Genomic DNA, 72,089 nt, shown 5'->3' with positions numbered 1-72,089 from the left:
GATATAAGATGCAGAATATTCCACAAGCTGAAATTCTAAAAATTGTACACTTTATTTTTTTAAATGTCAGGCATTCTTGCGCATGGTGTGAAGCAGTCACCAGTCGTGAACCCAGTTTTTACTGCAGTTAATGTAGCTGTATTGGTTTTTATCATCATCGCTGGCTTTATAAAAGGAGACCTCACAACTGGTACATCAGTCAGGAGACTATCCTGAATGCAACTCTACACATGGAGTAAGATTTCTCCTTTTACACTTGTACTTATTTGGGATTCAAATTATTATCATTCTCTTATGTACTTAAATGTTCAGCTCATCTACATTACAAAAAATATGTTCTCACCTACATCTAGTTAAGGTCTTCTAGGGTCTACTCAGTTCCTAGAAACCCGACCTGGGTCGTGAGTCAGACCAAGTCAATTTTATATTCAGTCTAATCAGGTTTGACTATTGCTGCAGTTCTTATGGTCATTGTAGTGCTGGGCGGTAAGACCAAGAAGTTGTATCGTGTGTGTGTGTGTGTGTGTGTGTGTGTGTGTGTGTGTGTGTGTGTGTGTGTGTGTGTGTGTGTGTGTGTGTGTGAGTGAATGTAAACTCTGCAGAGATGTTCCCAGAAGATACTTTATAAAGCTCTGTGTGTACTTCTTGAAGCTATAAACGTGATCTGATCTCTGGCTTGTGTTTGTAGTTCAGATCTGCAGCACATAGACACACACAAACCATGGACTATCACCGTGGAGAGTGGGGATCACATTCAGAAACAGCATCTCTGAGCTGGTGAGTGACGTCATGGTGCCCTCTGGTGACATCAGCAGGAACTACAAGCAGAGCGTCACCAGAAATATTCACACATTAAAACATGTTTACAGCTTTTATTAGTTTCATTTCTATGTTTTTATCTTACACACTCACCACACTTTTTAAATTACATTTTATGTATTTATTTGGTAATACTTAATCAATAAACACTTAACTTCTGTGTACTCTCAACATGCCATCCTCTGTTATAATCAAAACATACTTTAGATTTAAAAACAGCTCTATTACATGTGCTTTTGGTACGTTTAATGGATTTTTCTAGCCTGGTTGACACCAGACCCTTGTCAGTTGTAACTGACAAGGGTCTGGGGAAGGTTCATTGACAGTTCGTTTCCAAAAGGCCGTCATCAACGGACGCCGCTCAAAAGACTCTGGGCGCAATTTGATAGTCCTTCAACCAATCAGACCATCCAGGTGACGTAGCAGTGACGGGTTCGGTGGCCGTGTCATGTTGAATGTAAACAAAAAGCTGCTTGCTGTCGCTGCGCTATCGTCATCGTGTAAAGCCCACCTCAGCGGTTGTGATTGGTGCCTCGATTTTGGGGACATTGGAAATGGGTTTGAATGGGCTCTTGGCCAGACTGACTTGCAGGGCAAATCTCAAATTTGCAAGAAGTGCGTCAGGGTTTACCCAGGCTAGGATTTTTCTGCATTTTAGTGAAATGATTTTACTAGCTATTACTGCTTGCTTTAGGTGTTAAATATTTGAGCAGTGTCAGTGGCCGCTGGGCCTTTGTGTGTGTGTGGTGACGTGTGTGTTAAGCCCCTGCTGCTTGGCTGGAATTTGTGGGGAGGCCTGTTGATCGCTGATTGTGTTATTTGTGTTTTTGATTGCTTTGTGGTCACCGTATGAGTAAATATGAGCAGCTGTTGTGGGTTTGTTTTGGTTTCTTTGGTAATTCCATTCATTTTGACTATATGGGATGCAGCATCCTGTCATACTGCGTGAAAGAGATGGCTTCAGTCAGTGTGTGTTCATGTCTCTGCAGTAGTGTATTAGGTGTCTCTAGGTGTTGAGCCTTGTGTTAAATCACACAGTAATGTCCTAGTGTCATGGTTCTTGAGTGATTTAACTTCTGTAGGATAGTACTGAAGGCCCAGTTGTAAAATACACGGCCCACCACTGCTGTAGATAATCTCTCTTTTTTTTTTTTTTTTTTTTTTTCTCTCTCTCTCTCTCTCTCTCTCTCACGTGGGCTTAAAGAAGTCTCTTGTCACTTCCGGTTTGGTGATGTAGGTGAGAGACGTAGGGTGAAGGGGCTCCCGGTCAACTTTCTTAATAACTTTAATAATCAAAGTTTTACACACATATTAAGCGTAGCACCAGTGTAAATATAGCTGTTGAACTCTTGTGGTGGCAAATTTTATTTTAATCATTTGTTTAATGATATTGACCATTTGTTTAAAGATTGTTTTAAATCTCCACAAAATCCTGTTCCTTCCTGTAGACTTAAAGGCACCAGTGAGAGAGCTGGCCTTGTAGACTGTTATTTGCTGTAGAAGTTATTTTCGCTAAAGAATTGCAGCTCCTCATTTGTTTATTTCTCGCAGATAAAGTGAAGAAGGCTATAACACTGTCCGAACTGTATCTCTTTCTGTCTCCTGAGATAAGCAGGTGTTTGTCTAATGTAGGAGACACAGGAGCAGAATGGAAAGTTGTAGAATTATCTGACTGTCTATGGTATTTTTTTGAAAAGTGCCAGCATGCTAAAGATATTTGGAGAGGGGTGGCTTTAAGGGAGTCTCTTCACTATAAGATGTTTTGATTTTTAGGTTTCTAGTTAGAAAGACATTTTCAGTTGTGCTGCGTGTACCTTTGGAACTGTGTTTCTCCATTTGCAAATGTAAATAAATACTCAAAGACCAAACTTTGGTTTAATTCTCAAACAGTCTCTATTCATTTTCATTTTTATAATTTATATCACTAAAGACCAAACTTTGGTTTAATTCTCAAACAGTCTCTATTCGTTTTCATTTTTATAATTTATATCACTAAAACTCTGCTGCTTCAAGGAAAACTTCCACCACATTTTGGCATTGTCTAGCAGGACGGTTGAGTTAACAGAGAAAAAGAGCTCCGTGAGTCGCTGATGACTGGCTATCCAGGGATCAAAAATCACCTGCCTCATACCTCTAAACCTTTAAAAGGTTTTTCAGAGAGAAGAGGGTTAGGACCGCGGAGCGCTCTTGACTGTTTTCCACTCCGTTAAAAACAAACAGGAAGAAATTTCAAGCAGCACGGTAAGATAAAATTGATTAATTACAATTGGATTGCGAATTCAAGGTTTTGAACAAACATTCTAAACATGCAACCATTGCTAAACAAATTAAGTAATGAATAATTGGCGAAATCATTCTCTTAACTAAAGAGAATAAATAAAACTAGTTCTGACTTTTGGGAAGTGAGTAATTTGATATGTGTTGTGGGTCATTTTGGGTAACAAAGGTATAATTGAGGTTATGAATGACATCTTTTGGCAGACACGGACATATTTCTGATTAATTCTCTGATGCTGGCGGGACAATTGATTGACGGACAAGACCAGTAAGAGAACTGGCAAAACAGTAGGCAAGGCCTAAAATTAATCTACGAAACTGATAGCACGTTTCCTGATTAAAGAGGCGGACTGCAGTGTAAATAAAATAGTTAACTATTTAAGAGATTTTGACTGCAGGGTCGCACCGGGTTTTTCATACAAGTTTCCCGAACAAAAACAAATAGTCTATACTCTAAACGAGTTCTGGACAGCCTGCGGGACGGTCTGGGTTGTAACGATACTCTAAGAGAGCCTCTTGATTATTTAGAGACAGACTGCAACAAGGCAAAACATACTAAATAGGTCGAGTTATTTGACTATTAAGTTGATTTTGTCCGCAGGGCTGTACGCGGGATTTCACGAAAGTTACCCGAATAACTAACCTCGTGGTGTGGTGACGATCACATCGACCAAGACATAGTATACTATAAGGTCCAAGGGTCAATCATGGAAGAAGAAATTCCCCGTCCCAGTGAAGCATCTGGACCCATTGTGGGTGAATGACTCATAAATATGGACCGGAATGTTTGCGATGTCTGTCATACTGGTCAAAAAGCTTTGGCTTTCCGCCAAATGGATCTTTGTGTACAAAGACACTGAGAATGTTAAAGCAAGATTTTAGAAGAAGTAGAAAGAAAATTTATGGGAAAATCAATAATTAAGACAGAGGATTTAAAGCTACTGAGTACAGGAAAAACAAAGAATGTTTTAAAATATAGATAAAATAGTGATTCAGGGAAGAATGCAAAAACACACATGCACCAATAACCTCCTCATCAGTTCTAACCAAAGCCCATGTTCTGAGCTTTCTCTAAAAATCAGGATGACGAGCTGGAGAAACGGAGGGACACAGACTCAACTCTCGGACAGGACCGACAGCATCCGTCACACCTGCATCGGGTGGAAAGACCAACGAGTACGTAAGAAAACCATGTTTGAAGCGTTTGTCTGCATGTTACAACAGGCTGGTGGGCAACATATGGAGCGCGGACCCGAAAAAGGCTGCTCCCACAAAGGACGTGGTCGAGTCAGAAGAGGCCAAGGCGGGTACTGTGGGCAAAATGGTGAGCCCTGCAACCCAGACCAGTGTTAGTACTGCAAGGACTTTGGACATCGGGTAGGTAACTGCCCGAAGAAAAAGCAAAAAAACCTCAGACAAAGAACAACACCTGTCCCTCTGTTTGACTGAGTCCAAAAGCTGATGAGGAAGGTAGTGCTGACACACACACACACACTCGCTTCATGCAATGAAAAAAAGGCTTTGCACTGATACACTGTTTTTGCTATTAGGGACAATTGATAGGTTAGAAAGTTCTGAAAAATAATCTATTCAGTTAAACCATTATAGTATGTTATCTTCTGAAAACTACAAGAAAAATGCCTACTACTGAGTGTAAAGTTTAAGGGGTTCCACTCACATAATTTGATTATTAGAGCTATAGATTTGACACTGAAGATTATTTGGTCATTTTATTTGGTCAATTGGGGTTACAGGTCAAACAGTAAGAGAACAATTCTCTGTTCCTCTCTCCTGTACATGGGAAAAACAATTCTTGGTGTATGATTATGTCCACTTATTTGGTTTAGGTAGTGTTTTAAAGGGGTGATAGAATGCAAAACCGATTTTACCCTGTCATAGTTGAATAACGACAGTTCGGTGGGTAAATAGGACATACATAGAAGCTAAAAATCCCATTGACACCCCTTTACTATGAAAATCTCATATTTTGAAACTGCCGCTGAAAACGGGCGAATCCCAACAAAGCTGGAAGTTGACGTCAACCTCCCAAAAACCGGAACCGTTGTCAGCCCATGGGTGTATTAAGAGAACGGTCACACCCCAACATTTACATAGGCTACACAACTGACCTGAGATCAGGTAGTTTTCTGAATCTAGCTAGGTTACGCAGATCTCTGCTATTCCATTACAAAATTCACTTCTGAAACTTTTTTATGCGAGAAATCAACCATATAAAGCTCAAATATGGGCCGCTTTACGAAAATGGATGGCTAATTGTGGAATTTTCTCCGACCCGCGGTCGGAGTTTAGTGCCGGTGTTAGTGCTGCCTGGGTTGCTACATCGCCGCCCTGACCGCAGTGTCAGCGAGCTTGTTACGCCCGCAATCTTTTACCGCAGCCCGCAGGTTCCAGTTAATCTTATAATGGGTATGTGTGTTGAGTTATTTAAACAAACAATCGGGGAAATAAACGCCTCTTGTCCGTGAGTCTCATTGATAGAGCCGCGGTGAGATGGAGTCCATCAATGACAGCTAGCTAGCCTCCTCCTAACTCTGACATTCACAAAAATACATTCAATTGAAATCCGAAATCGGACAAGTGTTAGCTAAGCTTTGTAAGACCTTGAGGAACCTATAATATTCATGCCGTGACGAAATTCAAACTGTAAATATAATTTAGTTATGGCGAAAGTGTAGCTAGCTAGCTGCGGTATTTCCCCATTGTAATGAATGGGACATATAGCAAGCAGCTGCTCCACCTACAAAGACGCCTTGCGTTCATAAAAATACCTTAAAATCAAATCGGACACAATGGTTAGCTTTATAATACATTGGGGAATGATGTTATATAAGTGGCGTGACGAAATTCAAACTGTAAATATAATTTAGTTATGACGAAAGTGTAGCTAGCTAGCTGCGGTATTTCCCCATTGTAATGAATGGGACATATAGCAAGCAGCTGCTCGTCCTACAAAGACGCCTTGCGTTCATAAAAATGCCTTAAAATCAAATCGGACACAACGGTTAGCTTCATAAGACATTGGGGAATGATGTTATATAAGTGGCGTGACGAAATTCAAACCGTAAATATATTAGTTATGCCGGCAGCTGGCCGCGGAGCCCCGTAGTGCAGTATCCACAAAGGGTGACTTTGCGCTGGGTATGGAGCCCAGCAGGCTGCCGCTTTCTCGTCAGACTGTGTGGAGCTCCTAAAGTCCGACACGTCTTACCAAATTTGCAATTAGCCATCAATTTTTGTAAAACGGCCCATATTTCAGCTTTATATAGTTGATTTCTCCGCAAAAAGTCTCAGAAGTGAATTTGGTAATGAAACATTGCAGTGTCTGGAATATGAGATTCTGTCGCTTCTCTCTAATGTATGTGTATTGGGGATTCGCTCAACCAATCAGCGGGCGTCTCTAATGTCTGCGGTATGGCAAGTCGCTCAACCAATCAGCGCGCAGCTCATCTAAATATTCATGACCATACCATATTTGGAAGAAAAGCTCTTGTTACAAATAGGGCCAAAACACAGGGATGCATAAGGGCCAGTAAAATATCAACCAGGCCATTTTCAGCCCAACCAATGTTACATACCCCATTAGGAGACCATAAGGAACAGTGTGAAATACCCTATACACTGTAAAAAAGTACAGACCCATTTAGTTATGTCCACTTATTTCTTATTTTTAACTGAACACGCTTATACAAGTTTTGGATTTTGAACTCAACTTTATGAGTTTTTGAAAGTTAAACTTGCATTTATTCATTGGGTCCACTATTTAAATTTTTTATCAGATATGTATGTGTTGATTGAACTTGGGTATGTAAGTTATCAGTTGAAAAAGAAAGTGTGTGTGTTGCAACAAAAAATGGTTGCCTTTCGATTTTAAAATAACCTGTCTTCACAGCATAGTTAAAGCATGGACAGAATAAATTGATTATACACCGCAGATAAGTGATGTAGCCTATGCAAATTTCTACTAAAATATAACAAGTGTTGTGGCAAACAACAAAGCACTAGTGGGAGGAGGGAGTACCTGTCAAAGGCTTGTGAATTGTGAATTTGGCATTTCACTCTTCTCATATTGAAATGTACTTGAAAAGTACTTTTCAAAAGTCAAACAGCTCCGCCCACATTTAGCCCAACCCCAATCTACATACTGCAGTCAGGTGCAATTGGTTCATTGGCTGGTCAATTCCCATGATGCAAGGCGGTAAATAGAGTTGTGTTAAAATTTGCTGAAAAGTTTGCAATTTGTTCGGAATTGTTTGTTTGAATTCCGTTTATTAAACGTGTGCTTGAATGTAGTGTTTTGTTGCCTGGTAATTGTCATTGTTGTGCTGGTTTACATTTGTAACCATGAGTTAAGTGACTGTTATGTTTGATAAGAAGAGCTGGAGTATTGCAGCATTAGACTTTAAGCAGTAATAGGCTTTCTTCAGCTATTAATCTGCAGTGTGTCACTTCATTAGCACAAGTGATGCAAGATCAGAGGCTTTAGAGGGACCACTATTTTGCATGGGGCCCTGGGGCGGCTGCACCCAAGCACCCACACTATCTCCACTATAAATGTGGTTATGTTATTGTAACTTTAAACCGTGAGTTGTAATAAAGCAGAAAAGTATGTCTGTTATACTAGGCAAGGAAGGTTTCTTGCATTATTAAAGAAAGTAATTTATTTGTTTTAACTTAAAGTATGAAGTTAAACTAAGTAATTAAAAGTTAAATCAACTAAAATAACAACTTTAACAAAACTAGAACACTGTAGTTACATCACCCTCATTAACTTTAATTTCTAAGTTGAAACAAAAGCAGTCTTCAAGGCTGAAGGTGAACTTTCATTTCCAAGTTAAACTACCATGAAATTTATTACAGTGTGTGATCTTTTAGTAAAAACATTAGTCTGCTTAAGTTGAAAGTATAAGTTCAATTGCTGCCTTAAAAACATGAGTACACCTAACTTGAAAAGACAATTGGTATGAATACAGTTAGTTGAAATTAAATGTAAAATTGTATGTTTGTTTAACAAAAGGAAGCAAGTTTCCTTGAATATACAATGTAAGATAGATGGTTGTTTTAACTCACAGTATCAAGTTCTAACAATAAATTATTATTAATTAAACATCTTCTCTAACTTACCTTCGTGAGTTGAAATAGCATACAATTGTATTTTTGCTTGACAAGAGGAAGCAAGTTTCCTTGAGTGGACAATGTAGTATTGATAGTTGTTTTAAATCACAGTATCAAGTTCAAACAATAAATGATCATTAATTAAACATATTCTATAATCTAACTTTGTGGGTTGAAACAACACTATTCTTAATGTTGGCTTTACTCACATTTTTAAGGCAGCAATTGAACTTAAATTTTTAAGTAGAACCACCCTGATAATTTTTACAGTGTATAATCATTCTATCACCCCTTTAATGTGCACTTTTAACATTGGTTTAACCTCAACACCTGACGGATTGAGAATTTCTCGTAATGATGCAACTGACGTAACCACTTTTGTTAATTACAGTGTGGCTAAAATGACCTCACTAAGGCGGTGTCTGTAATTAGCCCTGCCTCTGACTGCATGAAACCTGACAACCAATAAGCGTTCGTGAATATGAAACTGGCTCTGCAGTCTCCCCCGATGCTGGGACTGCCAGATCCCTAAAAACAGTTTATACAAAAGCCCTATTCGCACGGCATAAGTATTACCTGGTGACCTCCAGTCATTTGTAATAATTGCGGAGGTTGTCTGTGATCTTAATCCCGTGCGAATTGGTCATGTCTGTAATTTGTAAAGTAATAATTCCCCCGCAAATGACCTACCATATTTTGCTGAAAACGGAGGTCCTGTGATAATATTAGTCCCGTGCGAATCGGCATCTCTGATTTGTCTAGGATTTGGCGGGGCTTTTTTTGTTTTTTCAAGGTATCTATTTCCTTCTTTTGCGCCTTTTTATCCATCTTTCGCGAAGAATGGAGGGTGCGTTGGAGTGTTTTGACAGTGTTTTGGGTGCTGGGTCATGTCGCTATACATCATATACAATGTGCAGAAAGAGAAAGATGAAAATCACCACAAGTGCGAAGACAAAAAGAATGATTAGATGGCGATGGATGACATGTATAGCAGCATGCGGTAATTATATTTTTTATGTTTGTATCATACATCTAGAGATAACGACAAGACATCTCCAAGCCATAGGCGCCGATTTATGTTTTCCTACGTGGGTGCTCACGGGCGCACGCCCTTTAAAAAAAAAAAGTAGTCAAAAAATGTTTGCATTTCAGAACCTTAGGAAATGGACAGCGGCCGACACAGACACACGCGCCTATTAACTCGATAATAAAGGACAGCGCCACTTCTCACAAATGCAGATAGGATTGGAGATGAAAAATGTAACTGACACGTAACCGCGATCAGCTGGGAAATATAGAATCAATGCCACCGCTCCACTTAGCACCAACTCCAATGTTTAATTTTAAATGAATGTAGCCTACTGGCAGTCTGGCACACGTGTGTGCTCAGTATTTTCCGTGGGTGATCAAGCTCTGGAGCACCCACAGTATCGGCGTCTATGCTCCAAGCAATAGCTTATCAAAAATAATGCACAATCAAGCGAGGGGGCTCACTTCATAATTAGAGGTTAATGTTACAAATAAATCAAGCGTAAAGCTTGAGCTAATAGATTTTAACCTGGTGAAATGTTTTGTTTTATCCATCTAACCGGACCCTGCTTGACACCACCCGGAGAAAAAAGTGAGAGAAAGAAAAAAGAGAGGTCGCAGTTCGGACGATGACTGACTACCCGGTTGAGATTGTGTGCGTGTGTGTCCTCGAGATCTGACCACACACAAACACACATAGCAGAGCTACCCACACCCATGTTTCTACTGTTGCTTAATGTCAGTAAATTCGAGTAAAATCACAGGCTTTGCTTATCCCGTTCAAATGCGCCAGATGAAAATCAGACGTGGGTGGGTAATTTATAATTCACACGAGGTCCCTAGATAATACTTATCCCGTGCGAATAGGGCTAAACATACACGTACATATACATGCTTGCAATGAAGACATGTTTTTTTGCACGCTACAAACACCCTACACGATAGACAGATAAAATTAGACGCAAATACTGCACATTGAATAGAAACGACTTTTGGAAAATAGCTTAATTTATTCAATGTATTTATCTTATGTGTATACAAATTGCCTACCATGGTGCTAATTATACAAGGGAAGAAAATTAAATTTTTAGTTGATTCAGGAGCAACAATTTGGTTTTAGTGAAGATCTTTGTTCTTCAATCAGATGCTCTCTGGTAAACTAGTTTTTCCTTAGAGAAGTGATTAGTAGAATGGTGATCCCAGAAAAGTTCACCATTCTTATGATTTGTGTGTATTCAGATACTTAGGATCCTGAACTAGATAAGAAAGTAAAATGTTCATTGTTTCTTTTTTTTCCCTTCCATCTGAGTGTCCTGTAAATTTATTAGGCAGAGATTTGAAAATGTCTATGTGAAATCGAAGTCATTCTTTCACCCACGGGTCTTAGGAATGTTTATTTTTCTGCCCATTGGCTTTATAGTTGTGCGGCTTGATAAAAATCACTCTTTGGCTGACATATATATTTTTTTTGTTTCAGCCTAAAAGTACGTATTTGTTTACAAATTGTAATGGAACACGTACCATGTCAGTCTGTTAATCTCCTGATTACCATAACATAAATTGGGACACCTGTAGTTAAGTTTAAGGAATCACAAATATTACATGCATTCCCTTTTTGTCAGTTTTCTTTTGTCTACTGGCATATACCCATGTCCAGTGGCTGTTTCCTTGACTGATAAACTAAATAAGTTTTTCAGAAATTCTAACTCAAAAGCTCACATTCATGTTTCTTTGTCTCCAACAGAAGAGGAGACAGACCTAGGACACCTTGTGACTATTTGTAAAAATTGACTGACTGGACTGAAATTACTGATAATGTGTTTATTTGTCTTTATCAACAGGAGACTATAGAAAACCCATACAACAGCGTATGCCTTGTATTCACAGTGTTCACATATTCAGAGAACCTGTGCCTACAATAGATGCATATTCACACGGTAAAAACGACATTTTTATCTACTGATGTTTCACCACACTTTTGTCTCAGGCATGGCGTTATCTCTGGGCAAAACACACAAATGTGACGTGGATTGATTGACAAATTGTCAACCTGTAGTCATCAAGCTTCGTTCGGACTACAGGCCCCAGAAAACATCAGTACACGCTAAAACAGGAAGTAATCGACAGAAATCCGACCGTGTTTTTAACTCTTTATTGACGGATGGGGTTTATAGTTCCGTGTTTAGATTCTCCAGCACGTACACCTATTTTCTCAAGTAACATAAATAAGAAAAATCATTTTTTATTATGAATGTTAAAGTTTTGTTTTATTCAGGACCTTCAAGCAGTAAATGCAGTGGGTCCATGCTCGAGCACCTAATGTCTCCCACAGCTAAAAACAACATTCTGCAGGGAATGTTAAATGTTTTGATTCTCTGTTGTCTCTAACGTTTTTCTTTTCTCAGTGTTCCAGTAGAAAAGTATGAGAGGCCGTATAGGAGGTAATTCATACTTCTGTCTTACACACACTATCATAATCTTGCATATACACCACTATACTCATACACACACACTATTATAATCATTTTACATGTATTTATGAGAGGGTATAGTTGTGTATGTGAGAGAGTATAGTAGTGTGTGTGTGAGAGTATAGTAGTGTATGTGAGAGAGTATAGTAGTGTGTGTGTGAGAGTATAGTAGTGTATGTGAGAGAGTATAGTAGTGTGTGTGTGAGAGTATAGTAGTGTATGTGAGAGAGTATAGTAGTGTATGTGAGAGAGTATAGTAGTGTATGTGAGAGAGTATAGTAGTATATGTGAGAGAGTATAGTAGTGTGTGTGAGAGAGTATAGTAGTGTGTGTGAGAGAGTATAGTAGTATATGTGAGAGAGTATAGTAGTGTGTGTGAGAGAGTATAGTAGTGTATGTGAGAGAGTATAGTAGTGTGTGTGAGAGTATAGTTGAAAAGGAAGTTGGTTTGATCAATCAGGAAGACAGTTTAAATTCTCACTTCCTCATTGGCTAAAGGGGCCATTTTAAATTATCATTATCTGGTGGGCTTGCTGCTTTGAAAGTACAGCTAGCACCAACTCAGAGGAACAAGGAACATTTAAATCAAGCAGCAGAAACTTTAAGGAAAAAAACAACCTTTTTGGACAAAAACATTTATTCTTATTTTATTTAGTTTCTTTTTCAAGGTCAGTTATTGTTTGTGGAAGTATATGGTTATGAGGAAAACATTGCTATTTTTTTCACTGATACACTGTGGTGTGTTCAGAGAATTGTGAGGTAAACTGACAATTTGGGCCATGAAAGTGTCATTTTGGAAAGATAAATTTCTGAGCTCAATGGTTATACTCTGACAATCTCTTTCTTGCTCTTTATTAACCAGCAGTTTGAAGAGGATGCCAATCAGGGAAGCTTTGGTGTAGAGCTGAAGATCTTTGTCCGAACACGACGGGACCTTAATTTCTATCTTTTTACGGCTGTTTCGAGGTTGCCGCGCTTAACAGTGCAGAGGCAATGCAGAACATTTTAGTTAGGATGCCAACGCTGAAATGAATGAAGCCCCCCAAAGTACATTTTGAGACTTCAATGTTGTTGTTCCAGAAAATGACTTTATTTTCAATTAAACAGTTATGAACAGAATTCTAGAAACTGTAGACCCACTAGCCAATGACATTCAATTATTTTTGAGCCTAGTGAACTCTATCAATGAGCAACTTCATTAGTGTCAAGGCAATTAATAAAGGTTAATAAAAGGCCATTGACAAGTTTCCTTTTCAGTCAAATGATTATTCCATTTTCAATTGTTTAAACAAGACATTAATAATGTATTAGGAAATGGTGAGTTATTGACAATGATGCCTCTTCAATTTAGTCAAGTTCAACAGGCAACAGATTTTAATAATGTATATTAAGGAGTTCTTGGAAGTCATTCCTGACCAAATCCCTGAGTGTTTTTAATGCAAAATCCATAGTTTCCTTAAAATCCTCGAATTTTTTCAGAACTGGCAACCGCAGGCAGTTAATGCATGTGTTTGCGGTGGGTAAATGACGGCCTTGTCTGAGGGGCAGCTCATGGAGAAAAACCACTGAAGGTAGTGGGGAGAAGCCCAGGGGTGGAATATCATTTGCTCCCGTTGTAAAGGCCAGGATACCCCCAAGTTGCAAGGGTCCCAAACACCAAAAAATAAATTAAACCTAGCATGTAGAAAACTTTTAAAAAGGAGGGAAAGACAAAGACAGACAGAAGGGCATATGAAAAGATTTTTATTCCATAACTAGCAATAATACTTACCCTCAACATCCAGCAGGTAGTCCCTCCAAAATGCACACATTCCTCTGCCCTTCTTTTGTTCCTGCCCACTGCTGACAGTTCTAGAACATCCGCTGTGAGTGGGGATGGCTCGTGACAAAACAGCGGTCTGAAAGCATCTGGGTGCATTCTTATTGCATCAAGAACACCAAGGGTCTTCATCCCCTCCCTGAACCTGTAAAAATGTATCATGAGAAGATACAAATATAATTTTTCAAATTGGATAAATTATCACACAGCACATGAAAGGGATGACTTATAAGACAGTTCAGTTTTTGATTATGCAAAAAGGCCTTGTCTTTGACCACTATCTAAAACGTGATGTTCTTTACGTTTTTAAGATTTTAAGATTTAAGATTTTATATGATACATGCAAGCCTTTATTCGGAGTGTTTGGTTGTACACTGGCTTTTAAAAATATGTTAAAATCTTTCATTATTCTTAAACCTTGTAAGGTGTTCAGGTCTGTGGGACCCGTTGTCCCACAAATGATGCTATTTATTATGTCTTGTAACTCAAACTCATTGGCCTTGGCTCATTTTCTTTGAAGAACATAAAAATAACTTATTTTCAATTAGTGCACGTTACACCCCCTACATACAACTAATACAAATGAGGTGTTCGGGCTACTGGACCCAAGTGTAATAATTGTAGGTGCTATGAAACTTTGTACCTGCTATTCTCACACAAAGTTACAAAATTGTTACATTTCAAGTACTTTCACCTGTTCTGATAATGACTGATGATAATGAATGAAAAATCTTGTTTCCATTTTTTTTTTTACCTTTTTTATAATTGAATTTCCTTGTTTACTCACAAAATCATGATCATATGATCTCACAGGAGTAAATGGCAAATATGAACCATAAATGATGTATATATCATTGGTAATTGAGCTTAAGTAAACCTTTTTACATAATTTTTTATGGCTGTATTGATTTAAAAGCCTAATAATGTGGTGGGTCCACCAGACCCAGGAACATTGGTTGTGGAACAAAAATATGAACACCTTAGAAGGGTTAATTTTGTTTGCTAAAAAATCGAGTGACACAAACCTTTAAAGTGCTCCACTAACTCGATAAACCAGCTGAAACATGATGATATCCTCCACCAAGAGATCTTTGTCTTCTATGCGTTTCAAAGGCCTTAGACATCCAGCATTGGCCAGATAATCTGTAATAAATCATTGTATAGTATGAACAACACAAGATTAGATATATTAAAAAAACTGTTCTTTACTGGAGGCCAGGCCTGTATGTGATGATGAAATTAGGTGATGCATGAATTTATATGAATGACATCTTTTATTTAACTCCTTTAATCACAGTAGTATATTTAGCACTGACCAAGCCTGGTTTAAACATTCATATGAAAGTCAGAAACAAATCACACAGATTGCAGAAATATAAAAACAAATATGTGGCTTCACCACACTTAATCAGGGCTCTCAAGTTTTGAAGACAGGCAAGAGTGACATTCTAAAATGCTTAATAAGCACTTGAGAGCCCTGCTTAGTAGAATTTAGATTATTATTCACTGTAATAAACATATGTAAACATGTATATTGCACTCGTTACTAATAATAATAATACATTTTATTTATATAGCGCTTTTCATGGTACTCAAAGACACACACAGGCTAAATATCGTCACCCAGTCAGATGATTGCAACTCAGCTAGCTAGCCAGCCGATGGAAGACCGAGCATTCTTATTTAACCTATCTTTGCTGTAAAACGCCTACGCCTACTCTCTCTTTACCCAAAGATAGGTGAAATCCAATAAATGCAGAACTACATTGCAATAAGCTGCGCACTGAATAGCAAATTACAATGTGTTTGAAATTTAATAACAGGAGCGCAGCAATGGGTACTACAATTACCAGTATGCTTCCATAACTGCTGCTGCTAGCTGCTAGCTTTTTCTCCTAGTCAAAGTCAAATGTACATTGTACAGTAAATAAACTGTGGTTAATCAATCAATACATCTTATGTAAGCAGATTTATCAACTTACCTCTTCCTGGATTTCGACGACGATCCACCGAAACGCTGTCTCGTCTGGTAACGGGGTCCTCCGTGTTGCATTGAGCTAGCTAGAAGTAGCAGTGCTAGCCTGGAGCCAGGTCTGACTGGATTTGCAGTTCCACCCCTGAATAATCTCTGCATCTCCGAATCAGAATCTGTTGGACTTAATTTAATTGACGACGCTGAAGTTGGCATCGTTGACAATAGCTCACCATTTCCTAAATTATTATTTAGAAGACCCACAGCTTCAGTTAGCCTCTCTCTATCCATTACAGCTCCACTTCAGCCAAACTATTATAATGACAGTGCCGGAATTTGACCGTCAAATACCGCTTCTTCTTTGTCAACCAATCAGGAGCTGAGTAATCAAACTCCCTTCCGTTTCAATCAAACTCCCTTCCGTTTCAATCAAACTCTCTCACACACACTACTATACTCTCTCACATACACTACTATACTCTCTCACATATACTACTATATTCTCTCACATATACTACTATACTCTCTCACATACACTACTATACTCTCTCACATACACTACTATACTCTCTCACACACACTACTATACTCTCTCACATAGACTACTATACTCTCTCACATACACTACTATACTCTCTCACATATACTACTATACTCTCTCACATACACTACTATACTCTCTCACATACACTACTATATTCTCTCTCACATACACTACTATACTCACATACATATACTACTATAATACCCCCTCACTCAGCTATACTCTCTCACATACAACTACTATACTCTCTCATAATAATGAATACACAATATTAATTTTTCCTATAAGCCCTCTATTTTTTTTTTTTTTTTTTTTTTTTTTTTTTTTTTTTTTTTTTTTTTTTTTTTTTTTTTTTTTTTTAGAAAAGACAGTAAATATCGTTTTATAGTTCTGGGTGATGGTAAGCTGTACACCTTGACATACCTTTGTGAGGAATACATTGAGTTGTTAATTAATGATGCCATAAATTACTAAAAGAATAACAGTGTGTTTATATGTACCCTGGAGAAATCCTTCTCTCTTTGAGAAAGGACAGCCAGAGGAGGAGACACACACACACCACACAAAGATAAGACACAAGCTAAAACCAAATATGAGTAGTACAAGTGAAATTTTGGTTTAAAGAAATGATTTTGATATACATTTTTGTTGAATATTATATGATGTGATATGTTTCCCATAACAGGTAACGATTTGGATAAATAGATGTTCAAAGTACACGTGCTTAGGTGTGCTTTTTTAAGGCTAAAAACTTTAATTTGTAATGAGACTTGGAACAAGCAGATGGTAATTAGTGTTACTTTGGTTTGTAAACTATAGATAAAAAAATTAAATAAACAATGTATTTTGGGTAATTCGTCTTAGTTTAATGGTGATAATGAATACATGAAGGTTGAAATGAGATTTAATCCTAAAAGCAGTACATTTAATATCGTACTCTAATGAGTTTTTGAGTTGCTATATCACAAATTGTCTAAACTAAATTAGTTGATGTTGACGTTGAAACACTACTGTGGTGAATTTCATCTAAAGAAATTATTTATTGAACTTTGGTTACTGATAAACAGGATTTGCTGTAAAACCTAGAACAATGTTAAGGATTAGAATATTAAACAGATTATTTATATTGCTTTTGAGTCATGAGCTTTGTCATGTCTCAAATAGGAGGGATATAGTATGATAAATAAGGGGTTTAATAAAGAGAAAGGGAAAAGTAGCAAGGGAAATAAATAGTGTTAAATGATTTTAGTGTTAAATAATAATTTTTCTAAAGACGTTTGAAACATTTGTTGTGACATCACTGTAGCTCCAGTTTAAAAGACCTTGAATAAAAAAAGTGCTAGAATAGTTAACAATTGTACATTTAAAAAATCTGCTCAGGTGAGAACACATAAAACAAAATTGATAGTTCAACTGTAATCAAAAGGATCATCTACCCCCTGATTGACACAGTAGTGTAAGGGGATGCAATATTAATTGTTTTTGTTTTATTGGTTCTTATTTGCTCTAAAGAATTTTGCTCTAAAGATTTTTTTTCTGTATTTATACATAGGTAGGGAGAGGCCCATAATAAAAAACACCCATGTCTTCCACGGCACTATAAGGGAAATGATAGGTTAGGTTATTGCGTGAGAATTTTCTTCTGCTCTTTTGGCCATGAGAATCCAGGTGTCAAGCCTGGGGATTCCGTGGTGATAACAACTTCAGGAGGAATGATTGGCAAATAGACAGGGACAGAAACCATCAAGATCCTTCCAGTGACACAGGGCAGTGAAGGTTCCAGGGAGAGTCACCTGGATACACGCATCACTACAAAAGGTTCCAGAGGAGAAGAGGACAGGTTTTTCTACAACCTGCAACAAGTGACGAGCAGATCCTCTGCTGAGTCACCTACGTGCCATTTCTGAAGCGACAGGGGAAACTGGAGTTTTTTCTCACTGTTTGCAACACATTGAGAGAGGAGAAAAACGAGAAGTTTTTCCAAGGAGGAAAACCAGAAGCTACATATTGGTATTGTAGCCTGCTGTTTAAAGCGCCCATATTATGCTCATTTTCAGGTTCATAATTGTATTTTAAGGTTGTACCAGAATAGGTTTACATGGTTTAATTTTCAAAAAACACCATATTTTTGTTGTACTGCACAGCTCTCTCTCACTGCTCCAGCTCCTCTTTTCACCTGGTTTCTGTTTTAGCTACAGAGTGAGACCTCTTTTCTTCTTCTTCTTCTGTACTATCTTTGATTGCACTCGCACATGCTCAGTAGCTCAGATGTAGATCATGTCAGCTAGCTAACTCTAGAGACAGTAAAAGAAAGCCTGTTTCTCCAACTTTGGTCAGTTACAAGGCAGGATTAGCTGGGAGACTTCTAAATGAGGGCTCACATGTAAGTAGTTTTTTTGTAGATTATGGTGAACTTGTGTGTGTTGTAGCAGTGCTTTGCTATTGAGAACAATGTAGCATGCTAGCGTTAGCATTAGCATTACCATGCTTTTCTTTTTCTAATATACGCAAGCTCCTCAGTGTCGTTCAGAGTGCTTTTGATTGCTGAAGGAATTGACTACTGGACAGCTAGCTACTAAGTTAAGTACTTACTTTATTTGGGTTTTCTGCTACTTCTTTGACTGTTCTACTTTCTTTCTATTGCTGCTGCTGTGTATTTGCTGTAATTGGTTTTTGGTTGAGCAAAGTTAGTGGTTTCGTTAGAGTGAAACTAGTTAGTGTGAAGTGTGACTTTGGGAGTGGGGCCTAACGACTCCCAGGTGCTTTGACTGATTAGCGAGGGTGTGGCCTCCCACCGGTAGCCAACACAGTCCCCTCTTTTTATTTAACATTGGTATTTGCGTGAAGCGGCAGCTTCAGCGGCAGCTTCGTCGGACGAAGACTCGGAGGACAAAGACAAAGGAGTCTTCGCGGGAGGCCAAGTGGGAAGTTAAGTAGGCTGATATCTCATATCCGACCTACATTGCTTGGTGACTTAATCCGGAAATGTGCTGCTTCTCCATTCCTGTCCGCGTGTCCTCTCGGAGATACTACAAACCACGCATTAGCTCGCAAGATTTCCGCAACCCCACCACTCTTACCTATCCCACCCGTTCCACACACACACAACACCTTGTTGCAGGTGGCCTGTGGAACTGCCAGTCTGCCACTCGCAAGACTGAGTTCATATCTGGCTTTGCATCCCTGCAATCCCTTGACTTCCTTGCTCTCACAGAGACCTGGATTACACCAACCAACACATCCACCCCTGCTGCTCTCTCTTCTGCCTACTCTTTCACTCACACACCCAGACCCACTGGGAGAGGTGGAGGTACTGGCCTCTACCAACTGCCAGAGTTCACTCCTCTCTCTTTTGAACTTCATGCTGTCACCATAACTCATCAGGTGCAACTAGTCATCATTGTTATCTACCGCCCACCTGGTCCTCTGGGGGAATTTTTGGAGGAGCTGGATGTCCTTCTTTCAAACATCCCTGAAACTGGCCCTCCGCTGGTACTTCTGGGTGATTTCAACATCCAGACAGAGAAGTCAGCTGTCTTTCTTCACCTTCTCTCTTCTTTTGCCCTCTCACTCTCTCCTTCACCACCCACTCACAAAGCTGGTAACCACCTAGATCTCATATTCACTAGAAACTGCTCTACATCCAACCTCACTGTTACTCCACTCCATATCTCGGAGCATTTCTTCATCTCATACTCTCTCCCACTCTCACAAGCTCACAACCATATCTCAAGAGACACTGTACCTGTCCGCCGTAATATTCGCTCACTCTCTCCTTCTTCACTGGCGGCATGTTCTCTAGCTACCCTCCCTCCTTCTGACTCTTTCTTGCTCATGCCTCCCAACGCTGCCGCAGACACTCTACTCTCTACTCTATCCTCCTCTCTCGACTCTCTCTGCCCTCTTACTTCACGACCGGCTCATAAGTCCTCCCCAGCGCCGTGGTTATCTGACTCAGTACGTGCTGAAAGATCAACTATACGGGCAGCGGAAAGGAAATGGCGGAAATCTAAACACCCAGATGATCTGCTTACTTATCAGTCTCTTCTTTCCTCCTTCGCTGCCTCTATTTCTGCAGCAAAAAGCTCCTTCTATCAAACCAAAATTTAATCCGCTTACTCAAACCCCGAAAAACTTTTCTCCATCTTCTCTAACCTGCTAGATCCCCCCATTTCACCTCCTCCCTCCTCCCTTCTACCAATCCACTTTGTCAACTACTTTGTAAAAAAGATAGATGATATACGCTCTTCATTCTCCACCACACCTTCTGAAATCACCTTACCATCAGTCACATCTAGTACTCTTGCCTCTTTCACCCCTCTATCTCCAAATCAAATTCTTACTTTGATTACCTCTGCCCGCCCAACCACCTGCCCCCTGGATCCTATCCCTTCTCACCTTCTCCAGTCCATTGCTCCTGACCTCCTTCCTTTCCTCACTCATCTCATTAACATCCCCCTCCCCTGTTTCCCCGATGCCCTCAAAGAGGCAAGAGTGACCCCGCTACTCAAAAAACCAACACTCGACTCCTCTGATGTAAATAACTATAGACCTGTCTCCCTTCTTCCTTTTCTATCTAAAACTCTTGAGCGTGCCATTTATAATCAACTCTCTACTTATCTCAACCAGAACAACCTTCTCGATCCCCACCAGTCTGGCTTCAAGGCTGGCCACTCAACAGAAACCGCCCTCCTTGCTGTCACTGAGCAGCTTCACATTGCTAAAACAACCTCTCTCTCTTCCATCATCATCCTTCTAGACCTTTCAGCTGCCTTTGACACAGTGAACCACCAGATCCTCATTTCAACACTCCAGAATCTGGGTGTCTCAGGCTCTGCGCTCTCTTTGCTGACATCTTACCTGTCAGACCGAACCTACCGGGTAACTTGGAGAGGATCCAGCTCAGAGCCTTGCCCACTCAAAACTGGGGTTCCTCAGGGATCAGTCCTGGGTCCCCTCCTCTTTTCTCTCTATACCAACTCCCTTGGGTCTGTCATTCAGTCGCACGGCTTTTCTTATCACAGCTACGCAGACGACACCCAACTAATTCTTTCCTTTCCTGAGTCTGAAACTCAAGTAGCAGCACATATCTCGGCCTGTCTGACCGACATCTCTTCTTGGATGTCCACTAACCATCTGAAACTCAACCTTGACAAGACTGAGCTCCTTATCCTTCCAGGGAAGGGCTCTCCTACCAAAACCTGACTATAACAATCGACAACTCTGTGGTAGTCCCCACCCAGACTGCTAGAAACCTGGGTGCTGACGCCCGGACCAACTCTCCTTCACTGCCAACATTGCTGCAACCACCCGATCGTGCAGATACATGCTGCATAACATCAGAAGGATACGTCCACTTCTAACGAAGGCAAAGGCTCAGGTTCTGGTTCAGGCTCTAGTCATCTCACGTCTAGACTACTGCAACTCCCTGCTGATTGGCCTGCCTGCATGTGCCATCCGACCCCTGCAGCTCATTCAGAACGCAGCAGCTCGACTTGTCTTCAACCTCCCCAAGTTCTCTCACACTACACCTCTCCTCCGCTCTCTTCACTGGTTACGAGTGGCTGCCCGCATCCGGCTTCCAAAGACACTAGTACTTACATACAGGGCCATGAACGGATCAGCCCCAGCTTACATTCAGGACATGGTCAAACCATATACCCAACAACCCGCCCGCGCTCTGCATCAGCCAAACTGCTTGCTGCCCCCCCACAGCGAGGGAGAACTAATCACTCAACCAAATCCAGACTGTTCACTGTCCTGGCTCCCAAATGGTGGAATGAGCTCCCCACCGACATCAGGATGGCTGAAAGCCTACACATCTTCCGCCGAAGGCTAAAAACACATCTCTTCCGACTACACCTCGGTTAAAAAAAAAACCAAAACTCTTTAACCTGCACTTTTGTTTCTTTGTAGCTTAGCTTATTTAAAGCTAATGTACTTGCACTTACTACTTGTTGTCTAGAGTTTGGACCTTCTCAGTTGAATGCACTTAATTGTAAGTCGCTTTGGATAAAAGCGTCAGCTAAATGACATGTAATGTAATGTAATGTTCACTCTCCCGCATCCTGGGAGATACCTGAGGGGGTGGTCTCCCTGGATGCGGAAAAAGCGTTTGATCGGGTTGAGTGGCCCTATTTATTTGCGGTATTGGGAAGATTTGGATCTGGGCCCAAACTTATATCTTGGATACGGCTGTTATATGCATCACCTAAAGCAGGCGTAATTACTAATAAATTGTGTTCTAAGTCATTCTCACTGTCTAGGGGTACCCGGCAAGGTTGTCCCCTTAGTCCACTTCTCTTTGCTTTAGCTATCAAACCTCTCTCCATTATGCTGAAAACCTCACATCGCTTTAAGGGAATCTACAGAAAACAGTTAGAACATAGAGTGTCCTTATATGCAGACGACCTATTGCTTTACATCTCAGACCCAGTGTCATCTGCCCCTGACAACGTTAAAATGCTACACAGATTTGGCAGGTTTTCAGGATATAAATAAAAATCTTTAAAGAGTGAATGTTTTCCAATCAACAACTTAGCTTTCCAAATCGCAGAAACAGACTTGGCCTTCCCCTTCTCTAGATCAGGATTTAAATATTTGGGAATCAATGTCACCCGTTCATTCTCTGGTCTGTATGACAAAAATGTCACTCCCCTGATAAATAATCTTAAATGCGACATTCAGAAGTGGAGTGTTCTGAGCCTATCCCTAGCAGGCAAAATAGCGTGTATTGAACAATATTAATGAACATATTGAACATATTGCCGAGGTTTTTATATCTCTTTCAGAGTATCCCAGTCTTCCTCCCGAAGTCATTCTTCAGGCTTGTTGATAAACTGCTGTCTTCATTCTTGTGGGGTAATCCTAGATTTCGTAAGATATTCCTTCAGAGGCATAAAATGGAGGGAGGTATGGCCCTGCCCAATCTGATGTATTATTAGGCTTGTTCGAGATGAACTGCGCCTCGCCTGTAAGGTAGACAAGAGCAGGCGGCAGCAGCCGGAGGCGGTGACAAAAATCCGCTCTCAAGTCGGACAGTTTTCCAGCTGATTCCAGCAGCCTTCAGGCTGAACAGGAAGTGACAGAAACACTGTGGTCCGATTCCGATTTAATAAAATGTTATCAGACCCATATATCTGCTCCTACACAGTCTCCAGTTGATTTTATTATGACAGAGTAGCTGTCAAAATTCTCTACATGCGATCTGTTGCTGATTTTAATTAACAACACACTGTAGATGATCCATAATCTGAACAGATTTAGTCTCTCTGACTTCTAAACATAACTATCAGCCTCACAACATGTGTTCTGTACAGAATAAGCCTTTAAATCAGACAAATAGCAGTTAAAATCCCATCCGATCAAAATCAATAAAAAGTTTATATAAAACGTCATCATGTTGAGTCAATTCTGAACCAATCAGCTGTTCGATCAGCTGAGAGGCCGGCGTTTCCCAGCATGCACTGGGTCCGCCTGCGTCCGCCTGGGTCTTGAAGTTGGTGAAAAGCAACTGCGCTACCTGCGTTTCAGAACTGCGGCCGCCTTGGTCTTGTGAGATTATCGTTGCCGACGTGTGCATGACGTCAGAGCAAGTCGGGATCAAGTCGGACACAAATCTAACCGGCATGCATTGGGCGGCGATCGCCGGTGATCGATTCTGTGCAGCTCTGGCTCATCTCGAACGAGCCTAATATTGGGCAGCAAACCTACAAAAAATAGTTTATTGGATTGAAAGACCGGATGCTGATTGGTGCCAACCAGAAATTGATGCGTGTATATCATCATCACTCCCTGCATTAGTTACCTCGAAGCTCCCCCTCTCTCCTAAACAATACTCCTCATTTCCTACTGTAAGCTCCACCTTAAAAATTTTGTCACAATTTAGACAAAATTTCAATCTGTATATAATACAGATATAATATCATTCTGCAAACTCCCATGCTCCATAAAGGTCTCATCTCAAAAATCTATAATAGTATCACACCACTCAATAAAGTGTCGCTTTATAAGATTAGAACAGATTGAGTGGAAGAACTTGGAATAAATATGTCAGATGCAACCTGGGATGGTGCATTAAATAGAGTAAATGGGTCCACCTCATGTGCCCGCCTTGGCTTGATTCAGTTCAAGGTTCTCCATCGAATCCATTATAGTAGAGTCAGACTCTCTAAGATATATTCTAATGTAAGTGAAACATGTGAACGTTGTCAGGTCGCTAAGGCCGACCTGGCCCATATGTTCTGGTCCTGTAATAAACTATATTATTTTTGGACTACGATATTTCAAACTTTATCTAAAGCTTTTAGCAGAGATATTCAACCCACTGCTGAAATGGCTATTTTTGGAGTTCCAGGGGAGGGTATATCAATCACAAATAAAATTAAAAATGTGCTTGCTTTTTCAACTCTCCTGACCTGGAGAAGAATCCTGTTGGAGTGGAAATCAGCACATCCACCCAAAGTCTCCTCCTGGATGAAAGACCTGATCCTATTCCTTAAGCTAGAAAAGATCAAATATTGCATTAGAGGTTCGACCCAAAAATTCCATGATACATGGGCCCCTCTACTTTCTTATTTTGAGAAACTTGAAGTCCTCCCACAAAACTGAAAATTAAGCAGGAATAAATCCTGTTGTGTTTGTGCTTGTGCCTCCTTGGAGACTCAGGGACCTCAGAAAACTTGTGTAGTGATAATCACAGAAGGCATATAGCCTACTTGTACTGTCTTGAATATCCACTTTTTCTCTTATTTATTATTTTGTTGTGTGTGTATGTATGTATGTATGTATGTATGTATGTGCTTATGTACATGTATATATTGATATATGCGCATATTTTGTTTTTTAGGGAAGAAAATAAGAAAAATTATGTACAGTACAGGCCAAAAGTTTGGACACACCTTCTCATTCAATGTGTTTCCTTTTTATTTTCATGACGATTTACATTGTAGATTCTCACTGAAGGCATCAAAACTATGAATGAACACATATGGAATTATGTACTTAACAAAAAAGTGTGAAATAACTGAAAACATGTCTTGTATTTTAGATTCTTCAAAGTAGCCACCCTTTGCTTTTTTATTAATAAGGGAAAAATTCCACTAATTAACCCTGACAAAGCACACCTGTGAAGTGAACCATTTCAGGTGACTACCTCATGAAGCTCATTGAGAGAACACCAAGGGTTTGCAGAGTTATCAAAAAAGCAAAGGGTGGCTACTTTGAAGAATCTAAAATATAAGACATGTTTTCAGTTATTTCACACTTTTTTGTTAAGTACATAATTCCATATGTGTTCATTCATAGTTTTGATGCCTTCTGTGAGAATCTACAATGTAAATAGTCATGAAAATAAAGAAACACATTGAATGAGAAGGTGTGTCCAAACTTTTGGCCTGTACTGTATGTTGAATATCTGTGACCAATACTCATTTTCTCAAATAAAAACATGTTAAAAGAAGTCTCTTGTTTTAAAGCTGTCCTCATGTTGTACTGCAGCAGCCTGGTGGTGTTGTCAGGAGGTGTGATGAAGGTAAAGATAGTTACGGCCGTTCATAACGCTGATACAGCGAGACGCCGGCCGGCTGAACATTTATTCACACACACGGAGTCAGACAGTCCTGCAGTAACGCAGCTGTTTCTGATTGGTCTGAATGTCTGCAGCACAAACTTCAGACTCAATCAACTTTTAGAGAAAATCATGTAACGTTAACCGGCTATCAGACTCCCAGCGTCACGGCGTGCTGTGTTTAACTAGGGCTGCACAATGAATCACTATTGTATAGAAATCACAATATGGACTAGTCCAATATCCAAATCACAGGGGGATGGGGGGCAATATTTGTTAAAGGCAGTGTGTGTGTGTGTGTGTATATGTGTGTGTGTGTGTGTACGTGTGTGTCTGTCTCACTGTGTGTGTGTGTCTGTGTGTGTCTGTCTCACTGTGTGTGTCTCTCTCTCTCTGTGTGTGTGTGTGTGTGTGTGTGTTTGTGTGTATGTCTGTGTGTATCTCCGTGTGTGTCTCTTTGTGTGTGTCTCTGTGTGTGTGTCTGTGTTTCTGTGTGTGTGTGTGTGTGTGTGTGTGTGTGTGTGTGTGTGTGTGTGTGTTCTGTGTGGTGTAAACGTGTTTGTGTGTGTTTGTACATGTGCGTTTATGTGTATATTTTTTAAAGGTAAAATATGTGTCTAACCGTTCTTAATAAAGTATTGTGGAGCTGCAGAGACGTCCCGGCCTGCACCACCTCTCCTACAGACTACACCTCCTCTCCTCCAGACTACACCTCCTCTCCTTTTATCTTCAGTAGACTTGACTACTGTAATGGTGTCTTTACAGGTCTACCTAAAAAATAAATCAGACAACTGCAGCTGATTCAGAATGCTGCTGCTCGAGTCCTCACTAAGACCAAGAAAGTGGATCACATCACTCCAGTACTGAAGTCTTTACACTGGCTTCCAGTGCCTCAAAGAATTGATTTCAAAATACTTTTGCTGGTTTATAAATCACTAAATGGTTTAGGGCCAAAATACATTTCTGACCTGCTGCTACACTATGACCCACCCAGACCTCTCAGGTTGTCTGGGACAGGTCTACTTGTTGTCCCCAGAGTCAGAACTAAACAGGGGGAAGCAGCATTCAGTTTTTATGCTCCACATATCTGGAACAAACTCCCAGAAAACTGCAGGTCCGCTGCAACTCTCAGTTCTTTTAAATCAAGGCCTTTCTTTAAATCTGCTTTTATATGTTTAACTGTTTTAACTGTTCTTCTTATACTGCACTGTAAATTTTATTCTTGTCTTTTAATGTTTTTAAATTGTTTCTTATTTTTGTCCAATGACTTTTGTTGGTTATTTTGAAACTGCCGCTGAAAACGGGTGAATCTCAACAAAGCTGGAAGTTGACGTCAACCTCCCAAGACCTGTAACTTTGTCACGCCCATGGGTGTATTAAGAGAACAGTCACACCCCAACATTTACATAGGCTACACAACTGACCTGAGATCAGGTGGTCTTCTGAATCTATCTAGGTCACGCAGATCTCTGCTATTCCATTACAAAATTCACTTCTGAAACTTTTTTTATGCTGTGTGTCGGAGTTCAGCGCCGGTGCTGCCTGAAAATGAAGCTAACTATCCGTGATTTGTAGCTACATATAGCTAGAATTGAAGGGACAGCCGCAGCTAACGAAACACCTAGCTAGTCTTCAAAAATATTCATTAACTTGAAATCGGACACCGTTGTTAGCTTTATAAGACCCTTAGGTATATGTTGTATACGTGGCGTGACAAAATTCAAACTGTAAATATACTCGAATTATGCCGAAAATGAAGCTAACTATCAGTGATTTGTAGCTAGCTACACATAGCTAGCTACGACCAATCTCCGACCAATCTCACATAGCTAGCTAGGATTGAAGGGACAGCCGCAGCTAACGAAACACCTAGTCTTCACAAATATTCATTAACTTGAAATCGGACACCGTTGTTAGCTTTTTAAGACCCTTAGGTATATGTTGTATACGTGGCGTGACATGTGTGTAACATGTGGTAAGAGATTGCTGGTGTAACAAGCTCGCTGACCGCGCTCTCACTCTCACACACGGGCCATTTAGCTAGCAGTAAGAGGGGAGTTGCAGGCCCTGGAGCTCTGTCAGGGCAGCGGCATTTGGTTATCCATTAGCCCAAAAGACGGTGACTTTGCGCAGGTATGGAGTGCTGTGGGCTGCCAGTCGTGACGGAGCTCCAAGTACCTCATAGCAGGCCGGGGTCTGTGAAGGAAGGCAGGCCGGGCGGCGAGGCAGCAACACAGGCAGCACCGGCGCTGAAATCCGACACACAGTCTTACCAAATTTTCGTAAAACGGCCCATATTTGAGCTTTATATAGTTGATTTCTCGCTTAAAAAAGTCTCAGAAGTGAATTTAATAACAAAATAGCCCGACAAACAATGTATAACTTTGCAGTGTCTGAAATATGAGACCTGCTGTCGAGTCTCCCATGTGTTTCTATGTAGTTTGCTCAAACCAATCAGCGCGCACCTCATTCTGAATATTCATGAGCATACCATATTTCGAAGAAAAGCTCTTGTTCCAAATAGAGCCATATTCACAGGGTAGTTAAGGGCCCAAGAAAATAGCATTCGGGCAAATTTCAGCCCAACCAATGTTACATACCACATTAGGAGACCTTAAGGAACAGTGTAAAATACCCTATATAATCATTCTATCACCCCTTTAACTGTTCTTTCATGTTGTATGTAAAGCACTTTGAATTGCCCTGTTGCTGAAATGTGCTATATAAATAAAGTTGCCTTGCCTTGCCTCCTACAGACTACACCACCTCTCCTACAGACTACACCTCCTCTTCTCCAGACTACACCTCCTCTCCTCCAGACTACACCTCCTCTCCTCCAGACTACAAGAACCTCTCCTACAGACTACACCTCCTCTCCTACAGACTACACCTCCCCTCCTACAGACTATACCTCCTCTCCTCCAGACTACACCTCCTCTCCTACAGACTACACCACCTCTCCTACAGACTACACCTCCTCTCCTCCAGACTACACCTCCTCTCCTACAGACTACACCTCCTCTCCTACAGATTATACATCCTCTCCTACAGACTACACCTCCTCTCCTACAGACTACACCTCCTCTCCTACAGACTACAGAAAACATCTTTGTTTGGTACAGATCCTCACAAAAATCACACTATAATCATTTTAATTTCTTTCAATGTTAATAATTTTCAATGAAAACGAGAATGACACAAAAACGATCATTCCCTCCAATATCGTGAATCATATCGCAATCGCAATATCAGTCATAATAATCACAGATATTTTCGTCATATCGTGCTGCCCTAACAGACACACACTATCCGGCTGAAGGAGCGACAGATCGAGATGTGGTTGTTTTTTGGGTCCGATCTTTATGCCAAATACAAATATATCTGGTTGTTTTATTTGTTGGAACATGACAGTATTTGATCTTTAAATGGTATGTTTGTGTGTGTGACTCAGCCGGCTGGTTCTTCTGAAGGAGAATCGGAGGATTACAACCGGCCGCCGTCCTTCTTGCAGCTGGACTTCACCTCGCTGCACGCCAGCCTCACGCACGCCCACGCCAACGGAATGATCATGGTGAGTACGGCTCTCAAATATTGTTTTGTGTGTGTGTGTGTGTGTGTGTGTGTGTGTGTCTGTCTGTCTGTCTGTGTCTGTGTGTGTGCAGAGAGAGAGAGAGAGAGATGTCTCGTGTCGTATGATCGTTAACAAATTCAACATTTCAGCAGAGGAGTTAATTTCCATACAGATTTAGTGGCCTGACAGTTAACGGTGAAGTAGGGATTTGATTGGCGGGGGTATGCTGGTGACGGTAATGTTATTAGCTAGCAGTAGACTTAATGAACCAGAGGTGAGTCTGATGAAAAGTTCTGTGCCTGCCCGGTTCAGCTCTGAGATTTTCTTACATGTGCGCGGCCCAAGGAATAATCTCTGAGATTAGGTGAATGTTGGCTACAGCTCACAGCAACTTCATACTATACACTCACCTAAAGGATTATTAGGAACACCTGTAAGATTTCTCGTTAATGCAATTATCTAATCAACCAATCACACGGCAGCTGCTTCAATGCATTTAGGGGTGTGGTCCAGGTCTAGACAATCTACTGAACTCCAAACTGAATGCCAGAATGGGAAAGAAAGTTAATCTAAGCAACTTTGAGCATGGTTGTTGGTGCCAGACGGGCTGGTCTGAGTATTTCACAATCTGCTCAGTTACTGGGATTATCATGCACAACCATTTCTAGGGTTTACAAAGAATGGTCTGAAAAAGGAAAAACATCCAGTATGCAGCAGTCCTGGGGGGTGAAAATGCCTTGTCGATGCTAGAGATCAGAGGAGAATGGGCCGACTGATTCCAGCTGATAGAAGATCAACTTTGACTCAAATAACCACTCGTTACAACCAAGGTATGCAGCAAAGCATTTGTGAAGCCACAACACGCACAACCTTGAGGCGGATAGGCTACACCAACAGAAGACCCCACCGGGTACCACTCATCTCCACTAAAAATAGGAAAATGAGGCTACAATTTGCACAAGCTAACGACAATTGGACAGTTGAAGACTGGAAAAATGTTGCCTGGTCTGATGAGTCACGATTTCTGTTGAGACATTCAGATAGTAGAGTCAGAATTTGGCGTAAACAGAATGAGAACATGGATCTGTCATGCCTTGTTACCACTGGTAAGGCTTGTGCTGGTGTGAGTGTAATGGTGTGGGGACTGTTTTCTTGGCACACTATAGGCCCCTTAGTACCAATTGGGCATCGTTTAAACGCCACAGCCTACCTGAGCATTGTTTCTGACCATGTCCATCCCTTTATGACCACCATGTACCCATCCTCTGATGGCTACTTCCAGCACGATAATGCACCATGTCACAAAGCTCGAATCATTTCAAATTGGTTTCTTGAACATGACAATGACTTCACTGTATTAAAATGGCCCCCACAGTCACCAGATCTCAACCCAATAGAACATCTTTGGGATGTGGTGGAATGAGAGCTTCGTGCCCTGGATGTGCATCCATCAAATCTCCATCAACTGTAAGATTCTATCCTATCAATATGGGCCAACATTTCTAAAGAATGCTTCCAGCACCTTGTTGAATCAATGCCACAAAGAATTAAGGCAGTTCTGAAGGCGAAAGGGGGTCAAACACGGTATTAGTAGGGTGTTCCTAATAATCCTTTAGGTGATTGTATATTATAATATATATATTAATACTATATAGTGTCTGGCTTTTGTTTGATATTTAGTGTTGGCAAATGGCTTTTTGTTGAGTTTCCTCTTAGTGAAAAAGTAGACATGGAAAGGTGTGGCACCTTTTTTTCGCCAATCTTATTCCACACAACAGTGGCGATGTTCCATTCAGCTATCTGCTCGTGCTCCAGGAAAGTGAAGAAAAGTGAGTTTGGTATATCCAGCAATCATGTAGCTAACGTTGGAAGCAGGAAAAGAGTCAAAGGCTACTTAGCACGTTTGTGGGTCTGAGGTGTATTTCACATCTTAGCTGCCAAAGGTCCACTGCTGTCTTCGACCCCCTCTGTCTCTGGTCCTGGGCTGAGATCAGTCAATCTGCAGGGGGTGGCCAACAGCTAGAGTCGCAAAAGCCAATGTGTGCTTCTTTTATCGATATATATTTAACAATATATTTTGCATATCTAATCCAAACAATGTCAAACTTGACAATGAACTTACTCGTGCCTGTAGCAAGATGCATGTCAAGTCAAGTTTGAAATCAATCGGACAAACGGTTCAAGAGATATGCGCATAACACACAGACACACACACACAGACACACACACACACACAGACACAAACACACACGTTCCTGCAATTTATAGATGTATGTATTCCCATTCAATGTATTAAAAATATCACTTTTACATGTGTGTCTGTGTGTCTGTGTGTGTGTGTGTTATGACGCAAAAGTCTTTATTTATGTGAAGTAAATTCTATTTTTTTGGGGGGTTGTAACCCCCCCCCCCTCTACAGTTCTTTCTGAGTGATATCTGCTCTAGTTTTTCCAACGTTTCAGACACATATGGAGATAATAACGCTCCAAAACCACATTTTTCTGAACTATTTTGACTTTTTCTACAATATTTCATCTTTATTTCTGTGTAATATTCTCCCAGGTGCCCCCCTTTCTCGGCCACCACTTCCTGTTGGAGGTTCAGATCCCCCGAGAGGCCAGTGGGCTTCCTGTCTGGCTGCTGCTCTATGGTGGGGGCCGCGTACCTGGCCGGCTTCCTGCTGGGAGACACGGCCACCTGTATCACCCATCAGACATCCCGGCTCAGGTACGTGCTGATTTAGTGGTGTAGTCTACGTGATACGCAGGTGTAAGGAGTATACCCACTAGGAAAGGTCCAGGATTTAAGTAAACCCACTTAAAAAAAATTACACATTGCGTAATAATGAATGTTTTGTGAGAGAATTTTCAGTTACACTTTACTTGAAGTTAACTACATAAGAGTGACATGACAGCGTCATGTGTTCATGACACTGTCATGTCACTCTTATGTACACTACTTTTAATTATTTTTTATGTTTTATTTAATTTCATAGCATTTGAAAAATTACAAAAGAATGTTGAAAAAAAGTGACACAATAGTTTGGAAAAAGCTTCAAAAATGGAAAATAAATCTACAGAAACGTGTCGAAAAAGAACAACAAAATGTTGAAAAAAAATGTTGACTCTCAAAAAAAAAAGAAAAAAAATATATATATATGTATATATATATATATATTAGGGCTGTCAAAATAACGCGTTCATTTCGATTAATCTGAGAAAAAATAAGGCAGATTAATACATTCCATATTGACCTTTAACCCGGAGCCGTTCTAGCCACCATTCGACTGTAAAATGAAGGAGGGAGACGAGAATGAGCTTTGGATCAGTTTGATGCAGTCTGTGTATTACTAGATGTGGTAATGCTGCTCCTCTCTGCACGTTTCCTCTTGTTTCCTGTTCAACATTTACTTTCACTTTACAGAGTTTGTGAGCTTTTTCTCTCCGTGTGAAGCTCCAGCTGAAGGTAATTTAACTCTGTCTGTAAAGTTTATTTATATATATATATATATATATATATATATATATATATGTCTGTAACGTTTGACGGGTGAACTAAAGCTGTGGTTATTTTAGTTTAAGAGCAGAAAGCTGCAGAGAAACCAACACAACTGGACTTGTGGTTAATTAAAACTGGCGTCTTCACAAAGATCTGCGGTCTGGGTATCTGGTTACTGTCTTATAGATCCTTTATTTCTGTCTTATAGATCCTTTATTTCTGTCTTATAGATCCTTTATTTCTGTCTTATATAGATCCTTTATTTCTGTCTTATGTAGATCCTTTTTTTCTGTCTTATGTAGATCCTTTATTTCTTATGAGAACTCTAGCACTATTAACCTGTACAGACGAGTGGAAGGTCCCTTGTGTTGCTTTCACGGGACAAAGGAAGAACAAACACACACTGACAACAACCACAGTTACACAGAGAGAAGAAACAAAGCCCTTATTGTGAAAACTTCTCCGGCTGTCAGAAAACAAAGATATTGATTGTCCTAATGGAGTCTTGTCTCCATTAGAGGACAGAAAGATGACATTAGTCCTGGAGTCTTTCCAATGTTCCTGTTCTCTGAGAAAGATAATGAATGACAGAGCAGGATGAGCAGAGAGCAGAACTCATTCAGTGAAGAGCTTCAGACTTTATTTTCTGCTTGATATTTTCTAGTTTCTCCAGCAGCTTCTGTTTCTGGAGATTAAAAAGTGTTCTTCCTCTCTTTCTAACAGGACCCATCAGAGACCAGACCCTGCTGAACCTGAACCTGAACCTGAACCTGAACCTGAACCTGAACCTGAACCTGAACCTGAACCCAGCTGTGTGTCCATGAAGAGTGACTGGTCCATGGAGACACCGCTACTTTAAAAAAGGAGGCGACCTGTAAGGGACAGGCCAATTAAAATGGAGGAGATGAGAAGGAAGAGGCAAGGACAGAAGGAAAGGGAGGAACATATTGAAATAAAGAGCCGAAGACCAAGGTGAGTTGTTCTGAAACCTCCAACAAACTAGAAGTAGTGTTGTCTCATTGGGTGTGTGGTCTTCTTCTAGAGGGTCTCTGTGTTTCCAGCCCACTGTAGCCTGTCGTCCAGGTGAACTCTGGGATACCTATGGCCCTGTTTACACCTGGTATTAAAATCTGATCTGAGTGATCTCTCTGTTCCCCGCTGGTACCTGGAAAAGGTGGCCATGGCTATACAATGACCTTATTATTAGTTTCATAAAATGTCCCCAAATTCGCCAGTATGTACGATATTACTACACTACACTGTACTATTACTACAGACATTCCTGCTTGTATGTATACTTTTGTTATTTTTTAGTCTCTCATTGGCAGATATCCACAGATCTGCGGCTGTGAAATGGTTGTTATTGTGTTGTAGCTCAGTTTTAGAGCAAAATTCTGCCATCTACGCATGTTTTGTTTTCATATTCAGTTATTCTCATCAGACAGTATTTTCTGTTTTAGATTTGGTTCGCCCAATATTCACTTGTTTTTTGTTCACACTGTTTGTTCAAACAAACCATGAGAAGACATCTAATTATATTGTTACCTTGGTACTCTCAGTGAAGAGACTATGCCTCCACTCTGTTACATAGGCCTATTCCTTATGTACAAGAATGATTACTACACAGAGATAGAGATATATAATCTCTTGTTGTTCCCAGAAACCTCCAAATAAGGCTTTTGGATGTGGATGTTGAAGGTGTGCCAGAAAGAGGGGGCAGCAGCTGCAAAGACCTGTCTCTCCAGGTTTATGGCCTATTGCATTAGGCGTGTCTGGAGGTCATGAGGGCATGGATAAGTGTTTTGGCAGCAGAAGAGGGCAGGGACGGCTGGAGGTGGTCGATGTTCTTGAGGTGAAAAAGGCAGATTATGTAACCTGATTTACTTGGGGTAGAAACAATAGGGTGGGGTCAAGGGTGATTCCAAAGTCATGGACCTGGGTGGAGGGTGAGGATGGAGCCGTTAATGTTGACGTCTGGGTAGAGTGGGTAGTTTGGACCAATGATCAAGATTTCAGATTTATTGCAGTTGCGTTTGAGGAAGTGCTGTTGCATCCATGTTTAAATGTCTGCAAGGCAGGTAGTGATAGTGGAGTGGGTAGCTGTTGTTTTGGAGGAGAGATGGAGTTAAGTGTTGTCTACCCAGCAGTGGATACAGAGGCCATGAAGGTGGATCTCTCCCAGGATGTACATAATGAACAGGAGGGAACGTGAGATACTTGAATACTGAATTGAATTGAAATCTGGGGCAGTAAATCTTTTTGAGGCCAACTGAGAGACTTCACCATTGGATAATGTGAGCTAATTCTTCCTGATTCCTCCACAGAGTGGACCAGGAGATCTCAGAAATTCCCAGTGGTCAGTCTGCCCAGCAGCATCAAACACACATGGACTCCATATGTGTGGTCTGTACATGTACAACAACAACTACCTTTACATCTATCTTGTTCACACTCATCTGGTGCACTTTATAGACCAGAGGATTGTCATTGTTATGTTTTCTGATGCACTAAAGAGTAGTACACAATTTTGTTCTATCTCCTGACAATGACAGTAAAGTCAATTGTGATTAAATTACTTCTTATTTTATCAATAGAAAGCAGAGCTGAATGTATAAAGCAAACAGCATCGTACTCAGGACAGAACCTTGAGACATAGATTTAGATGACGGAGCACAGTAATGAACAATAACTGAAAAACTCCTGTCTGAAAGGTAATAAGATAACTACTCCAGAGCTGATCCAAACATTTCCATCCACTGCCCGAGCCTCTCAAGTGTGATACAGTGATCCACCTTATCAGATGAAAAACTGAAGACTAATAGAATTAATGCAGAATCTTTACTTTTGGTTTATTAATTACCATTTATATAATGATCCATGAATGAATATAGAATTATTTGTGTACACAAATGTCATCATAACATAATTTACAAAACTGGTCTGTTTTGATAATCCGAGTATTTTAAAGCTCCCAAAAACATTCTGTTAAGTGACGGTTTAGTTTTTGGTATCTTTTGGATCTTTGCAGGGACAAAAGATGGAAACACCTCAAGAAGTCGTCTTAACAACTTTAGAAGACTTGGGAGCTGAGGACTTTGAAAAATTTAAGTGGTACCTGCAGCAGAAAGGGACCCTAAAGAAATTCCCTGCAATCCGAAAGAGTAAACTGGAGAATGTAAACAGGCTGAACACAGTGGATATGATGTTCCAGACCTACAGTATAAACACTATTAATGTGACCAGAATAGTTTTAGTGAAGATTGATCAAAATGCTTTAGTGGAGAATTTATCAAACATCGTCTATGAACCTGCAGGTAAGTCAAAATCATATTAAATATAAAAAAAGGATGTAACAAAGATCAAACATATATGTAACCGTCTTCAACAAACACTAGCTTTGTTAGCAACGTCTCCCTCTTATCTACAAAGACCCATATTTTGTGTTGACAACAACAGAGCAAGCTACCAAACATCCACAAGAAAAATGAAATTGAAAGTGTCTCCGAGAACCAAAAGTGATGAAACAAAGTCACTGTTTTTTTGTTTACTCTACTGGTTAAAATTCGCACACACTGATGTCAGTTCATAGATGTATGACGGAGACACCCAACATATCAGTTGTTTTTGAGGAATACTAAGTTATTTTACAATAGTTAACATATTCAGGACCTCGTCGTCAAATGGGCTGAATAGATTTCATGAATACAGAAATGTGCACACTCACATTCACCAGAACAAACCCTCATTGATTTCATTGTTTTATTCATTCAGAGATTCTTGCTGCGTGCCAGCGAAAAGTCAAATCCAACTTACATAAGACATTCCAGCTTGTGTTTGAGGGGATTGCTAAAGCTGCAAACAAAACCCTTCTGAATCAGATGTTCACAGAGATCTACATCACAAAGGGAGGGGTCAATGATGAACATGAGGTCAGACAGATTGAAACAGTATCCAGGAAACCAGACGGACCAGAAACAACAATCAGACGAGAAGACATCTTTAAAACCCCACCTGGAAGAAATGAATCAATCAGAACAGTGATGACAAAGGGAGTGGCTGGCATCGGGAAAACAGTCTTAACACAGAAGTTCACTCTGGACTGGGCTGAAGACAAAGCCAACCAGGAAATCCAGTTCACATTTCCATTCACCTTCAGAGAGCTGAATGTGCTGAAAGAGGACAAGTACAGCTTGGTGGAACTTGTCCATTTGTTCTTTAGTGAAACCAAAGAAGCAGGAATCTGCAGGTTTGAAGAGTTCCCGGTTGTGTTCATCTTTGACGGTCTGGATGAGTGTCGACTTCCTCTGGACTTCCTCAACACTAAAATCCTGACTGATGTTACAGAGTCCACCTCAGTGGGTGTGCTGCTGACAAACCTCATCAGGGGGAATCTGCTTCCCTCTGCTCGCCTCTGGATAACCACACGACCTGCTGCAGCCAATCAGATCCCTCCTGAGTGTGTTGACATGTTGACAGAGGTCAGAGGGTTCACTGACCCACAGAAGGAGGAGTACTTCAGGAAGAGATTCAGAGATGAGGAGCAGGCCAGCAGAATCATCTCCCACATCAAGAAATCACGAAGCCTCCACATCATGTGCCACATCCCAGTCTTCTGCTGGATCACTGCTACAGTTCTGGAGGACATGTTGAAGACCAGAGAGGGAGGGGAGCTGCCCAAGACCCTGACTGAGATGTACATCCACTTCCTGGTGGTTCAGTCCAAAGTGAAGAACATCAAGTATGATGGAGGAGCTGGTTCGGATTCACCCTGGAGTCCAGAGAGCAGGAAAATGATCGAGTCTCTGCGAAAACTGGCCTTTGAGCAGCTTCAGAAAGGCAACCTGATCTTCTATGAATCAGACCTGACAGAGTGTGGCATCGATGTCACAGCAGCCTCAGTGTACTCAGGAGTGTTCACACAGATCTTTAAAGAGGAGAGAGGACTGTACCAGGACAAGGTGTTCTGCTTCGTCCATCTGAGTGTTCAGGAGTTTCTGGCTGCTCTTCATGTCCATCTGACATTCACCAACTCTGGAGTCAGCCTGCTGTCAGGAAAACAAACAACATCGTGGTGGTCTGAAATGTTCAGAGACAAATCAACATGTTTCTACCAGAGTGCTGTGAACAAGGCCTTACAGAGTCCAAATGGACACCTGGACTTGTTCCTCCGCTTCCTCCTGGGTCTTTCACTGCAGACCAATCAGAATCTCCTACGAGGCCTGATGACACAGACAGGAAGTAGCTCACAGACCAATCAGGAAACAGTGGAATACATCAAGAAGAAGATCAATGACAATCTGTCTGCAGAGAGAAGCATCAATCTGTTCCACTGTCTGAATGAACTGAATGATCATTCTCTAGTAGAGGAGATCCAACAGTCCCTGAGTTCAGGAAGTCTCTCCACAGATAAACTGTCTCCTGCTCAGTGGTAAGCTCTGGTCTTCATCTTACTGTCATCAGAAGAAGATCTGGACGTGTTTGACCTGAAGAAATACTCTGCTTCAGAGGAGGCTCTTCTGAGGCTGCTGCCAGTGGTCAAAGCCTCCAACAAAGCTCTGTAAGTGGGATTCATTAATAATGAAATACTCTGCTATCTTTCAACAGGAGTTAAATATAAATAACTTGTTTCCTTCTTGTTGTCTCTCCAGACTGAGTGACTGTAATCTGTCAGAGAGAAGCTGTGAAGCTCTGTCCTCAGTTCTCATCTCCCAGTCCTCTAGTCTGAGAGAGTTGGATCTGAGTAACAACAACCTGCATGATTCAGGAGGGAAGTTGATCTCTGTTGGAGTGAAGAGTCCACACTGCACACTGGAGACTCTCAGGTCAGGATTCATTAACCCATTCAACTGATCACCATTTAAACTCTTATTAACTTTAGTTGATTAAACATCTGACATGTAACTTTGCGTCTGCTGATACGATCAACTTCGGCAGTAGTTATTAATTATATAATTATTAATGTCTAGACTCAGTTACTTTCCATGAGGATTTGTCATTTTTTACTTTTGTTGTTAAATAATTAATTAGAACAGATTATTTAAAAGGTTTATTATAAATCTGGACCAAAATGTATCAGGTCAACAAACATAAAACAAACACATGGCTCCACGTGTTGACAGAGGGTTCTTGTGTGTTGTTCTGTGTGTTTGCAGTCTGTCAGGGTGTCTGATCTCTGAGGAAGGCTGTTCTTCTCTGGTCTCAGCTCTGAGCTCCAACCCCTCCCATCTGAGAGAACTGGACCTGAGCTACAATCATCCAGGAGACTCAGGAGTGAAACTACTGTCAGCGGGACTGAAGGATCCTCTCTGGAGACTGGACACTCTCAGGTACAAACACTGATGAACAAAAAGGAAATATTTATGTAGGAAGTTTTAAAGGACAACATCTCCAAGAACTAAAATGATAACTCCCTATCTGCTCGAACTTATCTTATATGACAAAAAATAGCAATAAATGGCATCTCCGATTCATATTTTTAATAATTTTACAGCAATAAGAGCTAGTGACTTACCGTCGTTTCCAGCTAAAAGCTAACACTCTGGCCGTCACAGGGGTGTCTTTAGTGTCTTTGTAGCCCCTACATCCCGCCTGGAACTTGTGCATTTTTTCGGGGTCTTTGAGCAATAAATCCAAACTCTTTCTTCCAAGATCTATCCACTTTATGTCCATAATTTATGAATTTTCGGCTGCCGATCGCCGCTAGTTGTGATGTTAACCATTTTGTTTCCCATGATGCTTTGGGAGACGCTTGTTTTTGTCTTGTAAACCAATGGAAGGCAGGTCCGTCACACATTAGGCGCATATAAGGCTGTCAGTACGTCATCCGAGGGACAACAAAGATTGTTTAATGTGAAGAGAGATCACTCTCAAAGTCAGAATAGTAAGATGTGACCAAAGATCGTCTATTACTGTTCTACAGAGAAGAATGACATCATCATTTTGCACTGGATAACTCCAAATATATAGGAGAACTGTTTTAGCCAACACAAATGCTTGTGTAGCATTGCTGTGTGTGTGATATTGACATTATTATTTTGAGTATTGGCATAAGTGAATGTCATTAGGGCAAAAGCGTCCAGACTTTTACAATTTTTTATTTTAGATATTTTGTCAACTGTATAAGTTATGTTTATTTATTCACTGCTTGACTCCCAAGATATATGAGAAGTGTTTTAGACACAATATTGGCTTAGCTTTTATTGCTCTGCGTGTCATATCAATACATATGTTTTTTTTATTTATTTGTCTTTATGGTCCCACAATCTTATTTTTACATTCAAGTGATCTCACTGCAGCACAAATATTCTAATAGCCCAGTTTGTCCTGAAAAAACTGATTTTTAAAGATTGACTGTGCATAATATGATGTTTTACAAGCCTTTTTAGAAAATAAAACCAGACGGACCATGAGTTGTCAAAAATGCCTCAGGCTGTGGCCAGGTTGGGTCAATGGGTAGAGCACGAGGACATATATTTAGAGGTTTATGGCTTGAAGCAGAGGTCCAGGGTTCGACTCCGACCTGTGACGATATCCTGCATGTCTTCCCCCTCTCTCTCACCTGTCCTGTCCATTAAAGGTGGAAAAGCCCAAAATAATAATCTTTAAAATGAAATGCCTCAGGGTGCAGAGGGTTAATAATGTATGTAGTTCGGACAGATATCTGTATGGTAAAGGACCATTTTTCCTCTTTCCCGGGATCAAATCAGTTTCATCTCCACAGAAAAAGGTCCAGGACAGGTTTAGCCTAGCTTAGCACAAAGCAATGCACTTTCTACACAGTAAGAAGAGTGTGTGGATGAAGCATTAATCTACTCTTTCGGCGGACTAGTTAACCAGCTGTTTAAAATGTCCGTTGCCGGTGCTGCATGGCTCATGTGATCGATCAGAGACATACACTGACGTCTGGACCAGTTCTTGTACAAAGTTCCTCTTGTGCTGGGAGAGTACCGACTCTAAGTTCAAAAAGTCCCTCAAAACACTCTTTCCTAGTCGCTGCTATGTTAACACTATATACTGAATTTCTTCTTTGTACTAGATAATAATCCCTCCTGAGTCCCTCCCTCTTTTAACAGTAGGGAGTTTGACTGATGACAGCATGATTTCTCTGTAGTTTGGGGGACAGTGAGTGACAGCGCAGGGTCTACACCAGGTCTCTTGGAGGATGATGATGTCTGTGTGACATGTGAGTCAGTATCCAGTATTGGAGACTGCACTATTCAGTATGACATGATGTACCCTGCTATGACATGAACTACAAAGACTACCTTTGAAGTCACTGTTCCATTATCCTTATTATGACTATTATTGCCACTGTTCATCACACCCCCAACCGGCCCCGTCAGATACAGCCTACCAAGAGCCTGGGTCTGTCCGAGGTTTCTTCCTAAAAGGGAGTTTTTCCTCACCACTGCTTGCTCTTGAGGGACTTACTGTAATTGTTGGGGCTTTGGAAATTATAGAGTGTGGTCTAGACCTAATCTATCTGTAAAGTGTCTCGAGATAACTCTTGTTATGTTTTGATACTATAAATAAAATTGAATTGTGTCTTTGGTGTTGTCTTTGAATTCAGGGGTTTCACTTTTACATCCAAACAATGAAGAGTTAAGGCCCTGAATATTCGACATGGAGACAGTAAATGGCTTCATTGTTGGCAAATACAATATACAATATATAATACAGGCCAGCTGGGTGGAAGCTGCTCTGTCTGTTGGTTCTGTGGGGGGGTATCTTGGTTGCGTCCTAAAGCCACATCTTTTAATTTCTTTGCAAAGGTGCTGACGGTATCTTTGTGGAGGTGGACATTGTGGTAAAGGCTGTGGATGTTGAGGGTAGGGTGGTGGGCCAGGGGGACATTTGGCATGAGGGCACATCCACGTGACATTTCAGCATTTATCCAGTGGATGGTGTCAGGATGGAAGTCTCTTCGTGGGAGGACGGTAGAGATTATAATCTTTGATGAGGGGAAGGTCTGTGTAGCCCTCTGTGCTACTCTCTTCACAGACTCTGCTACCCCTCTCCTGCTGTAGTCTCAGGTCATTAGTACCTGTGTGGATGATATGGCTAGGCTGACCCAGGAGGGGCTCAGTGAGCAGCTGGAGGGCATTGTCAGTCCTGGGGCATTGGATTTTGGTGACTTTTTGTCCGGGGAAAAGCTGGTCCTCATTCACAAATTTCCCATTAGAATCTATAAGGATAATGATCTCAGCATTGCTGGTTTTCTTTTGCTCTCCAGATGTAGGCTTGTTGGTAGTGGCCTCTGTATGTGGGTCGGGGGTGGGCATTACTGCAGGTTGTTGTGATGGTCTGGTGTTAGTTAGGGTGGAGGTGGATGGCTGTGGTTCATGTTGAGGGGGGTGTTGATGGTGATGGAGGGTTGTGGTTGGTGTTGGCAGGCTCCCAGACTATGGAGCTGCTTCTTGAGGCTGAGGATGGTTTGCTCTCTCAGGTGCAGCTCCTCTCTTATAACAGTGAGATCTCTGCCCATGGCCTGTCTGTCCTGCTGCAGCTCCTCTCTTATAGCAGTGAGTTCTCTGCCCATGGCCTGTCTGTCCTGCTGCAGCTCCTCTCTTCCAGCAGTGAGATCTCTGCCCATGGCCTGTCTGTCCTGCTGTATCTCCTCTCTTTTAGCAGTGAGCTCTCTGCCCATGGCCTGTCTGTCCTGCTGCAGCTCCTCTCTTATAGCAGTGAGCTCTCTGCCCATGGCCTGTCTGTCCTGCTGCAGCTCCTCTCTTACAGCAGTGAGATCTCTGCCCATGGCCTGTCTGTCCTGCTGAAGCTCCTCTCTTATAGCAGTGAGCTGTCTGCCCATGGCCTGTCTGTCCTGCTGTAGCTCCTCTCTCATAGCAGTGAGATCTGTTCTCAGAGCTTCTCTGTCCTGCTGCAGCTCCTGGACCTCTCCTCTTAGCTCCTGTATGGATGCCTTCATCTCGTTCCTCACCTGGCTGAGCTGGTCTCTTAGTTGCTGTGTGGATTCAGTGAATGTCTGTTTGGAAAGCAGTAGCTCCTTCAGTTCCACCAGCTCTACTTCTTGCAGAGATAGACTCTCTCTCATATCGGACACTCTGCTATCCAGTTGACTGCTGTGCCCTGAACGGTCTCCTAAAGGCTGTTCCTCTTCCAGCTCTTCCCCTGGTGGATATTCTGTGGGGTTGAAGTTGCTTTCCTCCTCACTGTCTCTGCCAGAGCTTTGATGGTGTTGAAGTCCTCTTGGACAGAGCTGAAACTGGCCTCATTGCCTTGAAACATGATGGTCCCATTGTGGTAGACATTGATGTAATGCCCTCCCCCCCCTCCTCCTTTTAGGGTGGAGCCTGCTGGAGTCAGATATTTGAGACCAGGTCTGAGGAAGTGTAAGTGTGTTTTTAATTTCATTCATCAAACTGTGACATCACTCATTCAACCCTCTGATGTCATCATCAAAGTGCTGATTGGTTAATAACTGCAGCTGTGTTGTGTCTCCTCTCCGTCAGATTCCTGTGAACTCACACTTGACACAAACACAGTACACAGAGTCCTCAAACTGTCTGACAACAACAGGAAGGTGACACGTGTGGAGGAGTATCAACCATATCCTGATCATCCAGAGAGGTTTGAGTCCTGGGAACAGCTGCTGTGTAGAGATGGTCTGACTGGTCGCTGTTACTGGGAGATCGAGAGGAGAGGAGAGGTTAATATATCAGTGAGTTACAGAGGAATCGGGAGGAGAGGACACAGTGTTGACTGTTTGTTTGGATGTAATGATCAGTCATGGAGTCTCTTCTGCTCTGGTGATGGTTACTCTGTCTGGCACAATAAGAGAGCAACATCCATCTCCTCCTCCTCTTTCTCTGGTAGAGTAGCAGTGTATGTGGACTGTCCTGCTGGCTCTCTGTCCTTCTACACAGTCTCCTCTGACTCACTGATCCACCTCCACACCTTCAACACCACATTCACTCAGCCTCTCAATCCTGGGTTTGGGTTAGGGTCTGTTTCTGGTCTGTTTCTCACTGCTGATCAGTTGAGTCTGTATAGGATCACACTAAACAGAAATATTTCAGGTTATTGTTATGAAGTAATGAATGAACTTTGTATAAAATAAATTGAACAGATTCCTGGTGAACATTGTAAATTTCTTCTACTTCCAGTCCTTCAAAGATGGAAGCTGTGATCATCAAATTGTAGAAATGCCATTGACTTGTGTCATGTTTTGATTTATGTCTCTTTTCACAATAAAAGCATAAAGATACTGTGAGAGTGTTTGTGGTCTTTCTGTTTAACTTTTACACACAATAAGATGTCTCGGTGTCCCAGAGGTCTTCCAGGTTGAGCTGCAGCGTGAGAAACCCTCCTATCAGAGAAGTCAAGTACGTAAGTCTTTCACTTTTACATTTTCATATTGTGTTGAATTCAGGGAGCAGAGAGTCTCTCTTTTTTCTCTCCACGTTAGTTATCTGCTCAGCCAGCTGCTGGAACTTCACACTGTGCTATTAGTACTTTTACTGCAGTAACATGTCATTAATGTGACAGAAAAGCTATTTCATTGGGTCTGTTGGAGGTTTGATTCACTCCCACATTAATATGTTTGTGTTGAAGACTTGACTGTTGGTATCAGTGAGGAAAGAAGACAGAGGGGGTGGGGGGATGGATTTCATATGTTCAGCTTGTGTAATGAGTAGTTGGTGTCTACAGTCATTAAATCTTTCAGTCAGTAACGGAGCATCGACACAGCAGTCCAAATGTACTTTTATTGTGAAAATCTGCTCCTGCTGCAGCCCTTCCTGCCTGCTTCCTGACAGCTTCCTGGCTGGGACTCCTTTCAGGGAATAGCTCACCTGTGTCAGAGATTTCTCTCCAGGTGGAGACTGACCCTCTTCTTTATCAACTCTTCTTCATCAACTCTTTGGACTGTTTGAAGAAACTGTAAGTTGCTGTTTGATACTTTAACAACATGTTAGTCTTTGGTCTCTTCAGGGTTAGTTTCTGGCTCTGTAATGTTAAATATAATGTTTCTACTTCACTGCTTATTTCCTGAGAAAGTGTGGACCACTCTTGTGGTGGAAGATAAATCTACATGTTGATGATTTACTGGAATCAAACAGCTGAGCTTTATTTCCTTTCTCCAGCTGTCAGAAAACAAACAGTCATCTCCATCAGAGTAACGTGAGACACAACACAACTCTAATGTTTCTGCTAAAAGTTCAAGGTTCAGCTTTATTGACATAACAGAATTGTCCAATGAAATGCAATCATCATTTACAGCTGGCTCTGATGAAGTAAAGTTACCAACCAGGCTGCCTCTGTGGACTTTGGGATAAAATATCAGAAAAAAGTTTCAAAATATATTCCATAAAGGCGACTAAAAGTCTGAAAAAAGCAACAAATACATGGTTTGCGTGCAGTTTAGTGTCCCAAATTCCACTATGGCCACGCCAAGACCCGCCCTACAAATTCTATTGGTTGGGGTTAGCATTTGACCTTGAGTGGTTAAGGTTAGGATAACCTTTCTCCAGCTGTCAGAAACAATCAATCGTTTTGGGTCATGGAGAGCTAGGGGGACTACTATGATCACATCAAAATCACTATTTTTAAAACACTAAGAAGGCTCGACACAACATGAAACTTTGCTCCAAGTATCACCAGGGTCTCTACACATGAACTCAGCACTGAAAACATGGTGTGTGTTTACAGAGTTTACTAAAAAGAGGTTTTGAATGACTGACTTTAGCTGTTGGTGTTTCCAGTCGCTACCATCTCGCCAGTCAAAAAGTGTCTTATAAACTCTGTGTACACAAACAATGTTCTCGATGCTCGAGTTCATGTGTAGAGGAATTGGAAAACTGTGTACATTCATAAACTGTTCATAGGATAGTATAGCACCAGATTCATCGAAAAGATTAAGAATTTGATTTAAATCTCTTTGCAACCATTTAGGAAAAAATAAGGATTTGTTCCTAATAAGTATGTTACAATTGTTAAAGGGGAAAGTCTTGTGCGGTGAAAAATTGTGGACAAAAGCTTCCAAGTTAGAAGGGCTTGCTGATGGAAATTTCATAAATTAATTGGCAATTTATTTGGCAAAATATTACATTTTAAAATAAAAAAAGTTTTGTTAAAAAATGGGATTTGAGATAAAATACCAAATTGACTCAGGGTTTTTAAAGACATATTTTTAACCATTTCCCTTTAAGGGTATTCAGTGTCAATGAAATCTAGGACTTAAAGACCTCCTTCTGCTTTACTACTGGAAAGTACATTTTTATTTAGCTTATGTGACTTATTTTTCTCTTTAAACTGAGCGTCTGGAAATTTACTGGAAAATCTCCGCCCCTTTGCAACCCTAGTCTTACCCATAACAGTCTAAGGTCTTACCCTGAAAATTCACCTCAAAACGCATCGAAAATGCAAACACAATATTTTTGTGGAACTTCAATGGGGAATAGAGACTAACAAGACAGATAACAACATTGAACATGACATAAACAGTCATTTATTTTTTTGATTTAGGCGACTAATTTTTCTTAGTGACACAGGAGGTGCTGGATCCATCCTTAACTTTTAAAGAGAACAAACCGCTACCTTACCTCACTGATTATCAGTCGGCTGATTGTTATTCTGATCCTCTTTTCCTCTTTCCTTCGGCAGTCGTTCTGTCCAGTGTGTGTCTGTCTGTCTCTGTGTGTCTGTCTCTTTGTGTGTGCCGGGGTGTGTGTGTGTGTGTGTGTGTGTGTGTCAGTATTTTTTGGTGTTTTTTGTCAGAGCTTTGGCCTGAGTTTGTTTTGTTTTGTCTTCAGCATGGCGTCTTCCTATAAAATCCCCAAAAAGAAAGGGTCTGACTCCGCCCCCCTGCACACGTCACCACTGACCCGCCTCCAGAGCTCCGCCCCTAAATTTAAGGTGGTATTACAAACTAACTAATATATTTGATTTTGAATTGATGACTGTGATCGTCCGTTTTGTTTTGTCTGAACAGAGTTACGTGCTTCAGTCCGGCAGAGGCAGAAGTGACAGGATGCATGCTGGGAGTGCTCTGGGCTCGTCAGCGGGCGGACAGAGGTGTGTAGAGCGCCCCCTACAGGCCACACGGTGAATCACATCAACACATAACAGCACAGCACAGATAGAGTGTCTGTGTAAAGAATAAATGTCAAACATGCGTCCAGCGCGCCTCTCTTCAGGGACGTGGTCCAATCACTGCTGGGACTCCACGTCCCCGACAGAGGAGCAGCAACAACCAATCACAGCCGAGGCTGGAGCAGCCAATCACAGCCGGGACAGAGAGCCGAGTCGTCATCCAGCTGCTTCTCAAACGGGTGAGGTTTGATCACAGAAACAGAAACTACCGGCTCTCCCCATTGACCTGTCTTTTTCAACACTTTTGTCACATTTTTCAAAGTTTCTGTCAATATATTTGGAGCTCTCTTGACGTTTTTTTAATCCCATGTTTTAATCACTTTTCTGGACATTTTTGGTCACTTTTTTCTAGGGCTGGGCGATATGGAAAAAATCTAATATCACGATATTGTTGACCATATACCTCCAAAATCAATATGGTGGCGAAATTGTAGGGTTGACAATTGGTGCTTACAAAAACATATTTACACAATGAGATTTTTGATAAATAATCATCATTATTGTGGATATAATAACTAAAGGGGGTAAAGGCAAATAATAGAACAGCTAGAACAGTCTGATAAATTCAAAATAGGACATCACTTTACTGTAATCCAGCCATTAAAACCAGGGACAGACTTGTCTCATATCACAATATCGATATAATATCGATATATTGCCCAGCCCTACTTATTCAGATGGTTTTGTCACTTTTTTCTGCCTTGTTTTACATTTTTTTCAACATTCTTTTATAAATTGTCTTTATTTGCTACAAAATTGACTAAAACACCCAAATTCAATGAAAGTAGTGAGCTGATCATGTATTTTACTTGTGAAGAGTGTTGTAGGGAACCATCCACGTTAGTTTGTTTTTAAAGTTGGTTGAAAGAAACCCAAATTTCTGATATAGAAACGTTTTGAAAATGGGTCAAATTTGACCCCGAAGACAACAGGAGGGATAACTATTTATCATCAGCAGATCACAGATTGGTATGTGTCAACATTTGGTCAGGAAACTTGTTTTAATTTCTTTTCAAATGCTACACATTATATACATTACATTATAATAAGTGCTCTGTTCAGCACCATCGCTGTCCATCAGCTGTCACTGGTGCTGAAACATTTTCGCTTGACTGTTTTCTTTGTTCGTCAATACAAACTAGTTGAAAACTGTCTTACTTGGCTCAACAACTGACACAACATAACATATGCAATCATCACATTGACCCGAGGACACCAGGAGAGTTACATATTTATTAGTTACTTTTTCCAAATCCACATGAACAACGTTCATGTCAGCTTAAATAAGTCACTTCCTTTTAAAGCTGTCCTCCTCGTGTTCTACCACTTTTTTGTCGTATTTTTTGTCACTTTTTTATTGAATTTTTCGTGAGTTTTTTGTTTGGACCGTTATCTTCATGCTGACTCTTTGATCTTCTATTTTACCAAAAATATACCAACATTTTGTTGAAATATCAGATATTTTGCTCTCTAGGTTGTTTGCATTTAAATCTAAAAGTGGATCCTGTCTCTTCACTGGGGTGAGTTGTTGTGATGAAGCTGTGAGTTAAATGTGTGAGTCAGATGTGTGTAGAGGTGTAGGGATCTACCGATACCGATTAGCCAATGACCGATACGGGCTGCTGATTTCTTTGAGCCGATATTTGGAGCCGATACTGCTTTTGGTCCCTCAATTTACATCCTAAAAATGACACCGTGAAGATAACAAATGTTACAAGTCTCAATTTTAAAAAGGAACATTTAGTGAACTTAAAAAATAATATTTAACAAATAGTAAAAACATGAGGTTGAAAAAGTAAAAAATGTCGGTTAATGCAGCAGCAGCGTATCGCTGTCCCTGGTGCTGAAACGTTTTCACTTGACTGGCAAAAAGTTTTCTTTGTTCGTCAATACAAACTTGTTGAAAACTGTCTTCTCTTTGTGTTTTATTTGACATATAAAAAAAGCTTACTTGGCTCAACAACTGACACATTATAACATATGCAGTATTTCAAATTTGTCCACTTTTCATAAATCATAAATTTGGGTTTCTTTTAACCAAATTGCCCCAAAATAACATGGATGGTTCCATAAGATGCTCTTTACAAAGGAAATTAAGGATCAGATCTCTATTTTCATATAATTTTGGGTGTTGTATTCAATTTTATAGCATTATTATCCTGACTAAACTTTGACAGATCTGTGATTATCGGTTACCTTCATTCCTCTGATCTTAACTATTAGTCAAAATCATTCATCATTTCTGCTTTTTTTCTTACACAAAAAATAGAAAAATGCATATAAATGAGGTTTAATGACCAAGAATTCCAAAAATAAGTGTAAAACTAGTGGAAATAAATAGGTCTAGAGATGAATATACTGATGTTAATGGAAAAACGTGCCAAAAACGTTGAAATAAGCAACAAAAAGGTAAAAACTGTGTCTAAAAGAGTTAATTTCCACCCGGGAGGACAACACAAATTAACATGTTAACCAAGAAATATCAGAGACTAAAAATATCAGAGACTGAAGCATGTGGAAAGTGTGTTTTAAATTCATTTATAACTTTAGTTTAAATCTCTGTTTAGCTTCTTTTGGAATTAGAGATGGCCCGATACTGATTCTGATTCCTGAGCTTGACACACACACGCACACAGTTAGAGACACACACACACAGACAGAGAGACACACACACACAGTCAGACACACACACACACACACACACACACACACACACACACACATACACACAGACACACACACACACACACAGGCACACACAGACACACACACACACACACGCACAAACACGCGCACGCACACACACACACGCACGCACACACACACGCATGCACACACACAAACCCAAACAATGAACGCCCCAAAACTTTCTTTTATTCTCCAGTTTGACAGTCAGTTATAATAGAAAAACAACATAAATAAACTACTTTAACGATGATTTTCTTTAGGGCTTTATTACGTGGTATCTGATCGGTGCATAAACTCCAGTACTTCCTGATACCGATACCAGCGTTTTAGGCAGTATCGGAGCCGATACCGATACTGGTATCTGGTACCTTTTTCTGGTCAGCTGGATAAGGAGTCAGTTGGATAAATCTGGCTAGTCCTCGGGTGTTTGGGGTTGGCCGATTGAAAATAATCCAAAATTCTCTTTGGAGACATCCCTAAGTAGATAGTGATAGATAGTAGAAACTCATTCCTAGTTGTGTGTGTGTGTGTGTGTGTGTGTGTGTGTGTGTGTCAGTGTGTGCGTGTGTGTGTGTGTGTGTGCCTGTGCGTGTGTGTGTGTGTGTGTGTGTGTGTGCGTGTGTGTGTGTGAGAGCCTGTTCTTTGTTCTAAAATGTTCCAACCCGTATCTACAGCAGCTACGGTAACTACCGTACCGTAACTACCGTAGCTGCTGTAGATACCGTAGCTACCATAGCCTGGCTGTTTATCAGCACGTAGTCGGAGCCCTGGGCCTCACGTTTAGGACCTTTTATTTCAGGGTCATAACTTAACTTGACTTAACTTTTAAAGAGAACAAACTTCTACCTTACCTCGCTGATTATCAGTCGGCTGATTGTTATTCTGGTCCTCTTTTCCTCTTTCCTTCGGCAGTCGTTCTGTCCAGTGAAGAAGAGGAGGAAGGAAGAGGAGGAAGGAGACGGAGGAAAGAGGACGACACAAAGCTCAGAGCAGAGACCGGTAGGAGACTCAAACTACAGACTCAAACTACAGACTAGTAGGGTGTGTGTGTGTGTGTGTGTGTGTGTGTCTCTGTGTGTTTGTGTGTGTGTATACGTGTGTGTGTGTGTGTGTGTGTGTATACATGTGTGCGTGTGTGTACACAGGAAAAAAAATGTATGGTTGAGTTTCAATGTCTCGAGTTGCCTTTTTGTCCTCTTACAAACAGCCACCAAAAATTACCTAGCCATTGTTGAGATGAAGAATTACTACTTGCATTTTAAAATGTGAAAACAAAATGACTTCAGTAAAACCCCACTTTCTAATACATGCTCAAAAGTCAGATAAATCCATTTAAATGGTTTGAGTTTGATACAGCTAGCTGTGTTAAAAGTTCTTTTCAGTTTAGCAGTATCTAAAGGCAATAAGAATGAATTACTTGAAATGTAAGAGAAATATACAGCAAGTTTTCCATTAAATGGTCACATATACCATCCACCGCATGACTCGTAAACTGATCTTTATGTAAAATCTGTTGATTGCTTGACAGATATGAAATGCATATGTCATATGGAATTGAATGTTTAACCTGAGTGGTGTTGCTGGCAAGCTTTCCCTTCATTTTAATGAAGTGGTGATGTTGTTTTTAACCACAGTCTCCTGGGAGTGATGTTTCCAATGCCACGAGTGCTCTTTGCCATGGCGAGAGACAGCCTGATCTTCAAGCCTCTTTGTTACATGACCTCCAGGCAAAGCCCTGTCGTCGCCACACTGTCTTCAGGAGCTGTAGCCGGTAATCCGGTTGCAACTATAACTGGGACTATATGCAATAGGGTTACATATAGGGATTTGCATAACCCTTTGGCTTGCAATTATATGTGTATAAAAGTTTTAGCCCAGTGCTCGTTGAAAGTTTGTTCATATTGGACCATTCTGCACCTCATGGTTCCTCCAAAGCCAATGCTGGAAGTAGTGTGCCCTTAATGTGACGAGGGAGAAAGGATTGTGGAAGTCAGGCAGGTGGATTGGCATGCAGCACATCTGACTTTCCAGCATTCCCATCTCATCACTGATCTTAAACTTAAATTGCCTGTCTCTCTTAGTTATGCTCTTAGTTATGCTGTTATAGTTTTAGACTGCCGGGGGACTTCCGTCCTTCCTTCCTTTGACTGCTCTCTCCTCTCCTCTCTTTCCTTTGACTGCTCTCTCCTCTCACTTTCCATTTGTGTGCATCCCATCCCAAGGGATGCTTGTTACTAACCTGGCTCTGAGGAGTTTACTCCCCGGAGTCCTTGTGCTTTGATTTTTTTCTCATCCAGCATATTACCTTGGAGTACATTGCACCAAGATCTTGGTTGCAGCTGTCGCCGTGGTCCTGCTTCACTCCCTACCAAGCTCTGCGGTGCCCTGCAGTGTCATGCTGTTTTTCCTCGCCACTGTCGCATTGCTTGCTCTTGGGGAATTATTAGAATTGTTGGTGCTTTCTAAATTATAGAGTGTGGTCTAGACCTACTCTATCTGTAAAGTGTCTCGAGATAACTCTTGTTATGATTTGATACTATAAATACAATTTTGAATTAGAATTGAATTTAATTGATCTGCAATGTGTAATGGCAATCTTCCCCTAATGTGTTTTAGTGAGAAATGTTACAAAATGTTACAAAGTGCTTCACAAAAGAAATAAGGCAACCAATATAAAAAGAGACTTACTTAGAATAAAACAATATTAAATGGAAATAAATTAAAATGAGAGTAAAATCGGAAATCTTTAGTTATAAAAATATTTGATGTTGTAAAATGTTGGAATTGAACATTCTGCTGACGACATGGTTGAAGATAAGTGGTAGATATTTCTCGATGGTATTTTAAGCCCCCAACGTCTCCTTCCAGGCAGCACTGCGACCGTTGACTTCAAGGCACCTAACCCTAAACCTAACCCTAACCATTGCCTAAGCCTAGTGCCTTCCAGGCAGCACTGCCTGGAAGGAGATGTTGGGGGCTTAAAACACCAATAAACAGATATTTGTGAAGGTTAATATTGTAACTTAACGTGATTCTTCGTTATTAAAATGAATATTATAAAGCTTTTACTAAGGCCACTCATGTCATCTTAACTCAGCATCCCCACACTCTTTGGTCAGATGTTTGGTCAGTAACCTATATTTGGATCTCTTTGTAGCTTTCATGGTCCTGTTGTTTGACTTGAAGACACTGGTTGTCGCAGTGTGTATTCTTATATTAAGGTATGTACACTTTGTGTAACTACATTTAAACAATCTGTTCAGTAAAAAGCCTACATTTTAACATTTAAGAAAATTTTAGATGGAAAAGAATAACTTACAGTGCCTTGCGAAAGTATTCGGCCCCCTTGAACTTTTCGACCTTTTGCCACATTTCAGGCCTCAAACATAAAGATATAAAACTGTAATTTTTTGTGAAGAATCAACAACAAATGGGACACAATCATGAAGTGGAACGAAATTTATTGGATATTTCAAACCTTTTAAACAAATAAAAAACTGAAATATTGGGCGTGCAAAATTATTCAGCCCCCTTAAGTTAATACTTTGTAGCGCCACCTTTTGCTGCGATTACAGCTGTAAGTCGCTTGGGGTATGTCTCTATCAGTTTTGCACATCGAGAGACTGACATTTTTGCCCATTCCTCCTTGCAAAACAGCTCGAGCTCAGTGAGGTTGGATGGAGAGCGTTTGTGAACAGCAGTTTTCAGTTCTTTCCACAGATTCTCGATTGGATTCAGGTCTGGACTTTGACTTGGCCATTCTAACACCTGGATATGTTTATTTGTGAACCATTCCATTGTAGATTTTGCTTTATGTTTTGGATCATTGTCTTGTTGGAAGACAAATCTCCGTCCCAGTCTCAGGTCTTTTGCAGACTCCATCAGGTTTTCTTCCAGAATGGTCCTGTATTTGGCTCCATCCATCTTCCCATCAATTTTAACCATCTTCCCTGTCCCTGCTGAAGAAAAGCAGGCCCAAACCATGATGCTGCCACCACCATGTTTGACAGTGAGGATGGTGTGTTCAGGGTGATGAGCTGTGTTGCTTTTACGCCAAACATAACGTTTTGCATTGTTGCCAAAAAGTTTGATTTTGGTTTCATCTGACCACAGCACCTTCTTCCACATGTTTGATGTGTCTCCCAGGTGGCTTTTGGCGCAAACTTTAAACGACACTTTTATGGATATCTTTAAGAAATGGCTTTCTTCTTGCCACTCTTCCATAAAGGCCAGATTTGTGCAGTAATACGACTGATTGTTGTCCTATGGACAGAGTCTCCCACCTCAGCTGTAGATCTCTGCAGTTCATCCAGAGTGATCATGGGCCTCTTGGCTGCATCTCTGATCAGTCTTCTCATTGTATGAGCTGAAAGTTTAGAGGGAACGGGTCTTCGTAGATTTGTATTGGTCTGATACTCCTTCCATTTCAATATTATCGCTTGCACAGTGCTCCTTGGGATGTTTAAAGCTTGGGAAATCTTTTTGTATCCAAATCCGGCTTTAAACTTCTCCACAACAGTATCTCGGACCTGCCTGGTGTGTTCATTGTTCTTCATGATGCTCTCTGCGCTTTACACGGACCTCTGAGACTATCACAGAGCAGGTGCATTTATACGGAGACTTGATTACACACAGCTGGATTCTATTTATCATCATTAGTCATTTAGGTCAACATTGGATCATTCAGAGATCCTCACTGAACTTCTGGAGAGAGTTTGCTGCACTGAAAGTAAAGGGGCTGAATAATTTTGCACGCCCACTTTTTCAGTTTTTTATTTGTTAAAAAAGTTTGAAATAGCCAATGAATTTCGTTCCACTTCATAATTGGGACCCACTTGTTGTTGATTCTTCACAAAAAATTACAGTTTTATATCTTTATGTTTGAGGCCTGAAATGTGGCAAAAGGTCGAAACGTTCAAGGGGGCCGAATACTTTCGCAAGGCACTGTATTTTACCAACTTAGTTCATGTAAAACCTCTACCTTAGCTTCCATAAGTGTGTTGCGTATTTTTATTTTTTCGCAGGTACAAGGAAGATCCTGGTCTTATACGTAGACAGGAATCATTTACTGTAATGGGGCTGTTAAAGCCTCCGGCACGACCCAACCACCGCACCTCAAAAAATGTCAACATAGTCATCATTATTATTTGTAAGTAATCCCTCATTGTTCTATTTAATAGTAGTGATGGCCAAATAAAGCCTCATTAAGCTTTGTGAACCATTATATTTGTTTTGAGTCCACTAGATGGCACTTTTGGTTTAAAGAAAAAAGGTGTTCAAATTCAGTGTGCTTTCAATTTTATTCATACTATCAAATCATCAAGAGTTATCTCAAGACACTTTACAGATAGAGTAGGTCTAGACCAACACTATAATTTACAGAGACCCAACAATTCCAGTAATTCCCCCAAGAGCAAGCATTTAGTGCAACAGTGGCGAGGAAAAACTTCCTTTTAGAGAGAAACCTCGGACAGACCCAGGCTCTTGGTGGGCGGTGTATGACGGTGCCGGTTGTGGGTACAATTAACAGTGGCAACTATAGTCGCAATAAAGATAATGGAACTATGACTAGAAATATAAGTTGTAGTAGATCATGGCATAGCAGGGCACTGCAGGGTGTAGCAGGGCATAGCAGGGCATAGCAGGGCACTGCGGGGCGCAGCGGGGCACTGCAAGGCATAGCAGGACATTGCAGGGCATAGCAGCGCACTGGAGGGCGTACCTGGGCATAGTAGGGCGAGAGTGTCGAGCTGGACCAAGGTGCCACCCTAATCCAAGGAAAACTGCAGGGCGAGAAAACATAAGGACTCCAGGGAATAAGCTACCCAGAGCTAAGTTGGTAACAAGTATTTCTGGGACATGAATGCACACTGATGGAAAGAGAGGAGCTCAGTGCGTCAAAGGAAGTCCCCTGGCAATTTTAAACTATAACAGTATAACTAAGATCTGGTCCAAGGCAAACCTGAGCCAGCTCTGTAAGGGTTGGTGGATGAATCTGACGACTATGAAGAGAAGCAGAGAAGGGGTGCCGTGTCTTTATACCCTCCCTTTTCAACCCTTTGTTCAACAGAGACGGCATTTATTAGGTTAAATGAATACAGAAAATGGTTCACAAAGCCTCACACGGCTTCATTTAGCCATCACTACTTAACAGACATGTACTATAGTATGATGGAGTTTTCTGCACTTACACATTGTCATATTTATAGTGCCACTTTCCAGAGTTAGTGAAACAGCAATCCACAAAAAAAATATTTCACCCCTTTTTTTTTTTATTTAAATGTGGATGCTGAACAAAATTTCACATTTTAAAGTTTTTCCTGACAGCTCTGATTCCTCTAGTGTTCCTGGTGATCGTTTTAAGCATGCTGCTGTCCGAGGCTGAGCATTCCCTCCAAATTCGAAAGTTGTGGTGTGTGCTGCTCATCTTTGTCCTCGTGCTGACACTGGTCCTCGCTGTCGTTATCATCTGGAGACAGCCACAGAGCACAATTAAAGCTGCTTTCATGGTAAACTGGAGGTGTGATGGTGGTGGGCACGATTTCATGCATCCTGAGGATTTGCACCTTTTTACAGTTCCAATGGGGATATCTTGTTAGGTGGGACAGTTAGTGGGCCTTACTGAGGGGCTGTTGCAGTGCACAGAAAGTGTATGGCCAAGACTTGATGTGCCCATTGAAGGGAGGCCATCCCAGGTTAAACCCACACTGAATGACAGCTGTTTGAATGAAAAAATCTAAATCAAAATTATTTTTGGACCGAAATATTAAGAGTTTTGCTTGGTAATTATATATAGAAAGTTATATCGATGTTAATAAAAGAGCATTAGACGTGCTGATAGGCGGATTCTGTTTTCCCCCCCGTTTCCAGTTTTTATGCTAACCTGCTGCAGGCTGTAGCTGCATATTAAGCTTCGCATACAGATATGAACGTGGTATCAATCCCCTCATCTAACTCTCCCCAAGAAAGCAAAAAGTATAACTTTCAAAATGTCTATTGGCCCGAACCAGTCATGAGTTCATGTGTTTTTGTAGGTTCCCAGTCTCCCTGTAATTCCAGTTTTAAGTATCTTCATCAACACTTACATGATGGTTCAGTTGGATGGAGAAATTTGGATTAGCTATGCTGTCTGGATGGCAGTAGGTAAGGACATGCTGGTTTCAAGTGCCCTAAATAAGCACCTTATTGTAGAGTATCTTTATTCTTTCTGGTTTGTGCATCATTTATAGATGGTGGAGGGATCTAAATAAACCAAACTGTCCTTTGTTATATCGACCCTAAAAAGCCTCACAACTCTTTTCCTTAGGCTTGATCATTTACTTTGGCTACGGGGTTCGTCATAGTGTCCAAAAACAAAGGCTCCAGGAGGCTCGCACCCAACAAGATGTTGTAAACAGTATTGTTGCTGCTGCTTGATGTGTATTGAATTGTGTGACGTGTTGCTGTCCACTTAACATGGAATAAGCTGGCTACAGAATATGGTCAATTTTAGAATTTTATTCAGGTTTCAGCCAGAGTTGAATTGAGCTGTTCCTTTGATACTTGTTTTTATGCTAACAATTGCCTTGATATAAAGTATGCTAACAGTATTATGTCTTATGTGTGTAGTCATATCCATTATGTCTTATCAGTCTTTCAAGACTATGCAATCTTGGATATTGTTGTTTTAATGTGTTTATCTAGAAAAATGACAAAACGTTTTTAAAATATTGTGGGGGTCATTTAAATCAGTAAGAATCGTTAATGTTAATAAATTGCCGAAATTTTTTTTCACTTGAGTGGATAAGAGTTATAGTGTCTTTTTTTCTCCATGCTTTTATATTAACTTAAGCAGCATTTTATGTTTTCCACTTGGGGACAGCAGAAAAAGCTGATGACACATCATTGACAATATATCAATGGCCTTATAAGTTAATGGCAGTTAATAGTTGACTTATCCAAATGATATGGTTCATAAGTTCAGAATTTCCTAATTTTTGCTCCAGCTACAAATTACTCAATCTTTCAACCAATTGTTAATATTATTACATTTTCTTTTTCAAACATGAGTTGTTTAATAAGGGTAGGCAATATAAGCAAGAGCTTCAGCCTGCACCTGTTTCAGACTGCTGATATGATTTGTTAATACATTGTTGTTGGTCGGCTCTATTGTTGCTGAAAGCCAGTCTGAACTTCAATATAAAAAATATTGATTAATGCAGCTTTATAGGGCCTGAAAAAGATCAATGATGTGGGATTTCTTAATCATTAAAGTAATGCATATACATACTTATGCTAACTTATATGTTGTGCTAGTAATAAAGTCTACATAAAGTGCATTGATCTCAAGTATATTGATAAAATTTGACTCTACTAACACAAAATGGACTAAACGTGTGCCGCCTATACTTCTGTGTGAGGAATGAAATATATAAAAGCAACATTGTTATAAGGCAAGAAAGGGATTCAGATTGTACTTATTGTGTAAATTCACAAGTTAATATATACATTTTACCACTCAATGCACTCTCAGTGCCTATCATTTATTTCTATAACATGACTTAGGAGACCGAGCAGTCATCCACTAATCAGAAGGTTTTCAATTTTTTTGGCCCCTGAAGTCTACATGTCGAAGTGTCCTTGGTGCACCCGGTGCCACGAGGGGACAAAGGCAGGCTTTGCCCCCACAGTTTTATTTTCTGCCCCCTATTTTCAACATCATACATCCATAAAATGTACAAACACAACACAATTACTTTTAGGTGACTTTACCCCTTGAAAATAACGCTATGCTGCTCAGACCACTGTCGGTAGCCTAGCAACACGTATTGTTTACATGTCTTTTGACAAGGCGGCTGTATTATCAGAAACTAGAGCAAGCTAGATTTGGACACGAGGATCGGATCGGATCTTCCTTTTTTAAGAATGATTTCTGTGCCGTTCTTTGTTCTTTTCTCAAAGAAAAGCTTAACTCCAAGTCTTCCAGAAGACCGCTGTTCCCAGCAGCAGCAACCATAAGCCCGCCCACCGACTCTATACACAATGTGATAGGCCTGACCAGTTCGCAAGCCAACGGAGAGTGCCTAGACCCCCCTGGCTGCAAAATAAATTTGCTGCCACCAGGCTGCGTCTAGATTTCTAGGCTAAAATGACCTGCCATTTTCATCAGATGAAGAATCTTGACACAGCTCTCCCGTGTCATCGTAGCGCAGCCGCCTTCAGACCCTGATGTGACAGGTGCCTCACTTACAGTCAGGTGATAGCCTACACATCCTAGTTAGACGTAACTCCTGTAACGTTAGCAGTTTCTAACGTAACTAGTACTGCACTAGCTAAACCTTTTATAAATTTGTTATTCTTAAATGTCGGCTCAACCATTACTGGAGCGGAAACGTCTACGTATGGGACCACGCACTGGGAGAGCTCAGTCACAGCCGTGTGTTCAATCTGTTACATTAATGAAAGCCTAAAGCTCATAAACAGACTTTTAAATAGTTACTTTGTCAAGTCGTACTTATATATATATATATATATAAATAATTGATACAAATGGACAACTTAACTGCTTCAAGAAATGCCATATTTGCGAGTGCTGACCCTGTGGCGGCAGTGTGGGTAAAGCCTGGGTAAATTAGTTAATTTTATCCTACTTTATGAAAAAAAAAATCACCCCCTCGCAATTTTTACCTGCCTCCTTAGTCATTTTAACCTGGCGCCGGGCCAAGTCCTTGGGCAAGATACTAAACCACAAATGGCTGAGACCTTTATCACGCCTGATGAGCACCTAGCATCTGTCACCTGTGTGTGTGTGTGTGTGTGTGTGTGTGTGTGTGTGTGTGTGTGTGTGTGTGTGTGTGTGTGTGTGTGCGAGCGAGCGTGTGTGTGTGCGTGCGTGAGAATGGGTGTATGCTGGCTTGTGTTGTAAAGCACTTTGAGTGGTCACTAAGACAAGAAAAACGCTATATGAATGCAGACCATTTACCATAACTGCACATTCTACAGTTCTGAAACTTTAAACTTGATGCAGCAGATTTAAAAGTTATACTTTTAGGTCTGACACTATCCCACAATGAAGGATATGTGGAAAACACTTTAGTGTTTTGGCCAAGTTAAACTAAAATACATTTTCCAATACCAAGACTACCAATAGACTAATACAGTTTTTTATTCTGTGTTCTATTTGCTCTAATACCAGCAGTATTAAACTTACTTCAACAAATTAGGTGTTATGAGATTGATTGTTAGTTTGGTTCCTGGGTATGTCTATGGGAAGGTCATTCCCAAACATAAAGTGTGCATTTCAAATGAAAAATTAGGGTGGCAATGGGTTGCGTGGGCTGACCTCCAGTCAGCAACAGCAGATAGCTTCGACCGAGAAAAGAAGTGGAGCGGAGCCTCAGCTAGTATCTTAGCCTTGGCATTTTTAGGTACAGCTTTTTTTGTAATTTGGGTGATTTTACCGTTTAAGTTTTGTTCAGTTCTTTGCTATTGGATGTTTGGCTAGTTAAACTCCTAATTTTAATGTTTTATCTAAGTTACACATCAAGCTGACTGCTGTTTCAAGGCACTGTTCTTCATAAAGTTGACCCCCTTACTTAATTGTGTTCTTCCTGCTTTCAAACTCTTCACTATACCTTCATCACATTTCTCTATTTCTCATCCACACATTGCTATCTTAATATTCCATTACCCATCCAGTCTTTTGTTTTATCCCATCACCCCGCTCTCCCTCAATCACAGCCATGATCGATGTTGTGATTGCTGAGCTTCAGTTGTTACAGGGTGACTATACGGAGAAGCTAATTCATGTAGCCAATCTAGTGTTCATTTGTCAAGCATCACTCATCATTTGTGAGCCTGCAGGACACACTGCTGCAGTCTCTGAGGGCCTGACATATGTTGTTTTGTTGTTTTGATTGCAATTAGAGGATGTGTCTGCGTATTAAAGAAGCAGTGAAACGTGACCACTGCAATATGGCGACACCTTAGTGCTACTGGAGAGAGAGCACAGCAGAGGGAACAAGGGGATGGGATTACTATGTCCTCCATGGCTGTGAGGAAGTTCAAAGACATTTTAAAGATTTAAGATCGTCATACGCTTGCACAGAAAACATAAAATGTTTTTTAATACATTTAGTAGTTTATAACAGGACTAAGATTCTACAGCCATAATAGCAGCTCTGTGAGGCTTTACATAGGCACAGTGGTGCTTTGAGCTAAATGCTAATGTCAGCGTGCTAACATGCTCACAAAGACTATGCTAATGTGCTGCTGGTAAGCAGGCATAATGTTGACCATGGTCATAATTTTTTGTTTAGTATGTTAGCATGCTAAAATTAGCTAATTTGCACTAAACAGAGAGTACAGCAGAGGCTGATGGGAAACTCATTAATTTGTCTATTAATTGTGGCGTCTGTGGCTTAGGAGGTAGAGTGAATGCCTCCCACTCAAAAGATCAGCAGTTCAATCCCTGGCTCCTGCTGTATACATGTTGAAGTGTCCTTAAGCAAGACACTGAACTTCTGGCTGTTTCATCTGTGTGTGGATTTGGCACCTTGTGTAATAATAGCAGTGGGTATGATAGAATGATGTGAATGAACAGTAGCAATAATATTGGCAGTAATTGTAATAAAAAAAATATGACTAGTTATAATGATAGTAGCAGTGGGCTTCAAGCTGGACCACGGCAGCAGGCGCAACCACGATCCAGATGCTGCCACAATCCAAGGAAACATGCGAGGAGAAAAGCACAAAAACTCCGGAGAAGAAGCTTAGTAAGTGTGTAGTACATTAAGTACTTTATTGGAACATGAATGCATATAGATGAAGAGAGAGAGAAGCTCAATGTACAGTTTACATTGAGACTTTACTTCACCGTGGCTTCAGTATGCAGACACAATGTTGTGTGGTCTTAAGAGAAGTGGGTGTGGTTAGCTGATTGACAGGGTCAGAACTGACACGTCACATGAGGGGGTGTGACTCTGATTTAACTCAGCCCTGTGCAGGTTTGCAGGCAGTGGGGCAGAAGGTCACGCTGGAGGCTAACTAGTTGTAAATACAACCTGAACTAACACACAGAGACCAGGACTGGCCCAGTCCCGACGAGGAAAGCGGTCTGGGAGCAAATGTCGCCAGCAGCAATCTCTCGACCGTGAACAAAAGCAGCGGCTGGGTTAGTCAGTTAACACAGCACAACCCCTCTAGAAGTAGGTGAGACATACAGTCATCCAGCGATAGCCACTGCTAATGCTTGCTCTTGATGGAATTACTGTAATTGTTGGGGTTTTGGAAATTACAGAGTGTGGTCTAGACCTACTCTATCTGTAAAGTGTCTCGAGATAACTTTTGTTATGATTTGATACTATAAATAAAATTGAATTGAATTGAATTGAATCCAGGCCAGCTTAGGTCTCATTCTCACATTAAACGCAACATGCAGGAAGAGGAGACAATATAATTAATGTCATGTGCTAGGTTAGCCTTTAGTAGCTATGATTCTTTGTTCTACAAGTCCAGCATAGCTTAGCTAAAATGTTACACACACAAACAGAAAGTACACACACTAACCTACAAAATCTTGTATGTCTTTTCCAGCAGTTGGTGTGTTTTTTAAATCCTGGACTATTCCTGTCAGTCTCTGTGGCTCACCTGAGCAGCTGCCACCACCAACACTGAAAATGAGTCCATCAGGGACACACACACACACACACACACACACACACACACACACACACACACACACACACACACACACACACACACACACACACACACACACACACTTGTGCAAACTCCCCTTATTAGCTGTTCCAGATTGGCCATCCTGAGGCCCAGATGCCTGTGACCTCCCCAAACTCCCTAAATGCAGAGTTATTGTGATTAAAGCATGATTGGCAGTGCTGGTTATTAATTCTAATCTTGGGCACATATGCGAGGTGGTGGGCAGAGGGCAGGCAGCAGTGTGTGCCAGGCGGACGCCACACGGAGGCTAATTCACTCTGACACGCTATCAGAGCATGGTCACACACACTCCACATTCCCCCGACACACAGACAACGCCTATAGGTTACACACACTTTTCCTCTAATGCACAGGAGAGCGGTGGCGAGGAGAGAAGGTTATCCTTTAACAAGACACACACACACATATTTCAAAGCACTCCAACACAAAAGTGGCATTTTCTGAAACCAATTAAGGTGCTCTGTTCCTTCAAGTACATCATTTGAAAGTAGAAGCAGCGTGTGTTAAGCAAATCCTTTCCATCTCAAGACTTGTATAAAGGTCTTACATTTAGCACTACTTAGAGGCAGAAACTCAAGTGATGGGCAATTTTGTAAATATATTTTCTTCCCTCGAGGTAAAAGCTTTGAAGCAAATGATGTCTCATCTGTCGTAATAAGTCTCTTCTTGGTTTAAGATGTCTCCTCAGTGCCTGGATTCATCCTGAAATTACAGCAGCGGTATTACAGAAAGAATGGACTGAGTCAGATCACTCATCAGGGTGATGTTGGCATTATAGAGCCTGATAAAAATAACAGAAACACTGGCAAAAAGTGTTTTAAAAATTTTTTATTCCAAATGCCATCAGTATCCTCAACCAAACCAAGTGACAACATCAGTTTGAGCTGCTATCTTAATGAATTTAAGCATATTTATTCTGTTTTTATCTGGATATATTTTTTATACTCAACTTACTATGTCTGAGATGTTGTCTGTATGTTTATTTCTTGTATGTCTGGTGAACCAAAGGAAGATTTCCACCCTGGTGGACAATAAAGATTTACTGTATTGTATTGTATTCTATTCTATCACATGTTAAGAAAAGAATCAAAAGTTTTCATCAAATTCAGTACATGATCAGGCATGTAATGGTTTTAGACTGAACCCTTAGCCGACTGTTAAGTAAAGGAAAGCATGAGGTACTCCTGTTTCTCCTGCAGAGGGCATTGCAATATAATGCAAGGGAAAGAGCTCTCATACCTTTCTTGGGGATGACATGGCTGCATATTTATGTTGTGGTTTGAGGGAGGGTCAAAGGAAGTCAGTATTCACTTTATCAGCACATGTACCACATTTCAAAATACACATATGTCACGGAATGAAAGTTGGACACACAGCCAAGCTAATAGTCATTTGTCTTCATATACAGCCTGGTTTCATGGCAGTTTGTGATATGGTCACGTTATTGAATGCATTGAGTCGTGGAAGGACACAATAATGTTTTTTTTTTCGTGTGGCGATTACGAATTTTAAAGCAATGTATTTCAATGGGAAGCATATTTCGTGATCACTGAATGATGACGGTAGCGAGTAGTATTGATAAGGCGAAAGTCCACGCAGGGAGGTTGGTCGGGGTGGTGGATGGGTCAAACAACACAGGACTTTCACCGCGGAGACCGTTCCTTTCCTCGTTATTCTCTTCCTAACCACAACCGTCCAGCTGTTGTCGGCGTGTCCCACGTGTGACGGTTCCTTTCCCCATTCTTCTTTTCCTAACCACAACCGTCCCATTGTGGCATTTCATTTCATTGTTGTTTGCCCCTGCTCCCGGGGATCGCGTCCCACATGTGGCAGTCCGTCCTGTTGTCGTTGCCGGCGTGTGGCGCCTCATTTCCCCGTTGTTGCATCCCCCAGAGCAGGTTCGAAAATCGTGACCTGTACACGTTCAAAATTTGTGGCGTGTACACAAAATAAACGTCAAAATCGTGACCTGTACACAAATTAATAAATCAAAATAACGTGACTATTTCACGACCTGGCGTGAGACCGGGTTGTCATATAATAGTGTTGTACAAAAACACTGAGTTTTAGTTATCAACTGCATCCTGCTTGCTGATGACAATAAGGGGAAAGCCTGTTCCATTCACCACACATTGCATCATATCAAGAGTATTTGTCCACAAAGTGGTACAGACTGAGGTAATTAAATATCATGACAACCCCTTAAAAGTATATTACATTACAAAGTTTGCAAGTATCAGCAGTGCACTCACAGAATATATTTCCCAGAGGCAGCCCTGAGGGCAGAGATAGCAACTGGTAGAGTTAAAGCGAGGGTATGCTTCAGTGTCCTTCCCAGTCGGCGATTGGTCGGGTCCGATCCCTACCACTTCCTGCTTGGAGCTAGAAAACACAGATTGGAGCAGCATTCAGCATCACCCTCCAATCTGGGAGGAGCAATAAAGCTATAAAGGGTGTCAAATGGTTACTGGAGGTGGCTGTGATTTCACTTGACCAGCTCACGATCATAACTCTAGTTGTGCTCTGTTTAGCCAAAATACAAGTCAAATACTAGTTCTGTGCTGACATAGGGGTACTTGTGAGACCTACCTGGGAGACTGGGCCAGGCATTAGATTCCAAAGCTGCTACCGACTGTCACACTAACCCATATTTTTTGTGCAAGAAGGCAGGCCTGCTGGGATCTTTCAAGGAATGATTGTAAAGATTTACAAAGATAATGTTTACAGCATTTACTCTCTAACTGGGACTTTTTGGGAATGATTTGTGGCATGCTGTGAACAAAGTACACACAGTTTAACCATGTCTCCAGTTAATTTACATAGCTCACATTAATGTATTGTGTCAATAGTTATCTTCATTTAAAATTTGATGTGGCGTTTTCTTTTGCGGGGTGCTAATGTTCCACCAAAACAAATTCCAAAGTTTAGCACCGCCCCAAAACGACTGTGATTGGGTCAAAGAAACGTAAACAACTCAGAGCGTTTTTTTTTCTCCCAGAATGCATGTGTGGCGTAGCCAAACCTTAAGCCACAGCACTGTGGAGGAAGGTCTGGCAATGCGAAACTAGTCACACTAGTTTAGGGGTGCTGCTCTACTTGTATTGGTTTTAAACTTGATCTAATTAGTGAGGTTATGTTTCTGTTTGTTTATGTAGTTTAGTAATTAAGCTCTTTTTTCAAAGAGTTGTCTAAAAATAATACATTTTATTAACGCACTTTATATTTAAACAAATCTCAAAGTGCTACATAAGAAATAAGGAGAAGTGCTAGAGGAAAAACGTATTAAAACTAAAAGAAACAATAACAGGGGTAAGTAATCAGCCAACAGCTCTGCTGAAAAGGTGAGTCTTAAGGCCGCATTTAAAAGCATCCACAGTCTGTGGTGTCCTCAGGTGGTCAGGGAGAGCATTCCACAGCCTGGGAGCAGCTAAGCAAAAGGCCCAATCGCCCATAGTACGGAGCTTGGTCCTCTGGGGTTTTAGGAGATATGCTGAACCAGAGCGGAGGGAATGTGTGGAGGTTTGTGGGGCGAGGAGTTCAACCTTGTACTCAATCCTGAGTGAGACCAGAAGCCAGTGGAGTGATCTGAGGATGGGTGTGATGTGGTCATGTTTGCGCACCCTCATTAAGATCCCGGCTGCGCTGTTCTGGATGTACTGCAGCTTCTGGAAGCTTTTGCCAGAGATCCCAACGAGGAGTCTCTTTCAGTTATATCTGTTTCTTTGTTTAAAGCAGCACCGACAGGCTTTTTTCCTTTGTAGTTTGTGTACCTGATTTTGTTGATTCACTTTAAGTTCTTACCGATAAATAACTTTAACCGAAAACACCTGGGTTTATGGTGCTTCCCTTTCCCCTCACAAGCTGGGTCGTAACATGAAGATCAAGTACAGTGCAGGTGGAAACTAAGAGTGACAGGAGTTGGTGAAGTAAGGGTGCATAGACACATAGAATTAATAGGCGGCATTACGGTGGCTGGTGGTGAGGTGAGAGCGCTTTAACAGGCTACCACCATCTAGACATCAACGCTTAACGACAGCAGAACAGGCAGCCCTTCTCTGCATTATTAAAGACACATACACACAAAAAACATTTACCTTAATTTTAAAAGTTATCAGGGTTCTCTCAGTAGTTCCCCGGGGCTTGAATTACAATAAAAGAGTAATGTATTCTTATCGTCTTATCATTATCCTTTCCAATCCATTTTTTCTTTGTTTCCTCTGTCTCCTTCACTCTTTCTCCACTCACTCCCTCTGCTCCTCATCTTTTCTTCACTCCTTCCTTTCTTTTCCTCCCCTCCCCTCTCCTATCTTCTCATTTCTTACTTTAATTATTAGCTTCGCTAAAATAAACTTTTTTCACTCTTCTTCTCCCCCACGTCCTGTCTTTCCTCCTCCCCCCAGCACATCTGGAATTGTCATTTGAAACACCCATCCCTTTAGGACCTGACACACAAACACACACACACACACAAAACACACACACACACAAACACACACGATCAGCATGGACACACATTACCTCTGCCATTACTATAATGTTATTTTTATGCGAATTCAACATGAAAATAGGCGGGGGAGGACAGAAAAGACAGAAAGGAACACCAGGCGAAAAAGAAGAAAAACACAAAGCCAAAGGGACACACAATGCTAAAGGAGCAGAGAGCAATCTTTCATTTATTCAATTAGCTAACGAGGCGAGGGAGCCAGACACCGACTGAGGATTGATGGCGGGGAAAAACTTCTCTCAGCAGGCGACGCTTACTCAGGACTTTCACTCCTGCTTCTCTCTGTCTTCCTCTTTATTCAGGAGGGAAGTTCACCAGGGGAAAGAAAGGAACTGAAGGGAGGAGAGGAATAGGGTGACCTTGAGCAGCTGTTTTCTGTCTTGAAAGGGAAAAATATAAAAAGAATCAAGGTGGTGGGACAGAAAGAAAAACAGAAGCATGTTTTACTAGGCTACTGTATTTTTTGTCTTTTGGGTTTTTGGGTTAAAATTGAATAAATCCTCAGAAAACCAGACCCCTATGGTAATCTATGACTCTAGAGTTACTGTATCATTCAATATGGTATATCTATTCACATGAGGTTAGCATTTAATGGGCTGATAAAACTATCTATGACTATATTTAAACTGATTGAAAACAAACATACACACCCATGAGGATTCAAAAATACCCTCTCTGATTTTCCCTGCACCGTATTTGTTAGTGAGAAAGTTGACAACCCTATCCTGCTTTCACCATTCATGCTAAGCTAAGTTGAGCATAATTTTAACTCTGGCTAGCTGTTTCCCCTTGATTCAAGTCTTGACGCTAAGCTTAGTTAAAGCTATAGTGCACGTTATATTAATGGACGTCCGTTACAGTCACGCCATTGCCAAATGAGTTAATCCAAAGCTAATTAAGTCTATCATTAGGGCTGGGTATCGTTTGGATTTTTATGATTCCGATGCCGAACCGGTACTTTTAAAATGATTCCAATTCCTAACCAATTCCTAAAATGATTCTTGAAAAACTGAAAAATGACATCAAAGAAAGTCTCTTTTATGGAGTTTTGTTTTTTAAATTGAAAATTATTAAAATTTCACAATATATTAAGGTTTTAAAGTACTTCAATATATAATAAGTAAACCTAAGTCACCTAACACGTAACTACAATAATTTAAGAACAGTTACACTATTAACAAGTAACAACAAAATAAATGTTGTTGAGTTGGTATGCCAACCAGCTTCAAACTTTAGCAGTTCTTTTGCAGAAAAATGAATATTTGCCTTCTCTGGCAAGATACTACACCTCTCCTGACTTATGGCATGTCCTGCACAGGAGAAACCTCTCTCAGATAGTGTCCAAGAGGTCTGTACACACACAGGTAGGAGTTTGAAAGGACAGACAATTTGGGGAGGCTGTGAGCAAGTGTAATATCGATCACGTGCAGTGAATGGTTAATATGCTTTCATGTCCGTTTTGGTGAGCCCAGAGGGAAAATATGGCATTTTAAAAGTAGCCTACATTTACGATAGCTAGCTAGTCGGAACCGAAATGAGGAACTGAAATTTGCGTTCTAATCCGGTCCGAATACTACCGTTTGCGTAGGAACCGGTTCCATAGTGGAACCAGGTTTCGGTACCCAACCCTACCTATCAGCTCAAAAAAAACTCTGTATTTCTCAGTATTGCTATGTTTACAAAATGGTATAGTCGCAGTAGCTTGAGTGATGCGTTTTACATCACCACTGAGAAAGGACAACAGCAGAGTTCAGCTTTGGAGACGAAGAGGATTTCTGGCAACAGGTGAAGGCATGGCTGAAAACCCGAAGAAGAAGAAGCGCCCACGAAATGTTTTGGTCAGTGATTATACTGCTAGGAAAAGAGCTACATGTACCTCTCCTGAAGAGTCCGGTTTTTTTTTCATCCTTTGTGTCCTCTTCAATTTGACGGGATAAACGCTACTAGCAACTACATTGAGGAGGGGTGGGGGTGGTTTGGGGGAGGCTTGTGTCATGTGGATGCTCCGACACTGTTGTTTTCATTACTTAGAAATCCTCATGGGGAAGACAGAAACTACGCGCTATAGCTTTAAGTTAAAGGTGCTGTAGGTAGGATTGCGAAGAGTCAAAATATTTGAACATTGACAACTTCTCAGTCCCTCCCCCCTTTCCGCTAAAGCCCAAAACGGTCTCCTAAGCCCCTCCCCCCACAAGGGAGAATGGGTGTGTGTGCATAAGCAGTGATTGACACGCAGTTAGACACCCCCTGGCCCTGATTGGTGCATCTGAACAGGGAGCTATGGATTTTTGCCAATCGCACTACAGGCTGTAGGTGGTGCCAGAGGAGCTGGATTTTTTTTAAATTACCTGCTTCATGTAGTACTACTCGAACAAAGGGTCAGTTTCAGCAAATATGACAGAAAGTTAGTTTTATAAGGCTTACCTACTGCACCTTTAATGGCCTCCTGGGTTTAGCTACAAACTTAGCATACAGACATGAGAGGAGCACTGATCTTGTCATGTACTTCTTGACAAGAATGTGAATAAGCATATTTCCCAAAATGTCAAACTCGGCCGATCTAACATAAGCAGGGGAGGTGTATGAGAATGGAGTTCCTTCCATATTAGCTTTCACAATCAAGTGGAACCATTAAGTGGTCACTGATAATGTAGTCGACTCACTGTCTAAAGGTGGGCTGGGCGCCTGCCTGGCTGACGAATGTCAAAAACTGCTTTTTTAGCCACAATCCAGTGCTTTGGGAGTGAAGTGTTGACCCTTGGCCTGAGGTCATGCCTTGACATTCAGCTTGACATTTCAGAAGGACTCCGCTTCCATCGCGTGTAAAGGTCAGCATAGCTGTCCTGTCAGCAGGAGGTCATGAACTCTGACCCTGAGGGGACACCAGGATAGAGATTGGACTAAAGAAAGGGGGAAAAAAACGGTGTGTGCGCCCATACTGTTGATTAAGAGTTAGTCTCGCATTGCCAGACCTTTCTCCACAGCGCTGTGGAGTAAGGTCTGGCTACACATTCTGGACACATTCTGGGATAGGAGAAAAAACTCTCTGGGTTGTTTGCATTTTGTTAAACCAATCACAACCGTCTTGGGCAGCGGCAAGCTCCGGACACAACGGTGGATCTGCAAAATAGCCTCGGGGAGGAACTTGTTTTGGTGGAACATTTGCACCCCGTAAAAGACACATACAATATTAAATGAAGTTCATACAATACACTAACGTGAGCTATTTAAATTAGCTGGATACATGGTTAAACGTCAGTTGCTCTTACCAGGGTATCACTGTGTGTACTTCGTCCCAAAACGTTCCAGTTAGAGAGGAAATGCCATAAACATATTCTTTGTAAATCTTTACAATCATTCCCTGAAAGAACCAAGCAGGCCTGCCTTGTTTGCACTATCCAAATATTCTTTAAAACTTGCCATTTTCATTAACTTCTTAAAGTTAATGAAACTGGCACAACAGTTGGCTCTAAAGTTGAATAAACTCAAAAAAGACGTTGTAGCGTGTTGCCTTATTTCTTTGTCAGTGTCCTGAAAGTCCTGCTGGAGACAGGATGCAAACTGCAACCTCCTGGAGGTCAATCTTACAGGCATGAAAACGGGTCAAGGGTGAAAAAGGTGAGAAGGATATTACCCCTCTAGGGGTAAGAAAATTTTAAAAATTCCATATTTTAAAGCATCAATCTGATGCATTTTGAGATGCATTTTTTGCATGAGCAGTGATTGACACGCAGTTAGACACCCCTCCTTGGCCTTGATTGGTGCATCTGAACAGGGAGCGTTGGATTTTTTCAAATCACACTACAGGCTGTAGGTGGTGCCAGAGGAGCCAGATTTTTTTTTATATTACCTGCTTCATGTAGTTCTACTGGAACATAGGGTCAGTTTCAGCAAATATGACAGAAAGTTAGTTTTATAAGTCTTACCAACTACACCTTTAACTTTTCTCCCTCAGTTAATCTGGAAATTTCTCCCATATCCTTCCCTTTCTATCTCGTTTCTCCCACCCCCTCTTTCTCACAACATACCATCTCTTCCTTCTTTTCATCACACTCACTTCAACCCATCCCCCTAATTTCTCGCCCTCACCTCTCTCTCTCTCTCTCTCTCTCTCTCTCTCTCTCCTTCCACTTCACTTTCTCCCCTCTGTCTCCCCATTAGTTATTTTTTTTCCCATACCTGGCTGTATTATTTTCCCTTCTCTCCCTTTCCTCTTGTTCTATCCCTCCCACATCTCCTCTCTCCCTCCCTCCTCCTCTGTGATCCTGCTGTGTTTCTTCTTTATTTACCACAGGAGCTGCTGAGTTCTCCAGCAGGCCCTGACACTTTGGGCTCTGATGGATAGGCCTGCCAGCGGACGGGTGTGATAAACGGTTAGGTGATGGATAGATCTGCCGGGGCGGTGGAGACATCACAAAGCAGTTTCACAGTATTGCAGCTCCTAGCCAGGCAGCGGGAGGGCCTGAGGGTGGCCATTTTGTGCCAAGCCACGGGCCCCTAATGGCGGAGATGGGGCCTAATGAGGCCAGATGATTAGACAGCAGAAATACGGGGGAGGGAGGGGATTGAGGGGGGCCAGTAATCTGACTCTCGTAGGAGTAAAGTGACTTTACTAAAGCAGTATGACTGGTGGTAAAATGTACCCTATTGAAAACTGAAAACACTTACCGTCAAAATGTTATGTATGTAAGTAATAAAAACGTTAATGATACAGAATGAGAGAGGACAACCAAATGACATGACAGATCAATGAACACAACACTACCTGCATTGGCACCATAGACAGTTAAATAAATGGACCAACAGATCCCGTTGCTCTGGACGGAGACCAGTGAAGGATATTCACACTTTTCCGGTGAGGGCTGAGCGTTACTGAGCAGCCTCCAACTGAGCTTGAAGACGTAGATGTGACGTGAGCAACCTGTCTGAAAGTGTGAAGTCTTCTGGTAGCTGTGCCAAGAGAAATCTCAATCATTCCCTATCTAGCAGAGACGGAGAGTGTAGGTATATGTAAGGAGATAACATGTGCACTGGCTAATTATTGCTAACTATGCTAGTTAACATTAGTAATTAAACTTAAACAGCTCATGTAAGTCCAAACTGCCTGCGAGCTTCTCCTGTACTGTACGGTAATTCCTCTACTATGCGACAGTAAGTCACTTGGTTATGACACAATCGTTAGCCTATTTTTACAAAAACGTCTGCTACGGAGCCATAACGTGAAATACAAGGTAATGGAGCCTTTTATACATAGTCGTGTTTCTTTAGAAATAAACAATGAACAAATAAAGTCTTAAAACGTTTCAGATGTAAAGTTATTCGCTGTCAAAGTGACGTCAAAATGAATGGCCGTCAGTGGGATGCTAA

The 72,089-nt window shown here is 41.0% G+C and overlaps 2 protein-coding genes and 1 long non-coding RNA gene across 4 annotated transcripts; 2 read left to right on the top strand and 1 right to left on the bottom strand.

Moving 5' to 3' along the window:
* Positions 1 to 13,490: 13,490 nt before the first annotated feature.
* Positions 13,491 to 16,026, bottom strand: LOC120548258. The gene is made up of 3 exons (XR_005637162.1): positions 15,531 to 16,026; positions 14,574 to 14,691; positions 13,491 to 13,693 (listed from the first exon to the last, which is right to left on the bottom strand). It is a non-coding gene; the product is annotated as an uncharacterized LOC120548258 (long non-coding RNA).
* A 17,426-nt stretch (positions 16,027 to 33,452) lies between these two features.
* LOC120548256 (NLR family CARD domain-containing protein 3-like) lies at positions 33,453 to 43,212 on the top strand. The gene is given in 7 exon segments (XM_039784374.1): positions 33,453 to 33,673; positions 35,026 to 35,104; positions 35,730 to 36,015; positions 36,473 to 38,258; positions 38,350 to 38,523; positions 38,854 to 39,027; positions 43,171 to 43,212. Coding segments are annotated over 7 exon segments (2,586 nt in total). The 5' UTR covers positions 33,453 to 33,596; the 3' UTR covers positions 43,181 to 43,212.
* Positions 43,213 to 51,905: 8,693 nt separating this feature from the next.
* On the top strand, positions 51,906 to 57,232 carry LOC120548257 (cationic amino acid transporter 2-like). 2 transcript variants are annotated; one of them, XM_039784376.1, is made up of 6 exons: positions 51,906 to 51,949; positions 52,656 to 52,719; positions 54,523 to 54,647; positions 55,841 to 56,007; positions 56,533 to 56,641; positions 56,805 to 57,232. In XM_039784376.1, the coding sequence occupies exons 2-6, from the start codon at positions 52,661 to 52,663 to the stop codon at positions 56,912 to 56,914; spliced, it is 570 nt and encodes a 189-aa protein (XP_039640310.1). In that variant the 5' UTR covers positions 51,906 to 51,949; positions 52,656 to 52,660; the 3' UTR covers positions 56,915 to 57,232. The 2 variants fall into 2 exon arrangements, with proteins under 2 accessions (XP_039640310.1, XP_039640309.1); XM_039784375.1 differs by having other exon boundaries at positions 55,826 to 56,007.
* Positions 57,233 to 72,089: the final 14,857 nt, after the last annotated feature.

This window comes from Perca fluviatilis, chromosome 19, assembly GCF_010015445.1.
Source record: "Perca fluviatilis chromosome 19, GENO_Pfluv_1.0, whole genome shotgun sequence".
In the NCBI taxonomy this organism is placed as follows: domain Eukaryota; kingdom Metazoa; phylum Chordata; class Actinopteri; order Perciformes; family Percidae; genus Perca; species Perca fluviatilis.
Note: the sequence above shows the minus strand (reverse complement) of the source record. Positions and strands in the feature narration are given on the sequence as shown.

What these genes read in the sequence shown, in the direction of transcription:
- LOC120548257 (XM_039784375.1), top strand. Translation starts at nt 52,661, where the DNA reads ATGGTCCTGTTGTTTGACTTGAAGACACTGGTTGTCGCAGTGTGTATT. An exon ending in CATAGTCATCATTATTATTT is followed by an intron (nt 54,648 to 55,825) that starts GTAAGTAATCCC and finishes TTTTCCTGACAG; the next exon opens with CTCTGATTCCTCTAGTGTTC. An exon ending in CAATTAAAGCTGCTTTCATG is followed by an intron (nt 56,008 to 56,532) that starts GTAAACTGGAGG and finishes GTGTTTTTGTAG; the next exon opens with GTTCCCAGTCTCCCTGTAAT.